This window comes from Sceloporus occidentalis, unplaced genomic scaffold (assembly GCF_023333645.1).
Source record: "Sceloporus occidentalis isolate IW3139 unplaced genomic scaffold, rSceOcc1.0.p SCAF_184, whole genome shotgun sequence".
Taxonomy (NCBI): Eukaryota; Metazoa; Chordata; class Lepidosauria; order Squamata; family Phrynosomatidae; genus Sceloporus; species Sceloporus occidentalis.
This window is the reverse complement of record NW_028317164.1, coordinates 536,502-608,590: the sequence shown is the minus strand read 5'-3', so window position 1 is coordinate 608,590 and position 72,089 is coordinate 536,502. Positions and strand designations below refer to the sequence as shown.

General features: G+C 42.7%; 1 pseudogene; it reads left to right on the top strand.

The window, feature by feature from the left end:
- The first annotated feature begins 40,697 nt into the window (after nucleotides 1-40,697).
- LOC149278685 (uncharacterized) lies at nucleotides 40,698-68,569 on the top strand (annotated as a pseudogene).
- The last annotated feature ends 3,520 nt before the right edge of the window (nucleotides 68,570-72,089 follow it).

Here is a 72,089-nt window from a genome sequence, read left to right as displayed (position 1 = left end):
TAAAGAAGCTGAACACATATCAGGATGTTTTGTGACAATGACAAATACCAGGAGCTGTAAATTCACACCTGAAGTACAAGCGTGGTAGTAGAATTAGTGCATGGAATGGGTTAAGCATTTGAAATACCTTGGGGTGTCTAGCTTTTAAAAATATATGGTTTGATGAGAGTAAATTACATTGGCCAGCTTCAAAGATGTCCTTGAAATAGCAAAACGCTATTTGTACTTATTGCCTGTAACTTGGGATTTTTTTTTAAAAAATCACCACAGGTATGAAATACAGTACATGTTATACATAAAAGAGTGGTACAATGAGCATTACATCCGGTACAGTATACATCAGGCACATAAGGTACATGGCTCCGTGAGGAGTCAGGAGAGTATTAGGAGGACATTCAGGCATTCTGTGAGTGGTCCAATAACATAGGCAGCAAACATCCTGACAGCTTATAACCTGTTGGCAAGGTAATAAATGGCATGACCAGAGGAACTGAGAAAAGAGCAGCTTAGAACAGAACCTAAACTTATAGAAAACCAAATGACAAATAAACGGACAGATGTAGGGGAGAAGAGGGCTTCCCGTTGCACAGTGAAACATCAGAATAATCAATACATGAAGGAAATGTACCACACAGTCAGAGGCAGCAGAGACCAAGGAGCTGTATCAAAAGGGATCTAGGACCGTCGGGGTGCCAGGAAAACCTGGCAAGACTCTTTGAAAGGTAGGTGATTTCAGGAATTCCCTCCACGGCAGCCACTTCAAACCGTTTTTGTACCCTAAGCCTCTAGAGGACATTACCAAATTTTCCATTTGGCATAGGAAGTTAATACGCTTCAACCAGGCAGAAATCGGAGGAGTCGTAGGTTGCTTCCAAAACCTAGGAATGGTAGCCCTGGCAGCATTAAGCAACTCTATAGTCAGAGAACGCCTGTAGGACCCCAGACTCGACTGTGTGTGATGTAGGAGTACACCCTCAGGGGAGAGTCAGAAATCTGGGTCGGCAATCTCCTGAACTACCGCATCGACAGCCAACCAGAGAGGCTTTACCAGTGGAGCCGCAGGGTCATACACTGGGGATAGTGCCGTAAGAATGTGCTTAATTTGGTGGTGCAAAAAAAGCAGGTGAAAAGGTACCGGGGAGATCCTGGATAAGGAGGAGACCGGTCGTAGCGTGTTATCTAGATATAAATGTGTAAGTCGCAGAACCCTCACACCGTCAGGTAAGAAATGCTTGATGGCACTACCATCCATGCCAGGGGGAAAGGCCGGGTTGGAGGAGATTGGAAATAGATGGCCAGGGGACCGCAGCCATCCCAGTCGCAACAGATGCGTCCGAAGGACTCGTAACGTGGGGAGAAGTGTTGGATGGTTGCATATTAGTGGGCGGTGGTGATGTTCCGCCAACCATGGTACCGCCGAAATGTCTACAACAAAGGAGGAGTCTTCGATTTGTACCCATTGCTTAGGTGCGCTAGCCGTCCACTCCACCACCCTGCGCGCATGGGAGGCTATCCAGTACCCCTCGATGTCTGGGAGGCCCAGGCCGCGCTGCTCTTTTGGGCTGACTAAGTAGTTAAAGGCTAATCTGGGGGGGCGTCCTGACCAAACATATTTAGTGAATGCTCTACGCCATGCCCTAAGATAAGACCTAGGGAGGTATACGGGAAGGGTTTGTACTAAATACAGAAATCGCAGGAGGATATTCATCGAATCGAATGAGACCAGGAGGAAGGGGAGCTGCCGGGATTGAGCTTGCGCCAATAAATCAAGGAACTTAATAGTATTGTCCCTGGCCTCCCTCCCGGGGACAAACCCTACTTGATCACTGTGTATTAAGCCAGGAATAAGTGAGGAAAGCCTGAGGGCCAAGATCTTTGCAAGCACCATAAGATATGTGTTATTTAGCTAAATCGTGCGATAGCTACCGCACAGCTCATTGTCTTTGCCAGGCTTGGGTATTACTGCGATATGGGCCACATTGGAGTGGGGGTCTATAAAGGCACCAGTAGCTAGCGAGTTAAAAAGAGTGACCATATGCGGGCCTAATACCGAATTTTTTTTTTTATGGTACATCCCGGGCCTGGGCTCTTTCCCTGAGGGAAGGACTTTAGAGCCTTTTCTTATCTCCTCCAGACTAATGGGGGAATTAAGATCGTCCCTCTCTTCCACCGTAATGCGCTTGCAGAGGTGTTTAGTAAGGTATGCATCAATAAGCGATATGGTGCGAGCATCAGGTTCCTTCCCCGGGGAGATATTATAGAGCTCGCGGTAGTAGTTTGCAAAGCAGGCAGCTATGTTCTTAGTGGTGTGGTGAAGGACATCTCTGGAGTCCTTGATCTTGGAGATGTAGGTGGCCGCTCTCTTAGCGCGCAGAGCACGCGCAAGAAGCTTCCCAGGTTTGTCGCCTAGTTCATAGAAGTGCTTCCTGGCGAGGAGAAAGTTTGTACGTAGTCTAGAATCTAAAAGGGACGCGAACCGGGATCTAAGTGCCCGAAGCTGCTCTAAAATCTTGTCAGACAGCGAGAGCTTGTGCTGAAGCTCAAGATCCACTATGCGACGAGTCAGGGAGGAGAGCTCGGCCTGATTAAGCCTCTTAAGTTGGGTACCCAATTTGATGAGGTGCCCTCTGATAACGGCTTTATGGGCCTCCCAGACCATCTAGATAGGGGTGTCAGGAATCAAATTCTCCTTGAAAAAATTTTGCAAGTGTCACGTGAGAGCTGGGACATACGTGGGGGTTTCAATCAGGTTTTCATTTAGGTGCCAGCACCAAGCCCTAGGAGGGGGCAGTGGCAGGCGTATCATGAAATGAACTGGGGCATGGTCGCTAAGGGTCTGAAAGCCAATTTCTGCAGAGTGTAGGTAGCAAAGGTGATGATGGGAAAGAAACAAAGCATCAATACGAGTGTATCTATTGTGGGGGGGAGAAAAAAAAGTGTAGTCCAGCGTAGTGGGAGAGATAGGAATAAGTGCACGGAGGGGGATCTCTGTGAGTTCTGCTTGGCTTTTGCAGTTGCATTTAGCTTGGACACACAAGCGAATCCTGAGCTGGGGCGAATCTCCTAAGTGACATCTCTAAGTGAGGAGTTACAAGCAAAGAAGGAGAGTATATTCATTACTATTGCAAGGGGGAGCACTGTGTTTGTTTGTGTTGTGTTCAGTGTAAAGTTTTGTTGAAAAAAGCAAAAAAAAAAAGGGTAAGGGCTATTTCAGGTGTGTTGCTAATTAAGTAACCTTCTCTGTGAGTTCTGCTTGGCTTTTGCAGTTGCATTTAGCTTGGACACACAAGCGAATCCTGAGCTGGGGCGAATCTCCTAAGTGACATCTCTAAGTGAGGAGTTACAAGCAAAGAAGGAGTTAAAAAGCAAGAAGGAGGGTAAAGTATAAATCCTTGTGATTGCATATAATATATTTATATATATTTTGCGCCTTACTGTCTGTTTTTGCCAGTTATTGGAGCTATCCCCATTGCCAAGATGTCCTCCATGTTTGACAATGCGGTCAGGTGTACATCTTGCTCAATGTATGCAATCCTTGAGCAGCGCTTCGAGGGTGCATATTGCTGTGCGAGATGTGTGCGGGTTGCTCATTTGGAAGCACAAATCCTGAGTCTAGAGGAGCAACTGGCAACACTGAGATCTATTGACAACTTGGAGAGGAGTCTGCTGCTCACTGAGCAAGCTCTCTCGCAGGTAGAGGTGGGGGAGGATAGTGGGATGGAGGTACAGGACAGTCAGGCAGCTAGCTGGGTTACAGTTAGAAGGCGGGGTAGGGGGAAAAGCGCCAGGGAGGCTAGTCCTGATCTAGCACACCCCAACAAGTTTGCCCGGTTGGCAGATGAGGGGGATGTTAGTTCAGAGTTAGCAGTACTGCAGCAAGTCACTGCCTCTGACCACCAGAGGGGTGTCTGCTCCAGTAAGGAGGGAAGGAGGAGCGCAGGGCAGGCCAGACAGGTGCTGGTAGTGGGGGACTCAATTATTAGGGGGACAGACAGGGCGATCTGTCACAAAGACCGGGATCGCCGAACAGTGTGTTGTCTGCCTGGCGCTCGAGTTCGGCACATCGCGGATCGGGTTGACAGATTACTGGGAGGGGCTGGAGAAGACCCAGCAGTCATGGTGCACATTGGCACCAATGACAAAGTGAGAGGTAGGCGGAGTGTCCTTAAAAATGATTTCAGGGACTTAGGTAGCAAGCTTAAGGCAAGGACCTCCAAGGTAGTATTTTCTGAAATATTACCTGTACCACGTGCCACACCAGAGAGGCAGCGGGAGATTAGGGAGCTAAACAAGTGGCTCAGAAGCTGGTGTAGGAAGGAGGGGTTTGGGTTCATGGAGAACTGGGCCGACTTCTCTGTCGGATACAGGCTCTACGGTAGGGACGGGCTGCACCTCAATGGGGAGGGTGCAGCTGTGCTTGGGGAGAAGATGGTCAGAAGGGTGGAGGAGTGTTTAAACTAGGGAAAGGGGGGGAGGGAAACTACAATATAGAAGGGGAAGATAGTGTAGCTAGAGAGCTGGGGCTTATAAATGTACCTGGGGGTGGAGCAGAGGGAGGGGTTAGAATAGTTAATAGGGATAGGCTTCATAGGGAAAAAAACCATACACCTCTAAATTGTATGCTTACTAATGCCAGAAGTCTGACCAATAAAACTGACGAACTGGAGTTAATAATGTCTGAAGAAAATTATGACATAGTGGGTATAACAGAGACATGGTTGGATGATAGCTATGACTGGGCGGTTAACATACAGGGGTATAGTCTATTCAGGAAGGATCGAAAAAAACGAAAAGGGGGAGGAGTTTGCCTTTATGTAAAGTCCAGCCTAAAGGCCACACTGCGGGAGAATATATGTGAGGGAAATGATAATGTGGAGTCATTATGGGTAGAAATATATGGAAAGAAAAATAATAAAATACTGATCGGGGTTTGCTATAAGCCACCAAATATAATGGAAGCAGCAGAAGATCAATTATTAAAGCAAATAAACAAGGCAGCTAATCACAATGAGGTGGTTATTATGGGGGACTTTAACTATCCCGACATAAACTGGGAAACCGAGACCTGTGAATCTCATAAAGGAAACCGGTTTCTGACTATAAGTAAGGATAATTATCTGTCCCAAATGGTACAGGACCCGACCAGAGGGGGCACCCTACTGGACTTAATATTAACCAACAGACCTGACAGAGTAACTAATGTGCAGGTCAGGGGACATCTAGGAAATAGTGATCACAATATGATGCATTATAACTTGTCCTTCAATAAGGGAACTCTTAGAGGAGCCACAAGAACTATGCACTTTAGGAGGGCAAAGTTTGATCAACTAAGAGAAGCCCTTAACACTGTAAATTGGGAAAATGTCCTTAAAAACAAGAGTACAGACGCTCAATGGGAGATTTTTAAGAATATCTTAAATTCTCACTGTGAAAGGTACATACCGTATGGGAATAAAAGAGTCAGGAACAAGAGAAAACCAATGTGGATAAATAAAAATGTAAAGGGGGCAATAAATGGCAAAAAAAAGGCATTTAAGCTACTAAAACAGGAAGGCAGTGAGGAAGCACTAAAAAGCTATCGGGAAAAAAATAAAATATGTAAAAATCAGATAAAAGCAGCAAAATTGGAGACAGAAAGACTCATTGCCAAAGAGAGTAAAACAAACCCCAAAATGTTCTTTAACTATATAAATAGTAAAAAGGTTAACAATGAAAGCGTTGGCCCCTTAAAAAGTAATGAGGGAGAAGTTATAGACGGGGATCAGGAAAAAGCTAATCTATTAAATATATTCTTCTCTGCTGTATTCACAGAGGAAAATGAAATGCCAGGTAATATACAGCAGGATGAGATAAATGCCCCAGTACATGTCGCCTGTCTAACGCAGGAAGAAGTGCAGTGCCGCCTAAAAAAAATCAAAATAGACAAATCACCAGGTCCAGATGGCATTCACCCCCGCGTTCTAAGGGAGTTAAGTAATGTAATAGACAGACCCCTATTTCTAATATTCAAGGACTCTATAGTGACAGGGTCTGTTCCCCAGGACTGGCGCATAGCAAATGTTGTGCCAATATTCAAAAAGGGGACAAAAAGTGACCCGGGGAATTATAGGCCTGTTAGTTTAACTTCTGTTGTGTGTAAACTGTTTGAGGGTTTCCTAAGAGATGCTATTTTGGAGTATCTCAATGAAAATAAGTGTATGACTCCATATCAGCATGGGTTTACAAGGGATCGGTCCTGTCAAACTAACCTGATCAGCTTTTATGAGGAGGTGAGCTCAAGACTGGATCGGGGTGAATCGCTGGATGTCGTATATCTTGATTTTTCCAAAGCATTTGATACGGTGCCACATAAAAGGCTCGTACATAAAATGAGAATGCTTGGGCTGGGGGAGAATGTGTGTATGTGCGTAAGTAACTGGCTCAGTGATAGGAAACAGAGGGTGGTTATTAATGGTACATACTCTGAGTGGGTGACTGTTGCTAGTGGGGTACCACAGGGGTCAGTTTTGGGTCCTATTCTTTTTAATATATTTATTAATGACCTTGTAGAGGGATTGCATAGTAAAGTATCAATCTTTGCAGACGATACTAAGCTCTGTAACGTGGTTAACACAATAGAGGACAGCGCACGATTACAAATGGATCTGCATAGGTTGGAGGCTTGGGCTGGGATGTGGCAGATGAGGTTCAACACAGATAAATGTAAGGTTATGCACATGGGGAAGAAAAATCCAGGCTGGGAATATGTATTAAATGGGAAAACACTGGGGACGACTGACATGGAAAAGGACTTAGGAGTTTTAGTTAACAGTAAATTTACCTGTAGCGACCAGTGTCAGGCAGCTGCTGCTAAGGCAAATAAAATCATGGGGTGCATCAAAAGGGGCATAGATGCCCACGACAAGGAAATAATTCTACCCCTATACAAGTCACTAGTCAGACCACACATGGAATACTGTGTACAGTACTGGGCACCAGTGTACAAGAAAGATATAGTGGAGCTGGAGAGGGTTCAAAGACGGGCAACCAGAGTAATAAGGGGAATGGGAGGACTACAGTACCCAGAAAGATTATCAGAATTGGGGTTATTTAGTTTGGAAAAAAGACGGCTTAGGGGCGACTTAATAACTATGTATAAATATATAAGGGGACAGTACAGAGATCACTCCCAGGACCTATTTATACCCAGGACTGTATCTATAACAAGGGGACATCCTCTACGGCTGGAGGAAAGAAGGTTTCTACACCAGCACAGACGGGGGTTCTTTACAGTAAGAGCGGTGAGATTATGGAACTCTCTGCCAGAGGAAGTGGTGATGGTAAACTCAATAAAAGAGTTCAAAAGGAGCCTGGACGTGTTTCTTGAAAGCAATAATATTACAAGTTATGGATATTAGATTAATAGGGACAGAACGTTGATCCAGGGATTTATTCTGATTGCCATATTTGGAGTCGGGAAGGAATTTTCCCCCTGGTATGGGGCAATTGGCATCTGCTTCATAAGGGTTTTTTGCCTTCCTCTGGATCAACACAGTAGGGACACAATATGTATATAGGTTGAACTTGATGGACTTTGGTCTTTTTTCAACCTTATGAACTATGTTACTATGTTACTATGTTACTATGTAGAGGGGTGAAGAACCAATTGGTTGAGGAGAAGCATACGCTTAACCTGCTTAATTTTGACAAATTATGGATATGAGAATTTTGACAAATGGGATATGAGAGGTCCCCACGGAGCAGTCGAGCAGTCGAGCCTGGGGTCCAGGACCATATTAAGGTCGCCTCCAAAGACAGTTATGGCCTCCTGAAAATCCGCCAGTTTGGAAAGGAATTTGACTCCTTATTAGGAGCATATACAGTGGCTAGCGAAATTTTATGCATTCCGAGAAAACCCTTGACCATTAAACCTCTACCTTCCTCATCCCTCCAAACATCTACAAGCCGAAAGGGCAGAGAACTATGTAGCAATACAGCTACTCCCTTAGTCTTGGACTGCGGGGGAACTAGAAAAAAACGCCAACTGGAAATATCGATCCACTAATTTAAACTCTTTAGAGCGTATAAAGCAATCTTGGTCCGAAAAGAGATCAGTGAGATCAGTGGTGAACATAGGCGTATAGTGTAGAGGCAGCCGAGCATACATGTGGGTGACACAGGGTAAAACCACAGAGGTACACTCGGGGGCACAGGAGTGAACGGCCGCCCTTATTGTGGGGGTCCCCAAAGGCGTGCCGCTAAGGCGCGACAGCGTACGAGGTATGAGATACCTCCAACCAAAACACATCATGGCGAAAAAATACAAAACAATAAAGAAAGAAATAAAAATAAAAGTCGCGTTCGTGTAATGCGTCGTGTGAGTCGCATTACACGAGGCCAAGCCATATTTGTATATGGCTTGGCCTCATACAAATATCTTTTGTTGGAGAAACAGAAACATGTAGAGAGACTACAACACAATTTGAGGCACTCATACTTTGAAAAGAGAGAGACCATATGATGGGGTAAAAGGCGCCAGATGGATGTCTTAACAAAAAACAGAAAGAGAAGAAAAAAGTCCAGTCATCTCGAGCCGAAAAAGAAACAAGAGTACCGTGAGTCAGAAGAAGAGCGGCGATGAAGGCACAATGTCAGTGATGGTAAGACGACATGGTAGTGACGATAGTCCGGGTGCTGCGGGATCGTGTCCAGGTGTCATCCGTAGTCCCCAAAAAGTGTGAAAGAGAGGTTCGTTGGAGACGCTCAGTCAAAAATGGTTGAGAAAATCATACGTTCGGCAATTTTTGGCGCTTGGTTCTTCGCGGTCTAAGAGACCATTCTTTGCTGGGATCTCGGAGCGGAGCAAGGGTTGGAAAAGTAGCTTCCCAATCCGCAGGTGCGGTAGGCCAAGATCTTGAAGGAATCGTGGGATATCAGACGCTTGACGTATTGTGAAAGTGTCGCCATCCCGCCGGGCGAAGGGGAATTCCCATTGGTACGGTATGGAGGCCTCCCATGAGAGCAGCGGTAAGAGGCTTCAAGGTACGACGGGTCTGCAGCGTAGTTGGGGAGAGATCTGAGAAGATAGAGATAGGGTGGCCATCCCAGGTTAGACTTACCCGCATTCTGCAAGCCTTCAGAATATTTTCCTTCAGGGGGTAGTCCTGGAGGAAGCAGATGATGTCTCTCGGTGGGCCGTTAGCGTCGCCTCTGGACTTCAGTGCTCGGTGTGCTCTATCAAAAAGAATTTGTGTATCAACGGGCCTCTGAAGCGCCTCATTGAAAATTGCCTGGAGCGTAGCAATAATGTCGGACTGAAGGACCGATTCTGGCACTCCTCGCACACGAAGGTTATTTCTCCGACCATGATTGTCAAGATCTTCGAGCTTATGGGCAAGAAGTCGGAACATGGTGGTCTGCTCTGACATCCGTGTGGAGAGAGTGTCCACAGTGGTGGCAATCTGGACGTTGTCATGCTCGACCACAGCCACGCGGTCACTCAATTGTTGTACAACTTGGTCTTGAGCAGCGTGGAAAAACACATGGACAGAGGTAGTAGCGTGCTTGTCCTTGCTCCCCAGCAGTTTCGGGGTCCCGGGAACCTTGTTATGTTTGCCCATGCTGTCAAAAATCGTGTTTAGAGTGATAAATACGGAGAGGGTCCTGCAGAACTCTAGGCTTAAGCGACCATCTTGTTTGGCTGCTAACCACGCCCCCCATATTTTATTACTTTTAATAGGAAATTAGATATGATCAAAAGAATGGTACCTGACAAAAAAAATATATAACTTGTGTGACTACACTAAATAGGAGAAGAGAAAATTACAGCTAAACAGGAGCATCGCAAAAGTGTTAAAAGAGCCTTGGGCACAAAGGGTACAACAAATAAAAAAAACAGCTTTGTCCTTAAGGAGTTAAAACAAACAAATTACCTTTACAGTAGGTACAAAATAGCGTAAATAAACTTGTAGCTTTCTAATCTAGAGCTAAAAATGTAAGAGGGGGCTGAGAAGGGGAGGTTGTGTGAGTGTGCGTGTAAGTATATATATTACATTTGTGTATATGTAAGTGCATTGTTTTAGATTGTGGGTGCATGTATGTTAAATATATGGTGTCAGAATGTGTATATGTGTTTTCATGTGTTTTTATGTGAGTGGCTGTGTATGTTTTGCAAAGGGGTCAAATACTTATTTCACTGAGTAAAATGCAAATCAATTTATGATTTATTTGAAATGCGTTATTCTGGATTTTTTGTTAGTCTGTCTCTCACTATTCAAATAAACCTACCATTAAAATTATAGACTGATCATGTCTTTGTCAGCAGTCACTGTATATGTATGTGTATGTTAGGATGACTGTGTGTATGTATGTATGTGTAAGTGTATGGTGTAAGAGTGGCTTTGTATATTTATAATATGTACCGTATTTGCTTAAATATAAAACAAGGTTTTATCAGAGCAAATGTTCTGAAAAATACCCCTCGTCTTATATTCAAGGTTGTCTTATAATCGGAGCTAAAATAGAGGTCTCACTATAAGACCAAGATCCAGATTCCCTGCAGCGCTTCAGTGGACCTGTATCCTACTCCTTGGCAACCTCCACTGCTGCCGGCATTTTCTGTGGGGGTTTTCCGACAGAGCGTCGGCACGTTGTGAGCTTCCGGTGCGCCATCATAGAAGCCCCAGCGGAGGTTTATCTGCGCGTATTGCGTAGATGTTCACCGGTTGTCCCCACTAAACCAGACACCAGGGAGTCTGAAGCACAGAAGATAAGTCTGCAGATGCATCGGTAAGTTGGGGGCAGAGTGGCATATAAGGGGTATAAGGCATTCCTGGGGGCAGGGTGGCATTTAGGGGGTATAAGGCATATCTGAGGGGCAGAAGGGCATATAGCGGCTTATCTGGGAGGCAAAGTGGCTTATAGGGGTATAAAGCATTCCTGGGGGCAGATGTGCAAAGCTGGGGGGCAGGTTGGCAAATAAAAGGGAAAAAAAAAACAAAAATGCATTTTTCTCAATCATAGTTTTTATTAAATATGAAAAAATTTACATGTAAATTAATATTTACTAGTAGTTTTTTCCCCCATAAGGTAGTTTTATATTCAGGCTTTATTTTCTTCCTAAATTAATATTCAATTTTTTTTTCTAGGGGGGGAGTCATTTTATAATCCGGATCATTTTATAATCGAGCAAAAACGGGATATAAGTGAGCAGTGGCGTCGCTACAGGGGGGCAATTGCCCCCCCTAGGTTATTCCTTGCCCCCCTGCCGAATTTGAAACCACCCAGGACAGTCCTTGACTGCTAACGACGGCATGGTGCCATCGCTAGCAGTCCCAGTCAGGTGCTAACGACGGCACCATGCCGTCACTAGCACTATTTTACCTTGATGGAGGTCTGTGGACCTCCATCACCACCTACCCCGGCGATCTGCCCCTCACACTGAAGGGCATCACCGGAGCCACCCGATCTGCCCGGTGACGTCTCGCGCAATTACGCGATGACGTCACCGCGCAACTTTATTAACAACTGACAATTGTCAGTTAAAGAGGTATGGGGGCATGCTGCTTAGATGCCTGTATCTCAGGTATCTAAGCAGCTACATATACCATTGGAAAGGTAATCACCTCACCTTTCTAACGGTATATAGATTGTAAAAAAGAATAAAAAATATTAAGTTAAAAAAAATAAAAATGTAAAAAAAATTATTTGGGGGTCTCTTAAGGCAGATAAAAAAAGATCAAAATTGCCTAGAGACCCCCAAATTAAATTATTTAAACATAAAGTAGTTTAACTTTAAAAAAAAAAAAAAAAGTTTAAGTATTCTAGCTAAATGATCACTGTGGTAGCCAATGTTACCACAGCGATCATATAGCTATAAAAAGTCACATTCCCTTTTTAAAAATGGCCGATACTAATTTTTAATCCTATGATCCCTTTGATCATGGGGTTAAATTTAGCCAACGGTAGAGGGAGGCAATTTTTGAAATCCTGATGAACTGCAAATATTATTAAAATCAGCCATTTAGCTTGTGCGGTACGTGAGTAACCATATCATCCCTGGAGCGCCTTGCATTTTTACGGCAAAACTTATTTTTGCTGTAAAAGTGATTTTTTTTTTCTCCCTTTACCATCATTTCTTTGGGATTGTAAGAGGAAAGAATGGTGTGTGCTACTGTGAGTAAATGTATGGAAAGAATGGCGTGTGCTTCTGTGAGTGAATGGAGATATGAAAGGCGTGTGAATGATCAGTAATTAGGGTTGAAGCCTTGACGTGGCATTACTGCTCACGTAGGAAGTTAAATTATGGCACAAAAAGTACACATTTGCAAAAACGACATCCCTTGGCGCATCAAATGAGGGGCTGCATGTGTTTCTAGTACAAACCTGGAGTGCGCAAGACACAAATGAACATGTCGCTATGGTTAGAAAAAACATATTTTCAAGCCAAAGCGACATATTCCATCATTATTTGTGCACTCAACTTTTATCCTAGAAGGGAGAGCATGAGTTAATATGTGGATGATTTGTCTGAATGAGGGAGAGCATGAGTTAATATGTGGATGATTTGTCTGAATGAGGGAGAGCATGAGTTAATATGTGGATGATTTGTCTGAATGAGGGAGAGCATGAGTTAATGTGATTGTGTGTATCATAGATGTATAATTGTGGAAGGGCAAAGATGGCACTAGCAGGATGTTTGAGCCTTGGGGAACAGGATGGCACAGGCAGGGTGTATATGGGAAAAAGATGGCAAATCTTATGTGTGTAATCTGGGTGCTGGTCAGGTTCTATGTGGGCAGCGTGGTTGGGGTGTGCAACCTGTGATCTATCCCTGTAATTTAGGGAGTTTTAAATATACCTTTAATGCCGTGTTTTTATGTGAATTTCAATTGATCTGTACCTGCAAAGCTTGGTTTGTGTGTTCTTCTGTAGATCCATATCTGCTATGCTATGTTTCCATACATTATTTATGTATACCTGCAAATACAGGGTTTGTATGTCTTGTTCAGTTGATTAATACCTGCAATGCTGTTTCCATGTATTGATTTGATCTATACCTGCAATGCTACATTTCATATATTATTATTGTATACCTGCAAATACAGGATTTGTATGTCTGATTCTGTTTATTTGATATATACCTTCAGTGCTGAGATCACACGTGAATTTCAATTGATCTATACATGCAAAGATGGGTTTGTGTGTTAATGTGTTGATCTATGACTGCTATCGGCAGCAGGGTCTAATATTTATATATATATATTTATATATATATCGGCAGCAGGGTCTAATATTTATATATATATTTATATATATATATATCGGCAGCAGGGACTAATATTAGGCCCTGAAATCATTTAGTGGAAAAGTTAAGGTATTGTGTTGTTTAAAGGATTTCAAGGATTAGTCGTACTAAATTGTGGCTTCAGGCTTCCCATGTTGAATGATCAAGTATTGTCCAATAACAAAAGTATCATTCCATAGCATATTACTTTTGGCAATATATATATGTGTGTGTGTGTGTGTGTGTGTGTTTTCAGTGGTATGATTTAATGGTGGAAATTATTAATGCCCCCCCAGTTTGACTGTGGTATCTTGTGTGCCCCCCCTATATATTGTTTCTAGAGTCGCCACTGTAAGTGAGCTGTCACTGACCATCATCATATCCCAAAATCCTAGTTAAGTCCCATTCTCCATCACAATCATTATTCCCCACCAAAAAAAAATACAACAAACAAAATCCCATAGAGATGCGCAGGGGGATCCGATGACGTCACCGGCTGAGCTCTCCCCTCTCTTCCTCATTGTAACTTCTGTTCTGGGAAGCAGTGCTAGGAATAACCTTGTCTGTCTACAGCACGCAGGAGGCTCCCTCAGTCTTCAAGCTCCATGAGCCACACTGCCTCAAGTGTCACAATCCCCTTTCACCCTTACGCATCAAGAAAAACCTCCAGCCCTCCCTCTTCGGCTTCTCTTCAGTAGCATATTTTTAGATCTCGGAAAGCAAAACATACATGCATTTTGTGCAGAGATAATCGCCACTGACAGAAATCATTCGCATAGGCAGCACTTAACAATTACAGACCGTCAGCAGTTACACTGTTTACAATGGAACCCCATGAGTGGTTGCAGCATAGCCCACCCCTTCTACTAATGACAACAGTTCTATTGGCAAGAGGATTTCCTTCAGTAAAACTCTCCAGAGGATTTCACATGTGATCATATCTTGCAAGAGGACACTCAAGCCTGGGAAACCAAAACGAATAGAGGTCAGGATTGGTAAAACTGCAGCAGGACTATGCACATTGTCATTCCCAGCCCTAGACATATTAACAGAAAAACCTGCCTCCTGCACTATTCATTTACATATCGTCTTTAGTCCACCTTGAATGTTCTTCCAGTCCAAAAGCTTCATCCACAAAATCACAACCGTCTTACACCTTACAGCAGAGCTCTATCTGCATTTGAGGTCTGCCTGTATATGATTTACATTCCAGGCTTTATCCTTCCATTAAACATGTAACATATTACACTGCATAACGAAATCCACTCGCTCGATTAACAGCAGCCCACTTTATAATGGATATCACAATAAATGAAATTCTTATTATTTGTATTTTTGAGACTTCTGGACCAGCTGTTTTCATTTAAACACGCTTTCTATTCATCTAACCATGAACAACATGAATTCACAATGCCTATAATAAAAATGCTGTTTTAGGATTGTAGTTTTAGTAAGGTATATGTATATATTCTAAATGTATAACGATCATTTGTTGCCGCACCAGGGATCCCCTTGAAAACACCACCCCTTTCCCTTATTACCAGCTTTCTCCTCCTCCTATGAACTCTCCATTACCCTCTGTGTCTGCCTGCCCCTGATCAGCACACGTAGATCATGCTCACTCTGACAACCTGCGCCCTTCTGCTGCCGTTTATGCTGCTCCCCTGGAATCCTGAGTAAAAGATCCCGATTTAGCTTTGTTTCACTTATACTGAAACCGCGTTGAGATCGTCTGCGTTCACAATTTTTGTCAATTGAGCTTCTAACTGGTATTGTCAACGGCGTTTGGGCTGTTGAAGTACTGTGATAAAGAACAACTTGTTTCACTTTCAAGATTTAATTTTATTATACGGGCACAATTATCTTTACCAAAGGGGAAAAAGGATTAAACACAGGAAACTGCAGAGGACCTGTTTTTTTAAGAATCGTTTTAATGACTTTATTTTCGGATTGATTTTGGGGTTGGACTGTGAGAGCTTCAGATCCGGTGAGTCACTGCAGCCTCCTCTTGCCTCCATTTGCATGTTAAGAGCTGATCGTATTTAACCCTTTGAATAGTTTGAGCAGGGTCCTTTAGCGTTGTACTGTACAATCAAACATCGCTTGCATTTATATGAAATCCCATTATCCCGAATAAAGTATCTATTTTATAATTAGTTATGTATATGTTTGATAGTGAGCGAGGAATACATCGTATATATAATGCAACGTTTTTAAGATATTAATACATTGACAGTGGGAATATTGGTATTCTAGCCATTAGTCTATTTATGGTGAATAAATGCTTAACTTATGTATTAAGCGGCTTTTCTGAATATGGATGTATTGAAATTGTCAAAAATGCAGTGGTACAATATTCGGTCTATCTTTCTTGTTTATACAGTACCGTGCAATGCTGCATGTTATGGAAATTTGTAGACTGTTTCCATCATAGTCTATTTTCACCTTCAGTCCCTTGAGATTGGCATATTATACGCTGGTAATGGTATGTTGAAATATCGTTTTATAACATGTTATAGGCTACCTGTGCCTTATCTGTTGCTATGGAAGGTTTGAGGAAACCTCCCTTGCTGCAGGGTTCACCTACTAAATATATAGCCTTAACAGGGGGCTAGAGGACATCGGAGTATTGAAGAATATGTAAGAATGAGGTGATGAAATTCAAATCTTGTACCATTTTCTTCCTGGGCCTTCAGGTATGTAAGCTTTAGAACCCCTCTTCTATAGCATTTCATTGGGCATCGTTCTTGTAACAGCTGATCCCTGTTACATTTTTATTTACCAGATGGCTTGAACCAACAGAGAGAACATATAACTTTTCAATCAATACTCAATAATACCATGTTATCATAAATATAAACAACTATATTATGCCCTCATGACCTACAGCGACCGTGAACAATAGCATAGAAACCAGTAGTTGGAAAGCCTTTCTTTTAGTACCTTGAGTAATGCTACTTGATGCAGTGTATGTACTTTCACACTATAGGAAGTACATTAGGCGGTTGAATTGTGGATCTGTTGGTTGTGAAATATGGGGAATACCCAGGCCGTAAATGTATGCAGATTAACGGGAAGGTTTGCCTAATATGTAGAGGAATTTGCATGGCTGCTAATGACAGCCAGGGAGATAGAGGGACTAAAGCTCAGCAACTGCCTGAGATGAGACTACATAAGGCGTTCTGGTCACCCTTACGGAATCATACATATTGCGTATGTTTTTGTTAAATATATATATATATATATATATATATCTGTGAATATCTTCTGTTTATGCCTTCGTGTTTATTTTATCAACTAGAAGACGATGCACAGCTCTTGTAGGCCTTAGGTGTGGGAAACATTGATGTCTCCGTTGCTCAGCCTGGTTTGTGTGTGTACTTGCACGTTAGTGGCATCTGTCTGGCATTTACTTGCACGTCAGTTGTATGGTTGCTATTCTAAATCTTTACTATTCGTTGATCTAATAATACACTAAATCCAATAGTGAACCCGATCTATGTTGGACTTTAGGATTGTGGAATCAATTGACAGTTCTACACTTATGTATGTTTATTTTAGTACATTAAAGGCTGTTTATAATTGAGCTATACTTATTTACGTTATAATGCAATATTTATATCACTGTGTATTCTTTGCCTACCTTTGGAATGTAAAGTCAGTAATGTATTAATTTGATTATGCAGTTATTTAATAAAAATGTAAATCCTAAGTATTTCTCGGCATTTTTGTTCTGTGCTTAGTGTTCTACCTATTATACACGTCTGAATATATACTGTCTTTTCTGTGTGTTGACTGTGTGTTCTTAGGAGTGGGTGGAACTTTGGCCCGTTCCGGGAATGTTCCATGACGTGTAAGTCACAGGAAGAGGGTTACCAAGGGGCTTTGCCTTTCATCATGCCAGATGTTCTCGTTCTCTCTTCTGTATTTGCAAAATATAGGCATGCAGGAAGAGAGAAGAACTCACTTTCTGTACGGATCTAGTTTTAATCACACATGTATAGTAATGTAGATCCACTACAATGCAACCTTTCAAACAGGCAGCACACTATCTCTTCTGACAGGCTGAAGACAGTGCACTTGTTAGGCTTTGTCCCAGAGGGACAAGTGCTGTCCTTATTCGCCCAGGAGTTCCTGACTTGATGAATAAGTGGAAAGTACCAGATGGTTGGTTGTTTTTACCTGCCTTTTTTTGTTTTTGTATTTTGAAGTCTATACAGATTTAAGTGTTACTCTTCTGTTATTAAAAGAGGTTAACATACCAGGGAGATTACCTTAGCAAATACTTTTTATTTATATGTGGCTTAGTGTTATTAACGATATTTGACGATCCTGATTATAATACGACTCCCCAAAATTTGTATATTAACTTAGGAAAAAAAGTCTGAATATAAGACTACCCTATAGGAAAAAAGTTTTACTAGTAAGTATTAATTCACAGGTAAACTATTTTACTAAAAACTATGATTTCTCTTAAATTTTTTAAAAAACAAGCACATCCAGCATTCGCGTAGGTAACTTCCGCTGCAGCCGAAAGGAGGTTAGCAGCGGGGGTTGTCTGCGTCCATCGCGCATCTGATCTTTGACAGCCGGGGAAGGTCTGCACGATAAACGCAGACAACCCCCGCTGCTAACCGTACCTCCTTCCGGCTGCATATTTGAAAAATATATGGTTAGATGGGTTAAATTCAATTGGCTGCCTTCAATGATGTTTCAAGTTGGACACTGGGATGGGATTACCAGATTCGTAAAATGGTTTTGAAATAGCAAAACACTATTGTGTTTATTGCTGTATAACTTTTTAAAAAAACAACTAAAAACATTGGGTATTTCTACCCAAATCTATCTGACCTTTCTATCACTGTCGATGGTACCACTATCGCTCCTTCACAAGTCCGTTGCCTCGGTGTGACCCTAGACTCAAACCTATCTTTTATTCCTCACATCAAATCACTCTCTAAATCCTGCCACAACCAACTACGCAACATTTACAAAATTTGTCCATTCCTAACTGCCAGCACTGCAAAACAACTAATCCACTCCCTCGTAATCTCCCATCTAGACTACTGCAACAACCTACTTACCGGCCTCCCTCTCTCCCGACTATCCCCCCTCCAGTCTGTCCTCAATGTCTCTGCCAGACTAATCTATCTCACCCGACGCTCTGCATCCATAGCAGAATTAAATTCAAAATACTAACTCTATCCTACAAAGCTCACTAACGCCACTCCCCTCTACCTATCCTCCCTCATCAGCAAATATACTCCAGCCCGCCCTCTAATATCCAACAATGACTTGCTCCTTGCATCTTCACTTATCACCTCCTCCCATGCCCGCCTACAGGACTTCTCTCGCCCAGCACCAATCCTCTGGAACTCTCTTCCCCATGCTGTCCGACTCTCACCAACTCTACCCTCCTTCAAACGCTCCCTAAAAACGTTTCTCTTCAGGGAAGCCTACCACTGACATAAACATCAAAACGTCTCTCTCACCCAGTTACAACCCTTATCTCGCCCTACATTAACATATTTCACTACCACACAGTCCTAACCTGTTTCTCACCCCTTATCCACCTACATTGTAAGTTCCTGCGGGAACAGGGCCCTTCATTCACCTTGTATCTGTATGTCAATTGCTGTATTGTATGTCAAATTTTCATCTATTTTGCAAGTAAAAAAAAGGTTTTAAAAATGTTTTCTCCATTTTTTTTTATTATAAGAAATTGAATGATAAAAAAGCCCTTCATGTTCTGAAATAAACACAAACCTAGTTTATAACTGCTATAAGAAATGTACTTGATAGAACTCCAGGTACCACTGCCCTTCCTGCCGCTCTCTGCCAGGACTCTGCGTTGATAATTGTTTCATGGCCTATCATACCAAAGCAGATTATGTTTTTTCTTTTCATATATTCTTCACGTGTCTTAATTTATGTTCGGTTAGAGTGAGCCACAACTGGAAAAGGGTATTTTGAATTGGCACAAACTCATTGGTTTTTGCCCTGCAATTTTTTTTTTCTCCAAAAAAAAACCCCATATGCATGTGGGATATTTCTGTAATCTGTAGATATAGACAAATTAATTTCATGGACTTCATGCAAAAAATCTCAAGGAACACAGGATTCAAAAAGGCGTAGGAAGTTACATTATGTGCGTTAGCATGATACGCCCATGAGAGATCCCCAAATCACGAGTTTGCAAAGTTGTTTTGAGATGAGAAATTTGTACAGGTAAACAAAACGCCTTATGATAACAGGTGTTTATATACAGAGGAAGTGGAAAAGAGTAATCTGATCTAGGGCTGCAACTAACGATTATTTTAATAATCAATTAGTTGGCCGATTATTTTTTCGATTAATCGGATAAAAAAATGAAATTTTTTTTAATTTAAAATAATGTAATAAAAAATGTACAATTTACACTTTCATCTCTTTATTGTAATGGCCTCTCTCTCTCTCTTAACCTTATTATTTTACTGACATAATAAAAGCTACAAGAACCCAAACAGTGTTTCTCAAACTAGGTTTTAATACAAAGTTATTAGTAAATATTAATTCATATGTTAACTATTTTCATATTTAATAAAAACTATGAGAAAAAAGCCTTGTTTATATTTTTTTATTTACCAAACTGCCCCCAGTTATGCACATCTGACCCCCAGCTTGCCACTCTTCCCCCATATATGCCTTATACCTCCTATATGCCAGATATTCCACTGTGCCCCCTGATATGCCACTGTGCCCCCGATATGCCTTATACTCCTTATATGCCAGTGATATACAACTGAGCCCCCGATATACCTTTTACCCCCAGATATCTTATGCCCCCCTGATATGCCTAATATCAATATGCCTTATACCCCCTATATGCCTTATAACTTCCAATATGCCACTCGCCCCCATTTATGCCTTATACCTCCCTATATGCCACTGTGCACCCTGATATGCCACTCCGCCCCCATAAATGCCCTACACCACCCTGAAATTCATTATACTCCCTGATTCACCACTTTGCCTCCCCCAGATATGCCACTCTGAAATTCCTTATACCCCTATACACCACTCTACCTCCCCCTATACACCACTAACTCCCCCAGATATGCCATTCTGCCTCCCTGAAATTCATTACACCCCCATACACCGCTCTGCTACCCTGAAATTCATTATACCCCCATACACCACTATAACTCACCCATATACCACTCTGCCTCCTCCCCCATCCCATACACCACTCTGCCTCCTCCACCATCCCATACACCACTCTGCCTCCTCCACCATCCCATACACCACTCTGCCTCCTCCCCCCTCCCATACTCCACTCTGCCTCCTGTCAGCAACGGAGGTTCACAAGACACCAGGGAGCCGGGTAGAGAGGCAGAGTGGCGTATGGGAGGGGGAGGAGCCAGAGTGGTGTTTGGGAGGGTGGCTCCCATACACCCCTCTGACTCCTCCCCCTCCCATACACCTCTGACAGAGAGGATGATCCTCTGCAGAGACCTCGATTCTCTGTCAGCCGGTGGGGGTCTGCACGATGTGCACAGACAGCCTCCGTTACTGCCCTTCACTTACGCTGAGGCTTCTATGAAGCTGCAGTGAAAGTGCCTGTCACCAATCGCACGGACACCCGCCGGCCGACAGTGAGAGGGATCCAGGTCCCTTGCAGCGTTGCGGGGTATCTGGATTCTAGTGTTATAATCCGATCTCTGTTTGAGGTCGGATTATATAAGGAGAGGAGTTTTTCAGAGCATTTGCTCTGAAAAAAGCTCTTTTTATAATCGATAAAAATCGATTCGACTAATCGATAATGAAAATCGTTGTCAACTATTTTAATCTATTATTATCGATTTTATCGATTAGTTGTTTCAGCCCTAATCTGATCTTCACCAGCCCATTTCTGTTGGAACTGCTGCAGAGCCTAATTTATGATGCACAGTTTCACTTCGCTTTAGTGCTGCCCTAAGGCAATTGCTTAACCCCTTAACAACCTTTGCCGGTTCAGGACCGTCATGGAAAAACGGTCGCTTAACGACCTTTGACGGTCCTGAACCGTCAAAAAATTTAAATAAGCTTAGAAAGTGATCAACGATCACTTTCTTCGCTTAAACGGCGTTACTGTAATGCCTCGATGTCGAGGCATTCCGTAACGCCGAGATCGGCATCGGGGGCCATGTCTGGCCCCTCCCCGGGGCGTCAACAGCCGCCATACATTGTATGGCGGCGGACGCCCGTTTTAAAAGCGTTTAGGGGGCGATCAACGGGCTCCGGAGAGCGGTCACAGCCACAGCTGCCGGTGATCTTCGCCATCAGCAAGATGGCGGCGGCCCGGGAAAAAAAACAATAAAGAAGAAAGAGTTCGCTAGATGGTCTCCAGACCCTCTAGAGAACTCTGGCTCCACTTGCAGGTTGAATACAGGTACTGCATTCAACCAAGAAAGTCAATGGAACCCAGCTTTCTAATCACTATGTGATTAGTAAAATATAAAAAAATTTTATGCAGTGATGTCACTTGATGAACCATCCAGTACCAGCAAAATGTGTAAATAAAAATATAAAAAAAGTATTAAAAAAAAAATAAAAAAAAAATAAATAAAGTTTATTATTTTGAGCAAGTGCTAAAATTTCTCAAAAATCTCAGCAAAGAGTTAAAATAAAAGCACTTCAAATACCCAAGGGGTGTCTAATATATTAAAAAAAAATGGCTGATGGGGTAAATTGGAGTGGCCGAGCTCAAAGATAGGGCATAGGTACAGACTGACCAAAATGGAGAAAAAAAGCGCACTTCCCAAATGTGGCATTTTAAATCTCAAACAACCCGACAAACCCATGCATGTCGGGTATCACTGCACTCAGGAGATGTTCCTGAACACACATTGGGGTGTTGTTTGACAGTGACATATACCAGAACCTGTATATCTATAACTAAAGTAAAGTACAATTTGTGTGAAAAAAAAAAATTACTATTACAAAGTTTGACAAAGGGTAGTTCTATAATTGGTGCATGGAAAGGGTTAAAATAACAGCATTTGGAATACCCTGGGGTGTCTAGTTTTCAAAAATATATGGTTTGAATGGGTTAAATTGAGTTAACCCGCTTCAAAGATATTCCAAAGAGGAGATGGAGGCAGACTGTTAAAAAAAAGATTTGGAAATCATAAAATTCTGCTTGTACTTATTTCCCTATAACTTACAAAAAACAGCAAAAAAACGTAAAAACATTGGGTATTTCTAAACTCAGGACAAGTAGTAGAATCTATTTAGCTAGTTTTTTTACTTGCTTTTTTAGGTGAGTAAAAGATTTTTCAAATAAAAGTCATAAAATGTGTTTTTTTTCAATTTTTCACCATGTTTTTTTGTTTTTTTTTATAGTAAATAAGATGATACGATCAAAATGGTATCTGAAGAAAGCCCATCTTGTCCTGAAAAAAACAATATATAACTTATGTGGGTACACTAAATGGGTGAGGAGAAAATTACAGCTGAACACAAGCACCACAAAAGTGTCAAAACAGCCTCGGTCCCACAGGGTACAAAATGAAAAATTAGCCTGGTCCTTAAGGGGTTAAATCATAGTCACAAAAAGTTGTAGGGTAGACCAAGTAAAGCAAAATGATCAGCCTTACTGATTGGCTGTTCATTTTGGATACTGTGACCTAAATGGCCAACTATGGTATATTAACTAAATTTTGCAAAATAAAATTACCGTATTTGCTCGATTATAAGACGACCCTGATTATAAGACGACCCCCCAAATCTTAATATTAATTTAGGAAAAAAAGAAAAAGCCTGAATATAAGACGACCCTATAGGAAAAAAGTTTTACCAGTAAATGTTAATTCATTTAAACACTTTTTTTAATAAAAGCTATGCTTGAGAAAAATATTTTGGTTTTATTTCCTTCTATTTTCCAACCTGTCCCCCAGTTATGCACATCTGCCCCAGAAGTGCCTTATACCCCCTATATGCCACTGTGCCCCATGATATGCCTTTTAACCCTCTAAATGCCACAGTGCCCCATAATATGCCTTTTAACCCTATATGCCACTGTGCCCCATGATATGCCTTTTAACCCTATATGCCACTCTGGCACTTAGAGGGTTAAAAGGCATATTATGGGGAAGAGTGGCATATAGGGAGGTTTAAGGCATTTCAGGAGGCAGAGTGGCATTAAAGGGGTTAAAAGGCATTTCACAGAGCACTCTGCCTCCAGAAATGCCTCAAACCCACATTTAACACTCCCCCTCCCTCCTCCAAACTTACCGGTGCTTCTGAGTTGGGGGGGGCGCATAACACAGGAGGGTCCAGGTCCCCTGCATCTGAGCCCCAGGTGCTTAGTCCGGGCAGCATGTAGAGCTCCACGCGAATCGCGTAGAGCTCTAAGCACCGGGGACTCAGAAGCACCGGTACGTTGGAGGGGGCATAACACAGGAGGATGCAGGTCCCCTGCATCCTCCTGTGTTATGCCCCCCCCCTCCAACTTACCGGTGCTTCTGAGTCCCCGGTGCTTAGTCCGGGCAGCGTTTAGAGCTCTACGCGATTGTATCGTGTAGAGCGTAGAGCTCTACACGATACAATCGCGTAGAGCTCTACACGCAGCCCGGACTAAGCACCGGGGACTCAGATGCACCGGTAAGTTGGGTCGGGGGTTAACACAGGAGGATCCAGGTCCCCTGCATCTGGGTCCCCAGTGCTTAGTCCGGGAAGCGTGTAGAGCTCTACGCGATTGTATCGCGTAGAGCTCTACACGCAGCCCGGACTAAGCACCGGGGACTCAGAAGCACCGGTAAATTGGGGGGGGGGGGGATTAACACAGGAGGATCCAGGTCCTCTGCATCGCTGCGGGGGATCTGGATCTTAGTCTCATAATCAGACCTATTTGAGGTCTGATTATAAGACGACCCTGATTATAAGACGAGGGGTATTTTTCAGAGCATTTGCTCTGGAAAAAACCTCGTCTTATAATCGAGCAAATACGGTATGTATGTATAACACACCACAAGAGAGACATAAAGTGGACTTCCAATTAAAAACCAAAAAAGCTCTGCTCGCTCATTGGCTTAATACAAAACTCATGACATAAGCCTCCGATTAATTGGATGTTCACTCTGGCTACATGTGTAGTGATGCTCTGACAATTTTTTATATAATGAAGCATCTCATTTTAGTGACACATTTCACTTAGAGATAAGTTAGTTTCCTTTAAATGTTTTTATTTGATAGTGAGTGGTTTATTTCACTTTGCATTCTGGCATATTAATAGTCACTTTATTTTACAAAGGATCAACACACTTTTTACCACACAGTAAGATTTCTAGGGTTGAATATCTGTACATTATGTATACAACATGTTCTCGGTACACTATAAAAAGGGGTATACAGTATTTTAAAAGTTTGCTGTTCTTTCAATAACTAAAACTCTCACACAGTGCTTGCATACACTGCAATGTACTCTTTACATGTTTTTGAAATGATTATGGTATTGTGCATTAATTTGCTACTTTCCTTTCCATAGATAAGAGGATACTGCTGTTACTCCAACAATCATATAGAATGGACTTTTGAAATAACAGAATTTTGATCAAATTAATTCTACTAATAAAACTTTTCACTTGTTTATATTTAAACTTTTTAGCTTGAAAGTTTGGCCGATGTTACTGCAGAAAGCTAAGTCGTAAGATTTGGATTGTTATGCCCTTTACAGTGGTGAGCAATAGTATTATTTAAGTGGACAGCCCTGGCATGTCCTCTTACTAATGGAAATAGATTATGATGTAATACAAATAACATACAAATGTATTTGAGTTGCAGTAGATATCTTATAAATGTGTAAGGCCGAGGTTTTGTGACACTTTAGAGTGTGTTTTTATTTTCTGTTATTAAAAAAAAAAAAGTTCTGAAGGCTGACGTATTTTATTTCTCAGGTTTTTTTTTTCAGCAATGTGATTGTATCAATGTATTTGTTATATGCATTTTGTTTTTACTTTAAATGTTCCTGTTCTTGCATTAGCCTGGGGATGAGCCAATTTACACCTCAAAGTATTTTAAGTTGTACATAAAGCTAATATATGCCTACATTCATAGCGAACTGTGGAATGCGTTTAGACACCTTGCTTTCAAGTTTCGTTTGCTGACTATATAGTGTGAAATAGAGCCTGGCAAAAGTGGAAAAGGTGAGAATGTTTACTAACAAAGTAATTTTACAACTGTATTCCAGTTTAGCAACTGAAACCAGTTTTTGTTTTTTTTACGCTTTCTCTTTGTGTTGAATGCTGTTCAACTTTTAGAAAATGAGAGGTCAGGCCTTACTCTCTCAGCTGTGTGCAAGTTTGTGATTGGCATGAAAAGTGAGTATTGGAATGCTGTACTTGTGCAGTATTCCAATACCCACTTTTGGAATGCTGTACTTGTGCAGTAATTATAAATACTCATGTTTAATCTATGGAGTTCACTGTGGAAAGACTGTAAACTTCCATCTGTAGTAATAGAACTCTAAGGGATAAGTTTTTTTTTTTTTTTTGTAATTATCTGCTCATGATGTTACTGACTATTTGCAAAATACGCACTTATTTGTTAGTTTAGTTGTTGTGTCATTTGTATTAGATAAGAGGAAAGGACCTCTGAGAAAGTTGTTGTGGCTTTGCATCTGCCAACTAAAACTTTGGCTTATGCAGTGCACAGCTAACTGATTTTAATAACTGATGAATATTCTTCTGATTTATTCAGCATTACAAGGAGTCACTTGTTATCCCCTCCAAAATCACAAAATGCACGTTTCTGGTTCACATGGAATTTTTGGGCTTGAAATTGCTTTTTCACACCCTTGATTTGGGAGCGTGTTGTGGCAGAGTTATATTATTTAATATTACACATTAGGGCTGCAACTAACGATCATTTTCATAATCGATTAGTTGGCCGATTATTTTTTCGATTAATCGGATAAAAAAAAAAAATGAATGTAAATTTTTCATTTATTTAAAATAATTTAATAAACGATGTTAAATACAAACAGCAGAATAAAAAAAACTTTGATAAAATGCATTTCTTGTCTTTATTTCCCAACCAGCCCACACTTGCACACTTGAGCTTGCCACGCCGCCTCCCAGACATGCCATGCCGCCTCCCAGACATGCCACACCGCCTCCCAGACATGCCACTCCACTCTACCCCCACATATGTCACTGTGGCCCCTTATATACCTTATACCCCCTGATACACCACTCCATCCTCCCCAGACATGCCACACTGCCTCCCAGACATGCCACGCTGCCCTCCCCACATATGCCACTCCACTCTACCCCAGATATGCCACTGTGGCCCCAGATATGCCTTATACACTCTGATACACCACTCCGTCCTCCCCAGACATGTCACACTGCCCTCCCCACATATGCCTTATATACCGTATATGCCTTATACCCCCAGATATGTCACTCCGTCCTCCCCAGATATCTCATAGTCCCCTCATAGAGTCACACACCCGTTCACAGCACACTGACACCATACTTTTATAAATAAATACAGGGTTAATCTTCATTGCCCCCAAGATTTAGATTCCCCTTAGTTTGCCCCCCCTTTATCTCTAACTGCAACTTAAGTTAACTTTATTAAATTAACCCTCAGTCCTCATCATTAAATTAACCCTAAACACCCCATTAACCATAACTACCCCTAAATTAACCCTAAAGACCCCATCAACCACAACTGCCCCTAAATTAACCCTAAACACCCCATTAACCATAACTGCCCCTAAATTAACCCCCACCTCCCCTAACTTTCAGCAGCTCAAATATTAATTTTATACTTAGATGAGTGTCACAGCTAGTGATGTCCGGATCATGAACGAATCGTTCATTTGATCCGGTTCTTTTTAGTGATCCGGATGAATCGGTTCACTAGACTGAACGATTCATTTGTAGCGGTTCAGTCTGTGAATCATGCAGCTGTAACCTAATCCTAGAGCTGTGAGTCATCTGCAGAGCACTCAGACACAGACTCTGGGGTCAGGTTACAGCTCATTAATTCACACAGGAACGATGACTCATAGAGTCAGAGACTCGTTCAAAGAGTCGAATGATCCGAAGATTCAAATGATTCGAATCTTACAAGGATCCGAATCTTACAGAGATTCGAATCATTCAGAGAATATTACTGATACCATACTTTTATAAATAAATACATTAATAATGTTCACACTGCCCCCAGGATTTAGATTCCCCTGAGTTTGCCCCCCTTTACCTATAACTGCACCTACAGTTAACTTTATTAAATTAATTAAATTAACCCTCAGTCATCAGCATAAAATTAACCCTTATACCCCATCAACCATAACTGCCCCTGAAATTAACCGTAAAGACCCCATTAACCATAACGGCCCCTGAAATTAACCCTAAATACTCCATTAACCATAACTGCCCCTAAATTAATTGCATGTACTCCAGATAAATTACCTAATAAATTGGTATGGTTGATGGGGTCTTTAGTGTTAATTTGGGGGCAGTTATGCTTAATGGGGTGTTTAGGGATAATTTAGGGGCAGCTATGCTTAATGGGGTCTTTAGTGTTAATTTAGGGGCAGTTATGCTTAATGAGGTGTTTAGGGTTAATTTGGGGGCAGTTATGCTTAATGGAGTCTTTAGTGTTAATTTAGGGGCAGTTATGCTTAATGAGGTGTTTAGGGTTAATTTGGGGGTAGTTATGCTTAATGGGGTCTTTAGTGTTAATTTAGGGGCATTTATGCTTAATGAGGTGTTTAGGGTTAATTTGGGGGCAGTTATGCTTAATGGGGTGTTTAGGGTTAATTTGGGGGCAGTTATGCTTAACGGGGTGTTTAGGGTTAATTTAGGGGCAGTTATGGTTAATGGGGTGTTAAGGGTTAATTTTAGGGGCAGTCATGGTTGATGGGGTGTTTAGGGTTAATTTAATGGTGAGGGTTAATTTAATTAATTTAATAAAGTTAGCTTAAGGTGCAGTTGCAGGTAAAGGGGAATGTAAATCCTGGGGGCAGTGATTATTAATGTATTATTTATAACAGTATGGTGACATTCTCTGAATGATTAGAATGCCAATGAAGGCAGAGAGTCGTTCAATGATCCGGATCTTACAATGATCCGGATCTTACAGTGATCCGGATCACTGTAAGATTCGGATCCCTGTAAGATCCGAATCTTTGAACGACTGCCTTCATTGACATCACTGGAGGCAGGGGGGAGGATTCATAATGAAAGGGGCGGGGCCAATCGTTAGTGCGCCTGCACGGAGTTACTGGAAAACAGTAACTCCGTGCAGGCACACTGAGTGATCCGAAGATCCGGATCATAGTAACATAGTAACATAGTTCATAAGGTTGAAAAAAGACCAAAGTCCATCAAGTTCAACCTATATACATATTGTGTCCCTACTGTGTTGATCCAGAGGAAGGCAAAAAAAACCTTATGAAGCAGATGCCAATTGCCCCATACCAGGGGGAAAATTCCTTCCCGACTCCAAATATGGCAATCAGAATAAATCCCTGGATCAACGTTCTGTCCCTATTAATCTAATATCCATAACTTGTAATATTATTGCTTTCAAGAAACACGTCCAGGCTCCTTTTGAACTCTTTTATTGAGTTTACCATAACCACTTCCTCTGGCAGAGAGTTCCATAATCTCACCGCTCTTACTGTAAAGAACCCCCGTCTGTGCTGGTGTAGAAACCTTCTTTCCTCCAACCGTAGAGGATGTCCCCTTGTTAAAGATACAGTCCTGGGTATAAATAGGTCCTGGGAGTGATCTCTGTACTGTCCCCTTATATACATAGTTATTAAATCCCCCCTAAGCCGTCTTTTTTCCAAACTAAATAACCCTAATTCTGATAATCTTTCTGGGTACTGTAGTCCTCCCATTCCCCTTATTACTCTGGTTGCCCGTCTTTGAACCCTCTCCAGCTCCACTATATCTTTCTTGTACATTGGTGCCCAGTACTGTACACAGTATTCCATGTGTGGTCTGACTAGTGACTTGTACAGTGGTAGAATTATTTCCTTGTCGTGGGCATCTATGCCCCTTTTGATGCACCCCATGATTTTATTTGCCTTAGCAGCAGCTGCCTGACACTGGTCGCTACAGGTAAATTTACTGTTAACTAAAACTCCTAAGTCCTTTTCCATGTCAGTCGTCCCCAGTGTTTTCCCATTTAATACATATTCCCAGCCTGGATTTTTCTTCCCCATGTGCATAACCTTACATTTATCTGTGTTGAACCTCATCTGCCACATCCCAGCCCAAGCCTCCAACCTATGCAGATCCATTTGTAATCGTGCACTGTCCTCTATTGTGTTAACCACGTTACAGAGCTTAGTATCGTCTGCAAAGATTGATACTTTACTATACAATCCCTCTACAAGGTCATTAATAAATATATTAAAAAGAATAGGACCCAAAACTGACCCCTGTGGTACCCCACTAGCAACAGTAACCCACTCAGAGTATGTACCATTAATAACCACCCTCTGTTTCCTATCACTGAGCCAGTTACTTACCCACATACACACATTCTCCCCCAGCCCAAGCATTCTCATTTTATGTACCAGCCTTTTATGTGGCACCGAATCAAATGCTTTGGAAAAATCAAGATATACGACATCCAGCGATTCACCCCGATCCAGTCTTGAGCTCACCTCCTCATAAAAGCTGATCAGGTTAGTTTAACAGGCCTATAATTCCCCGGGTCACTTTTTGTCCCCTTTTTGAATATTGGCACAACATTTGCTATGCGCCAGTCCTGGGCGATCATGAATCGGATCATTTCAGTGAACGAATCGAAATGATCCGATTCACTTTAATGATCCGAACTTCCCATCACTAGTCACAGCCCTGTGGTTCTGGGAGAAGGAAGGGGCGAGGCCAGTTGTCACAGTGATTACAGGGAGGGACTGGTAAGTAGGAACTGCTGCTGTGAGTCACTGAAATGGATTATATAATGAGGGGTATTTTTCAGAGCAACAAACCTTCATTTTATAATCGATAAAAATCTATTCAACTAATCGATAATGAAATTTGTTGGCAACAATTTTTATTATCGATTAGTTGTTGCAGCCCTATTACACATATGTGGTATTGTATTGTTAAGGGGGCCTTGGATATTCATATGCGTGTTTGTTTTCTTTTCATTTGGCTAACATTTGGCGAAATAAAATATACCCTGATGGCGTATTTGCTTTAAAACATGTTTTTCAGCATTTAATTTTTTTTGTTTTGTTTTTAAATTGTTTGTGACTAACATGATATACTTGTGCTTGTTTTATTGCCCTACATGTGAGCTTTCAGGAAATATATACTTTTGTTTGTTTATTTTGACACTTTATACTTTTTTTTTTTTAACCAAAAAATTATATCACTTTATCTAAAAAAAACCAAACAAACAAAAAAAACTATTTTGGGTCATTACCAATTTTCAGTATATGTTTACAAAAAATATACTTTAATCTGCACATATTTAGTAAAAAAAAAAAACTCAGGGGATGTTGTAATTTTAAAAAACATTTACTTAAACAAACCATCTCTGGCACTCAAAGGGTTTTAACTATACTGAGGTGCTCTGAATGCTTTACATGTGTACCCACTTTGAACCTACACATTTTCTGTGAATACTGCCAAAATGTTAATCATAGCTTGGGGTTGCCATCTGGTGGATGTAAATCCCTGTTGCATTCAAGGGCATGAATTGAGATTGGACCTGCTGGAGGCTGATCGCACACATTGCAGTCAGCAATGCAAGTCTGTGGAGCCATGCTTGCTGATCATAGTGTGATCAGTGCTGGTGAGGGAATAAAGTGAGAAGCAACGTTTCTCTTCCCCTAAAAAAACGTATAACCCCTTAAGGCAAAAGTATTAAAAAATACTACTCTAAGAGAGAAAAATGTGAGGTATGTTGGTAATCAAGGGATTCTGACAAACATAAATTGGATCATTGTTCATAAGTGGCACCTACTCCTGTAGAAGAGATATTCCAAAGTATAGATTTTTTACTTATTGGACAATTATTATTTGTTGCATAGTTCATAGTACTTTCAAATAAAGGCCCTCTTTTATTCATGGAAAAAAATGTCTAACTTGTCTGGATACATCAAATACGGAAAAAAGAGAATCTTGATTAAACCAACATATGGTAAAGATGGCAAAAAAAGTATGGCATGGATGGCACTAAAAAGCCTTGGTACGAAAAGTGTTAAACATAGAAAAATTTACACTCTACAAAAGTAAAATAATCTGTCTCCAGATGTAAAGTAGATTATAAACACTCAGGAAGTTTCTGCTTCTCCTTATGTACGAATGGTTTTGCTTATGCCTTTTGGAAAAATGGTACAGGATCAATTGCCACCCTATAAAAGACACTGTGAGCAACGTCTCTTGTACCACTCAGGGGATGCAGGAACCCAGCAGAGTCACGTCTCGTACATCACATAACCCTGCTGCACGTCTGCTTCCGCCATGCGGTAAAACAGAAGTTCTCCGCACAGGGTGCCAGCAATACAGAAGGAAGCAGCAGGCCCCTGCGGAAGTCTGTGAGCTGCATCTGCAGACATCTGCAGTTCAGGTAGGGTGGTGGGAGAGGCTGTAGCAATGAGTATGTGAGATTGAGGGAATGAATGAGTGAGTAAGGAGTGTCTGAATAAGGGAATGAGTATCTGTGAAGGAGTGAATTAATATTTGTGAATGAGTATATGTAAATGAGTATCTGAATGAGGGAATTAAGTATCTGTTAATGAATATCTCATAAAGGAAACCGGTTTCTGACTATAAGTAAGGATAATTATCTGTCCCAAATGGTACAGGACCCGACCAGAGGGGGCGCCCTACTGGACTTAATATTAACCAACAGACCTGACAGAGTAACTAATGTGCAGGTCAGGGGACATCTAGGAAATAGTGATCACAATATGATGCATTATAACTTGTCCTTCAAGAAGGGAACTCTTAGAGGAGCCACAAGAACTATGCACTTTAGGAGGGCAAAGTTTGATCAACTAAGAGAAGCCCTTAACACTGTAAATTGGGAAAATGTCCTCAAAAACAAGAGTACAGACGCTCAATGGGAGATTTTTAAGAATATCTTAAATTCTCACTGTGAAAGGTACATACCGTATGGGAATAAAAGAGTCAGGAACAAGAGAAAACCAATGTGGATAAATAAAAATGTAAAGGGGGCAATAAATGGCAAAAAAAAGGCATTTAAGCTACTAAAACAGGAAGGCAGTGAGGAAGCACTAAAAAGCTATCGGGAAAAAAATAAAATATGTAAAAATCAGATAAAAGCAGCAAAATTGGAGACAGAAAGACTCATTGCCAAAGAGAGTAAAACAAACCCCAAAATGTTCTTTAACTATATAAATAGTAAAAAGGTTAACAATGAAAGCGTTGGCCCCTTAAAAAGTAATGAGGGAGAAGTTATAGACGGGGATCAGGAAAAAGCTAATCTATTAAATATATTCTTCTCTGCTGTATTCACAGAGGAAAATGAAATGCCAGGTAATATACAGCAGGATGAGATAAATGCCCCAGTACATGTCGCCTGTCTAACCCAGGAAGAAGTGCAGTGCCGCCTAAAAAAAATCAAAATAGACAAATCACCAGGTCCAGATGGCATTCACCCCCGCGTTCTAAGGGAGTTAAGTAATGTAATAGACAGACCCCTATTTCTAATATTCAAGGACTCTATAGTGACAGGGTCTGTTCCCCAGGACTGGCGCATAGCAAATGTTGTGCCAATATTCAAAAAGGGGACAAAAAGTGACCCGGGGAATTATAGGCCTGTTAGTTTAACTTCTGTTGTGTGTAAACTGTTTGAGGGTTTCCTAAGAGATGCTATTTTGGAGTATCTCAATGAAAATAAGTGTATGACTCCATATCAGCATGGGTTTACAAGGGATCGGTCCTGTCAAACTAACCTGATCAGCTTTTATGAGGAGGTGAGCTCAAGACTGGATCGGGGTGAATCGCTGGATGTCGTATATCTTGATTTTTCCAAAGCATTTGATACGGTGCCACATAAAAGGCTCGTACATAAAATGAGAATGCTTGGGCTGGGGGAGAATGTGTGTATGTGGGTAAGTAACTGGCTCAGTGATAGGAAACAGAGGGTGGTTATTAATGGTACATACTCTGAGTGGGTGACTGTTGCTAGTGGGGTACCACAGGGGTCGGTTTTGGGTCCTATTCTTTTTAATATATTTATTAATGACCTTGTAGAGGGATTGCATAGTAAAGTATCAATCTTTGCAGACGATACTAAGCTCTGTAACGTGGTTAACACAATAGAGGACAGCGCACGATTACAAATGGATCTGCATAGGTTGGAGGCTTGGGCTGGGATGTGGCAGATGAGGTTCAACACAGATAAATGTAAGGTTATGCACATGGGGAAGAAAAATCCAGGCTGGGAATATGTATTAAATGGGAAAACACTGGGGACGACTGACATGGAAAAGGACTTAGGAGTTTGTTAACAGTAAATTTACCTGTAGCGACCAGTGTCAGGCAGCTGCTGCTAAGGCAAATAAAATCATGGGGTGCATCAAAAGGGGCATAGATGCCCACGAGAAGGAAATAATTCTACCCCTGTACAAGTCACTAGTCAGACCACACATGGAATACTGTGTACAGTACTGGGCACCAGTGTACAAGAAAGATATAGTGGAGCTGGAGAGGGTTCAAAGACGGGCAACCAGAGTAATAAGGGGAATGGGAGGACTACAGTACCCAGAAAGATTATCAGAATTGGGGTTATTTAGTTTGGAAAAAAGACGGCTTAGGGGGGACTTAATAACTATGTATAAATATATAAGGGGACAGTACAGAGATCACTCCCAGGACCTATTTATACCCAGGACTGTATCTATAACAAGGGGACATCCTCTACGGCTGGAGAAGGAAGGTTTCTACACCAGCACAGACGGGGGTTCTTTACAGTAAGAGCGGTGAGATTATGGAACTCTCTGCCAGAGGAAGTGGTGATGGTAAACTCAATAAAAGAGTTCAAAAGGAGCCTGGACGTGTTTCTTGAAAGCAATAATATTACAAGTTATGGATATTAGATTAATAGGGACAGAACGTTGATCCAGGGATTTATTCTGATTGCCATATTTGGAGTCGGGAAGGAATTTTCCCCCTGGTATGGGGCAATTGGCATCTGCTTCATAAGGGTTTTTTGCCTTCCTCTGGATCAACACAGTAGGGACACAATATGTATATAGGTTGAACTTGATGGACTTTGGTCTTTTTTCAACCTTATGAACTATGTTACTATGTTATGAACTATCTGAATGAATATCTGAGTGAGTGAATATTTGTGTATGAGTAGATTATTATGTGTGTGATAGCATAGATGTGTAAGTGGAGGGCAAATATGCCACAGGCAGACTGTTTTGGGGTCAAATATGCCACAGGCAGGCAGTTTTGGGGGGAGAGATGCCACAGGCAGGCTGTTTTGGGGGGAAAGATACCAATGTGGGGGCATTAATTCACAAAGGGGTGCTGGCTGGGGCATCACATAAATCAATACTAAAGGGGGGGTTGTCTAGTGGGATGAATATACAATGTGGGGTTGGCTGGGGCATAAATACACAATGGGGGGTCCACTGGAGTGTGCAAATACATGTGAGGGCTGGCGGCATCAATACACAAGGGGGGCAGCTGGGGCATCACAAATCAATACCAAAGGGAAGGGCAGCTGGGGGCGATACACAAGGGGCAAAAAACACAAGGTCTCCCCTTTTGCCAAAAATCAAACAAAAATATATCTCAAAAGTTATTGGGAGACATATATTTATACATATAAATATCCTGTCTATTGTTGTCTCAATAGACGTTGCTTAAAAAGAAATGCCCAACCCACTACAACCAAGAAGTCAAAGAAAGACTCTGCAGGGACAAAAGGAGTTGTCAGATGGTGTTGTCATGGCGACTAAAAACCACTTCCTGAGAGACCCAGTGGGGTCATGTAGCATGCATTCATCTCCGGAAAGCATAGTGCAGTTGAGAGCGAGTAGTGTGTGTGTGTGTGTGTGTGTGTGTATGACTAGTGTCAGAGTCAGTGTGTATATGTGTATGGTGCTGGAGTGTGTGTGTATGTGTTTATACTGTGGTATCAGTGTGTATGTGTGCCATATGTATAATGCAGTCAGTGTGTGTGTAAATGTATAGTGGCAGTGTTAGTATGTCTACTGTATTGTAGTGTCAGATACCGTGTGTATGTGTTAATAATGTTAGAGTTGTGTATACCATATTTGTTCGAATATAAGACAAAGTTTTTTTCAACAAATGCTCTGAAAAATACCCCTCGTCTTATATTCAAGGTTGTCTTACAATCGGACCTCAAATAGTGGTCTGACTATAAGACTAAGAACCAGATCCCCGCAGCGCTGCAGGGGACCTGGATCCTCCTCTCTGGCAACCTCTGCTGCTACCAGCACTTTCTCTTTCTCATAGAAGCGCCAGCTCAGGCTCGTCTTACAATTGGGCAAATACGGTATACTTATAGTGTTAGCGTGCGTGTCCATATGTATAGGAGTTTGCTAGTGTGTATGGTGATTAGGGATGAAACAACAAATCGATAAAATCGATAATAGATTATGAAAGTCGTCAACGAAGTTGAATCGATTTTTATCGATTTATAAAATTATTTTTTTCAGAGCAAATGCTCTGAAAAACTCCCTTCCTTCTATAATCCGACCTCAAAGCTGCGGGGGACCTGGATCCTCTCTGCCACCCGATGAGGGTCTGTGCAAAACGCGCTTCCGCTGGGGCTTCTATTACTGAACCCGGCGTCACGTGACCTTCCGGTGCGGCTTCCAGCTGCCGGAGAGGATCCAGGTCCCCTGTAACGCTGCAGGGGATTTGGATTTTAGTGCGCGATGTGCGCAACCTCCGCTACTTCCCTTCACTTCTACCTGCCCCACCAGGGGTTAATATAGCAACAGAAGAAAAACGGCGCAAGTAAGCACCACTGGGTAAGCATGGAGTATTATCTTTATTTTTATGCTTATTTGCCCTGTTTCTTTTGTTGATATATTAACCCCTGGTGGGGCAGGTAGAATTTTTTCGGGATCTATTAATTATGTCTGCGCATTCTTTAATTTGTGTTTTTTATTTTTTTTATTGCTGTAATATATGATTTATTGTTTGTATTGTCCATATGTTTTATATATATTTATATTGTATTGTGTATTATCTGTTCTTTTTTGTCTATACTTATTAAAGCATATATTTTATGCCTATTTTAGCGCTGTCAGTTTTTCTTATATCGGGGGGGTAACAGTGGCATAAAGGGTCTGTGAGCCATATCAGGGGGCATGGGGGCATATAGGGGGGTATAAGGCATATCGGGGCACAGTGGCATATTGAGGTAAAGGGCATATGAGTGACATATTGGGTATAAGGCATATAGGGGGCTATAAGGCATATCGGGGCACAGTGGCATATCAGGGGTGTAAGGCATATCAGGGAGCATGGTGGCATATAAGGGGCTATAAGGCATATCGGGGCACAGTGGCATATCAGGGGGCAGGTGTGGCATGTCAGTGGCATATAGGAGGTATAAGGCATATATGGGGCAGAGTTGCAAGCTGGGAGTGAGATGTGCATAACTGGGGGGGCAGGTTGGCAAATAAAAGAAAATATAAACAGGCATTTTTCTCATAGTTTTTATTAAATATGAAAAAATAGTTTACATGAATTAATATTTACTAGTAAAACTTTTTTGGTATTAAAACTTAGAGAAATAGTGTATTTGGGTTCCTTTAAAATATAGCTTTATTATTATGTCAGTGTTAATGACACGTTTTATACGTTTTTATTTTAAATAAACGTAAAATTTGCATAGCTTTTTTATCCGATTAATCGAAAAAATCAGCCAACTAATCGATTATGAAAATAATCGTTAGTTGCAGCCCTAATGGTGATGTTTGTGTTACAGTGTGGCATTAGCATGAGTGTGTGTGTAAGCATATAGTGTTAGTGTGTCTATAAGTGTATGGTGTAATCATCTGTGTACATGAGCATAGATTGTTAATGTGTGTGTTACTGTAGTGTGTCTGTTATTGTATGGTACTAGAATCTGTAAAGGGTTGGGTGATATAAGAAAAAAAAACCTGCCTCCTAATTTTTTTTTGGTTGTAGGGTACAAGAGTAGGGAAGCAGGCGAGTCTATACAACATGGAATCTACTGTGTTGCATGTGATCTAAGCGTAAATGGTCCGTGCAGTCACCTTGTGACCCCAGAGGGAGTGTAGAGAGTACACACATGCATATCATTGCTGATGGTGAAGCAGGATATACCATATTGGCTCGACTATAGGCCGCACCCGATTATAGGCTGCACCCATAAAGTTTGGTGCTATTTTAAAGAAAAAAATATTTTTAAAGAAAAAATACACATTAGTGGAATGGTAAAACAGTATTTTATCTAATGATCAGGAATACATGTATTTTAACATCTTTGTTATCGTTCAGTTTGTCAGCATATGTTATATACAAACAGAAAACCAATAGCCATTTTAGGGTCCCCCCTTAATTCATAATGCACCTTACTTATAGTTATGCTTTATAACCCCTGATATGCCACTCTGTGCCCCAGATATGTTTTATAACCCCTGATATGCCACTCTGCTCCCCAGATATGGTTTATGCCCCCTAGAAGTGCCACTCTGACCCCCCTGATATCCCACTCTGCTTCCTAGAAGTGCCACCCCCCCCGCCTTACCAATGCACCCCCAGATTCCCTGGTGTCTAGCGGGGCTTCTATGGTGGAGCACCGGAAGGTTATGTCACACCGGGGCTTCTATGGTGGAAGTTTCGGCAGCGGAGGTTGTCTACGCACATGGCGCAGGCATCCACGGCTGCCGGACAGGAGGATCCAGGTCCCCTGCAGCCGTGCGGGGGATCTGTATCCAAACCCTGCTGCTTACCCGCAGCAGGGCTAAATGAAAAAGAGAAAAAAAAAAACACGCCCAGGCGATACGATCTGCGCATCTCTGCGCTAAACCCCAAATATAGGCCGCACCCCCACTTTAAAGACCTTAAGTAGGAGAAAAAAGTGTGTCCTACATTCGGGCCAATACGGTAACTCCAGGGTCTGATTAACATAGGGACTGATGGAGCTGCAGCTCCAGGCCTCTACCTGAAAATAGGCCCAGTCAGGGCTGGACTGACTGGGCCTATGCGTGACTGATGCGGGACTGTCTTTAACCCCTTGGCTGCTAAGCCATTTCCCACCTGGGCGCTAAGTTGGTTTTCGGCATTTTCGTGCATCTCACGTTTTTAAACGCATTTAGAAGTACAATTCTTGGGAATAAACTATACAAACCATATATTACCGTATTTGCTCGATTATAAGACGACCCCCCAAAATGTGAATATTTATGAAAAAAAAAGAAAAAGCCTGAATATAAGACGACCCCTGGCTTGCCACTCTGCCCCAGAAATGCCTTATACCCCCTATATGCCACTGTGCCCCATGATATGCCTTTTGACCCCCTATGTGCCACTCTGCCTCCAGAATTGCCTTATACCCCTATATGCCACTCTGGCATTTAGGGGGTTAAAAGGCATATTATGGGGCAGAGTGGCATAAAGGGAGGTATAAGGCATTTCAGGAGGCAGAGTGGCGTATAGAGGGTTAAAAGGCATTTCTGGAGGCAGAGTGGCATTCAACTTCCGCTGCAGCCGGGAGGAGGTGCGGTTAGCGGCGGGGGTTGATTGCGTCCATCGAGCAGACCTTCCCCGGCTGTCAGAGATCACGGGGAAATCTGATCTCTGACAGCCAGGGAAGGTCTGCTCGATGGATGCAGACAACCCCCGCTGCTAACCGCACCTCCTCCCGGCTGCAACGGAAGTTGTGTACGCGAATCGGGTAAAGCTCCACACGCTGCCCGGACTAAGCACCGGGGACTCAGAAGTTCCGGTAAGTGTGTGTGTGTGTGTGTGTGTGTGGGGGGACAGGAGGATCCAGATCCCCCGCAGCGTGTCTCATAGTCAGACCTAGTTGAGGTCTGATTAAAAGACGACACCATTTATAAGATGAGGGGTCTTTTTCAGAGCATAATGTCTCATTAGGTATGCAAAATAAAGCCAAAAATGGGGAAAAAGTGTATTTTTTCACTTCCGACTCAATAAAAACTAGTTTGTAATTTTATTTTTCTAAACTCTAATATCAAAACCTGTGTTGCTAAATATTTGTAGTAGGTAACCGGTCTAAAATAAACAGAAATTGAGAACAGTAGACTGTGGTTTTCTAAAAAGTTCAATTTACTAGACTATCACAAAAGACATCTTTAAATGTAATGCATGGCTGCCGTCAATTAAACAGCTCTAGCTGCCTGGGATGTTAAAATATGCCAACAAAATTATATATTTTTAGAAACTACACCCCCAGCTGCAGCAAATGAGGTCTTATTTGTTATTGTATCACAAATCTGACGTGCACAGCAAGTTAATATCACAATAAAAGTTAATTTATGTCTTGCGCACTCCAGTCTTGTGCTACTAATACATACAGCCCCTCATTTGATGTGCCAAGGTGTGTAGTTTCTGAAAATGTATACTTTATGTACCATAATTTAACTTTCCAGCTGTCTAATTGCAGGCATCACCCCTAAATGTTCTGAAGTTAAAGTGGTCTAGACATCTGGGAAGTTAAATTAGGGTACATAAAGTACACATTTCAAGAAACAACACCCCTTGGAGCTTCAAATGAGGGGCTACATGTGTTTCTAGGACAAAAGCTGAGTGCACAAATAATGATGGAATATGTCGCTTTGGCTAGAAAATATGTTTTTTCTAACCATAGCGAGATGTTCATTTGTGTCTTGCGCACTCCAGGTTTGTACTACTTTTTGTGCCATAATTTAACTTCCTACGTGAGCAGTAATGCCACATCAAGGCTTCAACCCTAATTACTGACCATTCACACGCCTTTCATATCTCCATTCACTCACAGAAGTACACACCATTCTTTCCCCTTACAATCCCAAATAAATTATGGTAAAGGTAGAAAAACCATCACTTTTACAGCAAAAATAAGTTTTGCAGTTAAAATGAAAGGAGCTCCAGGGATCAGATGGTTTACTCACCTACCACACAGGCTTAAATGGCAGATTTTAATAATATTTGCAGTTAATTTACAGTTAATCAGGATTTCAAAAATTACCTCCCTCTATCATTGGCTAAATTTAACCCCATGATCAAAGGGATCATGGGATTAAAATTTTGTATCGGCCATTTTTTTTTTTTTTTTTAAAGTTAAACTAGATTATGTTTAGATAAATCATTTTTGAAAAACTTTTTTTTACATTTTTATTTTTTTAACTAAATTTTTTCGTATTTTTTTAGGTGATTACCTTTCCAGCGGTATATGTTGGGGGTCTGTAGCTGCTTAGATGCCTGGGACTGCTAGTGACGGCACTATGCCGTCGTTAGCAGTCAAGGGGTTAAGGTGGGCCATAAGGTGCCGCTGCAACTGCGACCTGGCCCCAGCGATCACTTCCGCAGGAGCCCACAACTTACCTGTGTGTACGAGCAACGTCTCTTGTACAGCCAAGTGAACGCAGGACCCTGCTGCGCGTCTGCTTCCCCTGGACTGTAAAACAGAAGTCGTTTGCACGGAGTGCGAGCAACACAAAAGAAAGCAGCAGCCCCTGCGGAAGTAGTCTGCAAGACATTTGTAGTTCAGGTAAAGGGGTTAGGGGAGAATGTATGAGTAGGTGAGATTGAGTGAATGTAAATGAGTATCTGTGAATGAATATTTGTGAATGAATATGTGTGTGATAGCATGGATGTGTAAGTGGGGGGGCATGCCCCTTTTGCAGGGGGCAGAGATGCCCCAGGCAGGCTCCTTTGGAGGGGGCAGAAATGCCCCAGGGAGGCTGTTTTTTGGAGGGGATTGCAATCTGGGTACCAGGGTTGATTTCATACTAAAGGGAGGGGGGCTGGCTGGGGGATATAAATACACAATAGGGGGCTCACTGGAGTGCACAAATACATGTGGGCGCCGGTGGCATTAATACACAAGGGGGGGCAGCAGGTGTGACAGGGCCAGGACGAACATATGAGCCAGCTAGCCTGGCCTTATCACACCTGCACACAGCAGGGCCCATCACATAAATCAGTACCATAGGAAGGGGCAGGTTGGGGGTATAAATACACATAGGGCTGGCAGGGGGGCGATACACAAGGGGGAAAAAACACAAATGACATAAGCAGTGTGGAAATTAAAAAAATAAAGTATTGTTAGCTTAGCCGGTCTGGATGCGGGTGTCGGTGTGGCTGAGCCTGTCCTGGTGTGTGTTTGGGTGTTGGTGTTGTCACGACTTACTTGTCCACCGGGGAATACGCTCCTAGCCGCCCCCTTCTGCTTGCAGCAAACTGATCAGATGAGAAAGTCCAAAGTTATAAAATTATATTAAAAAGTCCCCAATTTGAGGTACAACAAAGCTATCAATATCTGCTATCACACTAACGTGTTTCACCCTAAATCAATCATGGGCTAAGGAAAGGGTCAAATTAGCTTTGCAAAGTAAATCTCACATATTTTACTTTTTTTTAAAATTAATTTAGAGATGCCAAAGAGATGAAAATGCTGTGTTAACCTCAGTGTTCTTTTTCCATATGTGGAACAGAGTACCTTGGGCAAGTTTGTTTTTTTGAAAGCAGGACCACGTATTTTGGCAGACTAAACTGTAAAAAAAAAAAAAACAGTTCTGGCCAATTGCTCAAACGTACCGCCTTGCTCACAGTTAATATCTGTGTGTGGAATGTTCTCCCTTAGGAAATTACTGTGAAGGAAGAATTGTTGGGCCTCCATGGAAGAGATGTCACACAAAATGAAGGGGGAATGAATAGGTATGTTTTTCTTCCTTATGTAATGGCCATGCTAAATTATGTCTACTTTCAGTAAAGACTTCCTGCAGCTGTAGATTAGCAACTTTAGACTATGAAAAAATAAAGGAATTCTGACAAAACATGCCATTTGTGCCAGAAGAAAGGATAATTATTTCCAATACCTGCACAAAATATGAAAGGGTAGAGGGGGGGGGTGTCCAAATCCTGTGTTAAGAAAAACTAAAGAAATACAGTGCTTAATGTGAACGTGTGTGTGTGTGTGTGTGTGTGTGTGTGTGTGTGTGTATATATATATATATATATATATATATATATATATATATATACATACATACATACACACACTAGGGGTGCAACTAACGATTATTTTCATAATCGATTAGTTGGCTGATTATTTTTTCGATTAATCGGATAAAAAATTAATGTACATTTTTCATTTATTTAAAATGTATTAACCCTTTCATGACAATTGCCGGTCCGGGCACGTCACGGAAATTCAAGTCGATAACGACAAATGACGTGCCAGGACCGGCACGTCATTAAACGGGTGCAGAAAGCGATCTATTTTCGCTTTCTGCACCGAAATGGCGTTGCTGTAATGCCTTGACCTCGAGGCATTCAGCAACGCCATTATCGGCACAAAGGGGCCATCTCTGGCCCCTCCCCGGGGCGTCAACATCCGCCATACTTTGTATGGCGGCGGACGCCCGTTTTAAAAGCGTTTAGGAGGCGATCAACGATAGCCTCCTAAACTTAAATGGTGTCGCTGGAATGCCTCGATCAGGAAGCATCCAGCGACACCAAACACTTACCTGGGGAGAGCGGTCACAGCCGCAGCTGCCGGTGATCTTCGCCATCAGCAAGATGGCGGCGGTCCGGGAAAATTCAATAAAGAAAAACAATAAAGTCTAAAAAGTTCGCTAGACGGTCTCCAGACCCTCTAGAGAACTCTGGCTCCACTTGCAGGTTGAATATAGGTACTGCATTCAACCATGCAAGTCAATGGAGCTAGGCTTTCTAATCACAGTGTGATTAGAAAAAATAAATTAAAAATAAAATAAAATTAATAATAATTAGAAAAAAAATAGTAAAAAACCAGTAAAATGTAAAAATAATTTCCCACTGATGTCACTATCAGGGGAACCTTCAAGTTGAATTTTTTTTTAAAAAAAATTAAAAAAAAAAGGCAAAAAAAATATATATATATATAAAAAATATATTTTTGTGAGCAAGTCCTAAAATTAGCATATTAGCTTAAAACAATTCTCGCATGGAAAGAGTTAAAATACTGGCATATTAAATTCCCATGGGGTGTCTACTTTTAAAAAATGTATGATTTGATGGGGTAAATTGAATTGGCCGGGTTCAACAAGGTCCCAATTAACACGGGGGGAAGGATGGCCACACATCTAATTTCCAATTAGAAAAATGCACACGTACCAAATGTGGCCTTTTAGTTCCCCCCAAAAATGACAAACCCATGCATGTGGGGTATCACTGTACTCAGGAGATGTTGCTGAACACATATTGGGGTGTCGTGTGACAGCGGCATATACCAGGAGCTGTAAATTCATACATAAAGTAGGTGTGTGTGGGAAAAATACACACACAAAAATACTACTGCAAACTTTGAAAAAATGCTGGTGGTAAAATGTGTGCATGCAAAGAGTTAAAATACCAGCATTTAAAATACCCTGGGGTGTCTAGTTTTCAAAAATATATGGTTTTGTTGGGCGCACTGAAATGGCCCGGCTCAAAGATGTACCAAATAGGGCATGGGCAGTGGATCCCCAAATGCCAAAGTTCAACATTGAAAAATGTGCATGCCCCAAATGTGGCCCTTTTGCCCCCGAACAGCCAGGCAAAATCATTCATGTGGGGTATCACTGCGCTCAGGAGATGTTGCTGAACACATATTGGGGTGTTTTGTGATAGTGACATATACGAGAACTTTTTAATTCATACCTGAAGTAAAATGTGTGTGAAAAAACAAATGCAAAAAAATGACTATCACAAAGTTTGACAAAGACTGGTGGTAGATATGGTGCATGGAAAGAGTTAAAATACTAGCATTTTAAATACCCTGGGGTGTCTAGTTTTCAAAAATATATAGCTTTATTGGGCACACTGAAATGGCCCGGCTCAAAGATGTACCAAATAGGGCATAGGCAGTGGATCCCCAAATGCCAAAGTTCAACATTGAAAAATGTGCATGCCCCAAATGTGGCCCTTTTGCCCCCAAACAGCCAGGCAAAATCATTCATGTGAGGTATCGCTGTACTCAGGAGATGTTGCTAAACACATATTGGGGTGTTTTTTGATAGTGACATATACCAGAACCTGTTTATTCATACCTAAAGTAAAATTTGTGTGAAAAAACAAATGCAAAAAAATTACTACCATAAAGTTTGACAAAGGCTGATGGTAGAATAAGTGCTTGGAAAGGGCTGTCTAGTTTTCAAAAATATATGATTTGATGGGGTAAATTGCATTGGCCGGCTTCAAAGATACCCGAAATGGCACATGGGGGGAAGAATTACCAGATTTGGAAAAAATGGCTTTGACATAGCAAAACGCTACCTGTACTTATTGCTCCATAACGTGCAGAAAAAAGCAAAAAAACATAAAAACATTGGGTATTTCTAAACTCAGGACAAATAGTAGAATCTATTTAGCAGGTTTTTTTATTACCTTTTATAGATGAGTAAAAGATTTTTCAACTAAAAGTTAGAAACAGTCATTTTTTTCTAAATTTTTCACCATATGTTATACTTTTTTTAATAGTAAATAATATGATACAATCAAAACAATGTCATCTAAAGAAAGCCCTTCTTGTCCTGAAAAAAACAATATCTAATGTGTGTGGGTTCAGTAAACGGGAAAGAAGAAAATTACAGCTAAACACGAGAAGCGCAGAAATGTTAAAACGGCCATTGTCACGAAGGGTACAAAAAGTAAAATCAGCCTTTGTCACGAAGGGGTTAAACAAACAGGATGTTAAAAACAAACGGCAGAATAAAAAACTTTGATAAAAATAAAAAATGCATTTCTTGTTTTTATTTCCCAACCAAGGCTTGCCACACTGCCGTCCCAGATATGCCACACTGCCCTCCCAGATATGCCACACTGCCCTCCCCACATATGCCTTATATCCCCTGATATGCCACACCGTCCTCCCCAGATATGCCTTATACCCCTCAGATAACCCATAGTGCACTCGTAGATTCACAGACTCGTCCACATCACACTGACACACTTTTATAAATAAGTACTGGGTTAATCTTCACTGCCCCCAGGATTTAGATTCCCCTTAGTTTGCCCCCCCCCTTTACCTCTAACTGCACCTTAAGTTAACTTTATTACATTAATTACATTAACCCTCAGTCCTCAGCATTAAATTAACCCTAAAGACCCCATTAACCACAACTCCCCCTAAATTAACCCTAAAGACCCTATCAACCATAGCTGCCCCTAAATTTACCCTAAAGACCCCATCAGCCATAACTGCCCCAAATTAACCCTAAACACCCCATTAACCATAACCGCCTTTAAATTAACCCCCACCTCCCCTAACTTTCAGCAACCCAAATATTAATTTTATACTCAGATGAATTGCTGAGTAGTATGGACGCTATAAGGAAATCGGCCAATCGTCAGAGTGACTGCAGGGAGGGACTGATAAGTAGTAACTGCTGTGAGTCACGCTGAATGAAACGGATTATAAAACGAGGGGTATTTTTCAGAGCATAAAAATCGGTTCAACTAATCGATAATGAAATTCGTTGGCAACGATTTTCATTATCGATTTTATCGATTAGTTGTTGCAGCCCTAATAAATATATATATATATATATACCGTATTTGCTCGATTATAAGACGAGGTTTTTTTCAGAGCAAATGCTCTGAAAAATACCCCTCGTCTTATAATCGGGTTCGTCTTATAATCAGACCTCAAATAGGTCTGACTATGAGACGACTAAGATCCAGATCCCCCGCAGCTGCAGGGGACCTGGATCCTCCTGTCTCCCCCACCCGCCCCACTTACCGGTACTTCTGAGTCCCCGGTGTGTAGCTGGGGCAGCATGTAGATGTCTACACGAGTCGCGTAGACAATTTCCGCTGCAGCAGGAAGGAGGTGTGGCTAGCAGCGGGGGTTGTCTGCGTCCATCGCGCAGACCTTCCCCGGCTGTCAGAGATCAGAGTTCCCCGCACTGGTGAGGGGAACTCTGATCTCTGACAGTTGGGGAAGGTCTGCGCGATGGACGCAGACAACCCCCGCTGCTAGCCACGCCTCCTTCCAGCTGCAGCGTAAGTGCGTGGGATCTACACGCTGCCCCGGCTACATATGACAGCGAAGTCAAAAGCACCGGTAAGTTTGGAGGGGGGGGGGAGTGTTAAATGGGGGGCATAAGGCATTTCTGGAGGCAGAGTGCTCTGTGAAATGCCTTTTAACCCCCTTAATGCCACTCTGCCTCCAGAAATGCCTTTTTAACCCTCTATACGCCACTCTGCCTCCTGAATGCCTTAAACCTCCCTAGATGCCACTCTTCCCAATAATATGCCTTTTAACCCCCTAAATGCCAGAGTGGCATATAGGGGTATAAGGCATTTCTGGAGGCAGAGTGGCACATAGGGGGTCAAAAGGTATATCATTGGGCACAGTGGCATATAGGGTTAAAAGGCATATCATGGGGCACAGTGGCATTTAGAGGGTTAAAAGGCATATCATGGGGCACAGTGGCATTTCTGGGGCAGATGTGCATAACTGGGGGGCAGGTTTGAAAATAGAAGGAAATAAAACCAAAATATTTTTCTCAATCATAGCTTTTATTAAAAAAAAATAGTTTAGATGAATTAACATTTACTGGTAAAACTTTTTTCCTATAGGGTCGTCTTATATTCAGGCTTTTTCTTTTTTTCCTAAATTAATATTCAGATTTGGGGGGGTCGTCTTATAATCAGGGTCGTCTTATAATCGAGCAAATATGGTATTTACTATTAAAAAAAAAAAGTACAAAATATGGTGAAAAATGTAGGGCTGCAACTAACGATTATTTTAATAATCGATTAGTTGGCCGATTATTTTTTCGATTAATCGGATAAAAAAAATTACATTTTTTTTTCGATTTAAAATAATGTAATAAAAACGTACAATTTACACTTTCATCTCTTTATCACAATGGCCTCTCTCTATTCACCTTCTTATTTTACTGACATAATAATAAAAGCTACAAGAACCCAAACACAGTGTTTCTCAAACTAGGTTTTAGTAAATATTATTAGTAAATATTAATTCATATGTTAACTATTTTTCATATTTAATAAAAACTATGAGAAAAAAGCCTTGTTTAAATTTTTTTTATTTACCAAACTGCCCCCGGTTATGCACATCTGACCCCCAGCTTGCCACTCTGCCCCCATATATGCCTTATACCTCTTATATGCCAGTGATATGCAACTGAGCCCCCTGATATACCTTTTACCCAGATATGTTTTATGCCCCCCTGATATGCCTAATATCGATATGCCTTATACCCCCTATATGCCACTGAGCCCCCTGATATACCTTTTACCCCAGATATGTTTTATGCCCCCCTGATATGCCTAATATCGATATGCCTTATACCCCCTATATGCCCTGAAATTCATAATACCCCCCCATACACCACTAAAACTCACCCATACACCACTCTGGCTCCCCCCCTCCCATACACCACTCTGGCTCCTCCCCCCATATACCACTCTGGCTCCTCCCCCTCCCATACACCACTCTGGCTCCTCCCCCTCCCCATACACCACTCTGGCTCCTCCCCCTCCCATACACCACTCTGCCTCCTCCCCCTCCCATACACCACTCTGCCTCCTCCCCCTCCCATACATCACTTTGGCCCCCCCCCCATACTCCACTCTGCCTCCTCCCCCCTCCCATACTCCACTCTGCCTCCTCCCCCCTCCCATACTCCACTCTGCCTCCTCCCCCTCCCATACATCACTTTGCCTCCTCCCCCTCCCATATACCACTTTGCCCCCTCCCATACTCCACTCTGGCTCCTCCCTCTCCCATACATCACTTTGGCTCCTCCCCCTCCCATACATCACTTTGCCTCCTCCCCCCTCCCATAGTCCACTCTGCCTCCTCCCCCCTCCCAGTGGCGGAACTACCGGGGTCGCAGGGGTCGCGACTGCGACCAGGTCCCGGCGGCAGGGGGGCCCAAGCCAAGGGGCCGCCTGAAATCTTTTTTCCTTTTGTTTTTTTTTTTAAATAAGGCAGGGCCGTCCAACATGCGACCTCGAGGTGCGGCCCACGTAAGATCGGCAGCCAGGGCAACCGATCTTACACGAGCCGCACCCCAAGCCCTGCTACTTACTTGTGGGAGGGTCTTCTGGACTGCACAGAGGAAGCAGAGTTCACGTGACATCCTACTTCCTCTGTGCTTTAGCAGAGAAGGCAGAGGGAGGCCGCGCCCCCTGCTGAAGTCTGTGAGCGACATCGAGGAGCTGCAGTGCAGGTAAGGGGGTGGGGAGGGTGTTTGAATGAGTGTGTGTGATTGAGGGAATGAATCTATGAATGAATGATTATATGAATAAATGAGTGTGTGTGTGTGATAGCATGGATGTGTAAGTGCTGGAACCTAGGCATGATGGGACTGTGATTGCTGTTAGCAATCACACTCCTATCATGCCAAGTCAGCCAGTACATGCTGAAACCTGGCCAGCTGCCCCCCTTGTGTAGTGATGCTGCCAGCAGTATGGGGTCTGCACTTACAGCCACCCTGTACCAGCATAGTAACATAGTAACATAGTTCATAAGGTTGAAAAAAGACCAAAGTCCATCAAGTTCAACCTATATACATATTGTGTCCCTACTGTGTTGATCCAGAGGAAGGCAAAAAACCCTTATGAAGCAGATGCCAATTGCCCCATACCAGGGGGAAAATTCCTTCCCGACTCCAAATATGGCAATCAGAATAAATCCCTGGATCAACGTTCTGTCCCTATTAATCTAATATCCATAACTTGTAATATTATTGCTTTCAAGAAACACGTCCAGGCTCCTTTTGAACTCATTTATTGAGTTTACCATCACCACTTCCTCTGGCAGAGAGTTCCATAATCTCACCGCTCTTACTGTAAAGAACCCCCGTCTGTGCTGGTGTAGAAACCTTCTTTCCTCCAGCCGTAGAGGATGTCCCCTTGTTATAGATACAGTCCTGGGTATAAATAGGTCCTGGGAGTGATCTCTGTACTGTCCCCTTATATATTTATACATAGTTATTAAGTCCCCCCTAAGCCGTCTTTTTTCCAAACTAAATAACCCCAATTCTGATAATCTTTCTGGGTACTGTAGTCCTCCCATTCCCCTTATTACTCTGGTTGCCCGTCTTTGAACCCTCTCCAGCTCCACTATATCTTTCTTGTACACTGGTGCCCAGTACTGTACACAGTATTCCATGTGTGGTCTGACTAGTGACTTGTACAGGGGTAGAATTATTTCCTTGTCGTGGGCATCTATGCCCCTTTTGATGCACCCCATGATTTTATTTGCCTTAGCAGCAGCTGCCTGACACTGGTCGCTACAGGTAAATTTACTGTTAACTAAAACTCCTAAGTCCTTTTCCATGTCAGTCGTCCCCAGTGTTTTCCCATTTAATACATATTCCCAGCCTGGATTTTTCTTCCCCATGTGCATAACCTTACATTTATCTGTGTTGAACCTCATCTGCCACATCCCAGCCCAAGCCTCCAACCTATGCAGATCCATTTGTAATCGTGCGCTGTCCTCTATTGTGTTAACCACGTTACAGAGCTTAGTATCGTCTGCAAAGATTGATACTTTACTATGCAATCCCTCTACAAGGTCATTAATAAATATATTAAAAAGAATAGGACCCAAAACTGACCCCTGTGGTACCCCACTAGCAACAGTCACCCACTCAGAGTATGTACCATTAATAACCACCCTCTGTTTCCTATCACTGAGCCAGTTACTTACCCACATACACACATTCTCCCCCAGCCCAAGCATTCTCATTTTATGTACGAGCCTTTTATGTGGCACCGTATCAAATGCTTTGGAAAAATCAAGATATACGACATCCAGCGATTCACCCTGATCCAGTCTTGAGCTCACCTCCTCATAAAAGCTGATCAGGTTAGTTTGACAGGACCGATCCCTTGTAAACCCATGCTGATATGGAGTCATACACTTATTTTCATTGAGATACGCCAAAATAGCATCTCTTAGGAAACCCTCAAACAGTTTACACACAACAGAAGTTAAACTAACAGGCCTATAATTCCCCGGGTCACTTTTTGTCCCCTTTTTGAATATTGGCACAACATTTGCTATGCGCCAGTCCTGGGGAACAGACCCTGTCACTATAGAGTCCTTGAATATTAGAAATAGGGGTCTGTCTATTACATTACTTAACTCCCTTAGAACGCGGGGGTGAATGCCATCTGGACCTGGTGATTTGTCTATTTTGATTTTTTTTAGGCGGCACTGCACTTCTTCCTGGGTTAGACAGGCGACATGTACTGGGGCATTTATCTCATCCTGCTGTATATTACCTGGCATTTCATTTTCCTCTGTGAATACAGCAGAGAAGAATATATTTAATAGATTAGCTTTTTCCTGATCCCCGTCTATAACTTCTCCCTCATTACTTTTTAAGGGGCCAACGCTTTCATTGTTAACCTTTTTACTATTTATATAGTTAAAGAACATTTTGGGGTTTGTTTTACTCTCTTTGGCAATGAGTCTTTCTGTCTCCAATTTTGCTGCTTTTATCTGATTTTTACATATTTTATTTTTTTCCCGATAGCTTTTTAGTGCTTCCTCACTGCCTTCCTGTTTTAGTAGCTTAAATGCCTTTTTTTTGCCATTTATTGCCCCCTTTACATTTTTATTTATCCACATTGGTTTTCTCTTGTTCCTGACTCTTTTATTCCCATACGGTATGTACCTTTCACAGTGAGAATTTAAGATATTCTTAAAAATCTCCCATTGAGCGTCTGTACTCTTGTTTTTGAGGACATTTTCCCAATTCACAGTGTTAAGGGCTTCTCTTAGTTGATCAAACTTTGCCCTCCTAAAGTGCATAGTTCTTGTGGCTCCTCTAAGAGTTCCCTTATTGAAGGACAAGTTATAATGCATCATATTGTGATCACTATTTCCTAGATGTCCCCTGACCTGCACATTAGTTACTCTGTCAGGTCTGTTGGTTAATATTAAGTCCAGTAGGGCGCCCCCTCTGGTCGGGTCCTGTACCATTTGGGACAGATAATTATCCTTACTTATAGTCAGAAACCGGTTTCCTTTATGAGATTCACAGGTCTCGGTTTCCCAGTTTATGTCGGGATAGTTAAAGTCCCCCATAATAACCACCTCATTGTGATTAGCTGCCTTGTTTATTTGCTTTAATAATTGATCTTCTGCTGCTTCCATTATATTTGGTGGCTTATAGCAAACCCCGATCAGTATTTTATTATTTTTCTTTCCATATATTTCTACCCATAATGACTCCACATTATCATTTCCCTCACATATATTCTCCCGCAGTGTGGCCTTTAGGCTGGACTTTACATAAAGGCAAACTCCTCCCCCTTTTCGTTTTTTCCGATCCTTCCTGAATAGACTATACCCCTGTATGTTAACCGCCCAGTCATAGCTATCATCCAACCATGTCTCTGTTATACCCACTATGTCATAATTTTCTTCAGACATTATTAACTCCAGTTCGTCAGTTTTATTGGTCAGACTTCTGGCATTAGTAAGCATACAATTTAGAGGTGTATGGTTTTTTTCCCTATGAAGCCTATCCCTATTAACTATTCTAACCCCTCCCTCTGCTCCACCCCCAGGTACATTTATAAGCCCCAGCTCTCTATCTACACTATCTTCCCCTTCTATATTGTAGTTTCCCTCCCCCCCTTTCCCTAGTTTAAACACTCCTCCACCCTTCTGACCATCTTCTCCCCAAGCACAGCTGCACCCTCCCCATTGAGGTGCAGCCCGTCCCTACCGTAGAGCCTGTATCCGACAGAGAAGTCGGCCCAGTTCTCCATGAACCCAAACCCCTCCTTCCTACACCAGCTTCTGAGCCACTTGTTTAGCTCCCTAATCTCCCGCTGCCTCTCTGGTGTGGCACGTGGTACAGGTAATATTTCAGAAAATACTACCTTGGAGGTCCTTGCCTTAAGCTTGCTACCTAAGTCCCTGAAATCATTTTTAAGGACACTCCGCCTCCCTCTCACTTTGTCATTGGTGCCAATGTGCACCATGACTGCTGGGTCTTCTCCAGCCCCTCCCAGTAATCTGTCAACCCGATCCGCGATGTGCCGAACTCGAGCGCCAGGCAGACAACACACTGTTCGGCGATCCCGGTCTTTGTGACAGATCGCCCTGTCTGTCCCCCTAATAATTGAGTCCCCCACTACCAGCACCTGTCTGGCCTGCCCTGCGCTCCTCCTTCCCTCCTTACTGGAGCAGACACCCCTCTGGTGGTCAGAGGCAGTGACTTGCTGCAGTACTGCTAACTCTGAACTAACATCCCCCTCATCTGCCAACCGGGCAAACTTGTTGGGGTGTGCTAGATCAGGACTAGCCTCCCTGGCGCTTTTCCCCCTACCCCGCCTCCTAACTGTAACCCAGCTAGCTGCCTGACTGTCCTGTACCTCCATCCCACTATCCTCCCCCACCTCTACCTGCGAGAGAGCTTGCTCAGTGAGCAGCAGACTCCTCTCCAAGTTGTCAATAGATCTCAGTGTTGCCAGTTGCTCCTCTAGACTCAGGATTTGTGCTTCCAAATGAGCAACCCGCACACATCTCGCACAGCAATATGCACCCTCGAAGCGCTGCTCAAGGATTGCATACATTGAGCAAGATGTACACCTGACCGCATTGTCAAACATGGAGGACATCTTGGCAATGGGGATAGCTCCAATAACTGGCAAAAACAGACAGTAAGGCGCAAAATATATATAAATATATTATATGCAATCACAAGGATTTATACTTTACCCTCCTTCTTGCTTTTTAACTCCTTCTTTGCTTGTAACTCCTCACTTAGAGATGTCACTTAGGAGATTCGCCCCAGCTCAGGATTCGCTTGTGTGTCCAAGCTAAATGCAACTGCAAAAGCCAAGCAGAACTCACAGAGCAGGTTACTTAATTAGCAACACACCTGAAATAGCCCTTACCCTTTTTTTTTTTGCTTTTTTCAACAAAACTTTACACTGAACACAACACAAACAAACACAGTGCTCCCCCTTGCAATAGTAATGAATATACTCTCCTTCTTTGCTTGTAACTCCTCACTTAGAGATGTCACTTAGGAGATTCGCCCCAGCTCAGGATTCGCTTGTGTGTCCAAGCTAAATGCAACTGCAAAAGCCAAGCAGAACTCACAGAGTACATGCTGGTACAGGGTGGCTGTAAGTGATGTGCAGACCCCATACTGCTGGCAGCATCACTACACAAGGGGGGCAGCTAGCTAGGTTTCAGCATGTACTGGCTGACTTGGCATGATAGGAGTGTGATTGCTAACAGCAATCACAGTCCTATCATGCCTAGGTTCCAGCATTTACTGGATGGATGTGTAAGTGCTGGAACCTAGGCATGATGGGACTGTGACTACTGTTAGCAATCACACTCCTATCATGCCAAGTCAGCCAGTACATGCTGAAACCTAGCTAGCTGCCCCCCTTGTGTAGTGATGCTGCCAGCAGTATGGGGTCTGCACATCACTTACAGCCACCCTGTACCAGCATGTACTGGCTGACTTGGCATGATAGGAGTGTGATTGCTGTTAGCAATCACACTCCTATCATGCCAAGTCATATTACTAATTTTGTCCAATTGTGTGTTATCTACTTTTATTAAACATGTGAGTTTTTATTATTATTTTTAAAGGTGGGGGTCATTTTCGGTTTTGGCTAAGTGAACCCCGAATGTTTTGGTCCAGAATTTTCATTTTAGTTCATCCCTAGAATAAATCTAGGGAATCCTGAATTTGTAGTCGCAAAACTTTCAAGGCCCAGAAATCAGTGAGAGGAAGAGTAAAGGTTTTGTGTCATTTTACTTTATTTTAATCTGCATATTTTATTAAAGGCCATATTTTTTGTCACAGTGAAAAATGAGTGCGGCCCGCGCACGTATACAATTCTGATGAAGTGGCCCACTGCAGAAAAAACTTGGACACCCCTGGATTATGCCCTTTGTACATGCGCCCCTTTTTCTTTGATTTTTTTACAGATATGATTCAATATGTAAATTGAATTTGTTGAAAAAAAATTGTTGGGTAAAAATCATGGTTTTTTGGGGGGGGTGAGGGGGTGAGGGGGTGGGGGGGCCCTTAACAGATCCTCGCACCCGGGCCCTGAGGCGTCTAGTTACGCCCCTGCCCCCTCCCATACTCCACTCTGCCTCCTGTCAGCCACGGAGGTTCACAAGACACCAGGGAGCCGGGTAGAGGCAGAGTGCCGTATGGGAGGGGGAGGAGCCAGAGTGGTGTATGGGAGGGTGGCTCCCATACACCCCTCTGACTCCTCCCCCCTCCCATACACCGCTCTGCCTCTCTACCCGGCTCCGTTACTGACAGGAGCTTTCACTGCAGCTTCATAGGAGCCTCAGCGTAAGTGAAGGTGAGTAACGGAGGCTGTCTGTGCGATGCAGACCCCCACCGGCTGACAGAGAGGATGATCCTCTGTCAGCCGGTGGGGGTCTAAACGACGCGCACAGACAGCCTCCGTTACTGCCCTTCACTTACGCTGAGGCTTCTATGAAGTCAGTAACGGAGCCGGGTAGAGAGGCAGAGTGATGTATGGGAGGGGGGAGGAGTCAAAGGGGTGTATGGGAGGGGGAGAGAGACGGAAGTGAGAGACCGGCCGACAGTGAGGGGAATCCAGGTCCCCTGCAGCGTTGTGGGGGATCTGGATTCTAGTGTTATAATGCGATCTCTGTTTGAGGTCGGATTATAGTTTTTATAATCGATAAAAATCGATTCGATTAATCGATAATGAAAATCGTTGACAACGATTTTCATTATCGATTTTATCGATTAGTTGTTTCAGCCCTAGAAAAATGTATAAAAAAAAATGACTTTTTATAACTTTTAGTTGAAAAATATTTTATTCATCTATAAAAGGTAATGAAAAAACCTGCATGTTTTTATGTTTGTTTTTTTTTTCTGCATGTTATGGGGCAATAACTACAGGTAGCGTTTTGCTATTTTAAAACCATTTTTGCCAAATCTGGTAATTCTTCCCCCCCATGTGCCATTTCGGGTATCTTTGAAGCCTGCCAATGCAATTTACCCCATCAAATCATATATTTTTGAAAGCTAGACACTCCACGGTATTTCAAATGCTGGTATTTTAACTCTTTCCATGCACTAATTTGTTAGTCAAACTTTGTGGTAGTCATTTTTTTGCATTTTTTTCACACACATTTTACTTCTGGTATGAATTAACAGGTTCTGGTATATGTCACTATCATAAAACACTGTGTTCACTATGTGTTCAGCAACATCTCCTGAGTACAGTGATACCCCACGTGAATGGTTTTGCCTGGCTGTTTGGGGGGAAAAAGGGCCACATTTGGGGCATGCACATTTTTTTATGTTGAGATTTGGCATTTTGTGATCCACTGCCCATGCCCTATTTGGCACATCTTTGAGTCGGGTCATTTCAGTGTGCCCTATAAAACCATATATTTTTGACACTCCAGGGTATTTTAAATGCTGGTATTTTTACTCTTTGCATGCACACATTTTACCACCAGCATTTTTTCAAAGTTTGCAGTAATATATTTTGTGTGTATTTTTCCCCACACACCTACTTTAGGTATAAATTTACAGCTCCTGGTATATGTCGCTGTCACACGAAACCAATATGTGTTCAGCAACATCTCCTGAGTACAGGGATACCCCACATGCATGGGTTTGTTGTTTTTTGGGGGAACTAAAAGGCCACATTTGGGATGTGTGCATTTTTCTAATTGGAAATTAGATGTGTGGCCATCCTTCCTCCCCGTGTTTATTGGGACATGTTGAACCTGGCAAATTCAATTTACCCCATCAAATCATAATTTTTTTAAAAGTAGACACTCCATGGGCATTTAATATGCCAGTATTTTAACTCTTTCCATGCGAGAATTGTTTTAAGCTAATGTGCTCACAAAAATATTTATATATATATATATATTGGTTTTTTTTCTGGGGTGAGTGTTTTGTGTTGCTGAATGCCTCGTGATCGAGGCATTTCAGCAACACCATTGATGTTTAGGAGGTGATCATTGATCGTCTCCTAAACACTTTTAAAATGGGCGTCTGCCGCCATACAGTAGGCGGATGTTGAAGCCCCGGGGAGGGGCCAGACACGGCCCCTAGTGCTGATCGCGGTGTTGCTGAATGCCTCGAGGTCACAGAACATAGATCGCTTTCTGCACCCGTTTAAAATTGTCGTTAACCTTTCTTTTTTGGGTGACGTGCCCAGACCGTCAATTGTCATTAAGGGGTAAAATTATTTTAAATACATTTTACATTTATTTTTTTATCTGATTAATCAATTAATCGAAAAAATAATCAGCCAATGAAAGTAATCATTAGTCGCAGCCCTAAATTATTTATAAGACTTCTATATTCAACTACTTTTTTCGGACACACAAAACAATGATTACAGTTACCACATCTATACCATCCGTTTAATGAGGAGAGAAAACCATTATGTTTACTTGGTTGAAATTTTTTGTCTTCAAGTTACCACCTTTCTTACAAATAATACAACTCTTAACAGGTAGGATTCCTCCAAGAATAGGATCCGAAAAAGTAGAGATAAATCCCAAACTAAAAATATTGTTGCATGGCTTAGTGATAATAGACCCATTAACTATCTAGCCTAAAGTTTTTTACAATTTGTACGACGTTTGTCACAATGACAAACTTATCGCTATCCATTTTTCTGTCCTCCCAAAAGGCCCTCATCACTATATTTTTATCATATCGCTTTTATAGGAACCTATCCTTAAAGATTTCTGCCTGTACATTAAAATCCTCAATTCTTAAACATTTTTTCCTAATTCTAATAAATTGCCTCTTAGTAATATTGTTGCCATGGCAACTATTAGCTCTCAGGTAAGTATTTTTATCTACGGGTTTAAAAAATACAGTGGTCCTAAAGTTTGTAGTATCTCTATCAGCAAAAACAGATACATCTAAAAAATAGGGCTGAACTAATAGATAATCGATAATAATCGATAATGCGCATAGTGCATACCCCCACCGGCTGACAGAGAATCGAGGTCTCCTGCAGAGGATCATCCTCTCTATCAGCTGGTGGGGGTCTGCGCGATGCGCGCAGACAGCCTCCGTCACTGCCCTTCGCTTACGCTGAGGCTTCTATGAAGCCGCAGTGAAAGTGTCTGTCAGCAACGGAGGTTCACAAAATACCAGGGAGTCGGGAGAGATGCAGAGTGGTGTATGGGAGGGGGGAGGAGTCATAGGGGTGTATGGGATCCACCCTCCCATACAACACTCTGGTTCCTCCCCCTCCCATACGCCACTCTGCCTCTCTACCCGGCTCCCTGGTGTCTTGTAAACCTCCGTTGCTGACAGGAGGCAGAGTGGAGTATGGGAGGGGGCAGAGTGGAGTATGGGAGGGGGGGAGGAGGCAGAGTGGAGTATGGGAGGGGGGAGGAGGCAGAGTGGTGTATGGGAGGAGGGAGGAGGCAGAGTGGTGTATGGGGGGAGGCAGAGTGGTGTATGGGAGGGGGGAGGAGGCAGAGTGGTGTATGGGAGGGGGGAGGAGGCAGAGTGGAGTATGGGAGGGGGGAGGAGGCAGAGTGGAGTATGGGAGGGGGGAGGAGGCAGAGTGGAGTATGGGAGGGGGGAGGAGGCAGAGTGGTGTATGGGAGGGGGGAGGAGGCAGAGTGGTGTATGGGAGGAGGGAGGAGGCAGAGTGGTGTATGGGAGGAGGCAGAGTGGTGTATGGGAGGGGGGAGGAGGCAGAGTGGTGTATGGGAGGGGGGAGGAGGCAGAGTGGAGTATGGGAGGGGGGAGGAGGCAGAGTGGAGTATGGGAGGGGGAGGAGGCAGAGTGGTGTATGGGAGGGGGGAGGAGGCAGAGTGGAGTATGGGAGGGGGGAGGAGGCAGAGTGGAGTATGGGAGGGGGGAGGAGGCAGAGTGGTGTATGGGAGGGGGGAGGAGGCAGAGTGGTGTATGGGAGGAGGCAGAGTGGTGTATGGGAGGGGGGAGGAGGCAGAGTGGAGTATGGGAGGGGGGAGGAGGCAGAGTGGTGTATGGGAGGGGGAGGAGGCAGAGTGGTGTATGGGAGGGGGGAGGAGGCAGAGTGGTGTATGGGAGAGGGGAGGAGGCAGAGTGGTGTATGGGTGAGTTATAGTGGTGTATGGGGGGTATAATGAATTTCAGGGTAGCAGAGTGGTGTATGGGGGCGTAATGAATTTCAGGGAGGCAGAATGGCATATCTGGTGTATAGGGGGAGGTAGAGTGGTGAATCAGGCAGTATAATGATTTTCAGGGTGGTGCAGGGCATTTATGGGGAGCGGAGTGGCATATCAGGGTGCACAGTGGCATATAGGGAGGTATAAGGCATAAATGGGGGCGAGTGGCGTATTGGAAGTTATAAGGCATATAGGGGGTATAAGGCATATCGATATTAGGCATATCAGGGGGGCATAAGACATATCTGGGGATAAAAGGTATATCAGGGGGCTCAGTTGCATATCACTGGCATATAAGGAGTATAAGGCATATATGGGGCAGAGTGGCAAACTGGGGGTCAGATGTGCATAACTGGGGGCAGTTTGGTAAATAAAAGAAAATATAAACAAGGCTTTTTTTCTCAGTTTTTATTAAATATGAAAAATAGTTAACATATGAATTAATATTTACTAATAACTTTGTATTAAAACCTATTTTGAGAAACACTGTGTTTGGGTTCTTGTAGCTTTTATTATTATGTCAGTAAAACAAGAAGGTGAATAGAGAGAGGCCATTGCAATAAAGAGATGAAAGTGTAAATTGTACGTTTTTTATTACATTATTTTAAATAAAAAAAAATTGCATTTTTTATCCGATTAATCGAAAAAATAATCAGCCAACTAATCGATTATTAAGATAATCGTTAGTTGCAGCCCTACTAAAAAATTAATTGTTTCTCTATTTGTTTCGTACGTGAATTTCAAACCTAATGAATTCTTATTCAGATCTAGGAAAAACTGTTCAAGGGATTCTAGGCTACCTTTCCAGAGAATAAAGAGGTCATCAATATATAACGCTTATATAGATAAAGATTAGCACGGCGATGGGTACCAAAAATATTGTCTCGCTCCCAGTCAGCCAAAAATGAATTGGCATAACTGGGAGCAAAATGGGTACCCATCACCGTGCCACAAATCTGTAAAAAAAAATAAATATATATATCACCATCAAACAAAAAATAATTTGATTCCAAAATAAATCTCATGCTATCTTCAATAAATTTCCTATGTGGGGGATTCAAAAAGTCAGATTCCTTTAAAATATTCATCAATGCTTAAATTTCATTTTGGCGTCTAATGGAAGTGTATAGGGCTTGAATGTCTGCTGTGACTAGATACAGATCATCTACCCAAGGAAGCTTCTCTGATACCGTATTTGCTCGATTATAAGACGACCCCCCAAAATCAAAATATTAATTTAGGAAAAAAACAAAAAGCCTGAATAAAAGACTACCCTATAGGAAAAAAGTTTTACTAGTACATATTCATGTAAACTAATTTTCATATTTAATAAAAGCTATGATTGAGAAAAATACCGTATTTGCGAGGTTTTATAATCGGGGTCGTCTTAAAATCAGACCTCAAATAGGTCTGACTATGAGACTAGCTGCAGCTGCAGGGGACCTGGATCCTCCTGTCCCACCCCCCCCGCCCCACTTACCGGAGCTTCTGAGTCCCCGGTGTGTAGCTGGGGCAGCGTGTAGATGTCTACGCGATTTGCGTAGACAACTTCCGCTGCAGCAGGAAGGAGGTGTGGCTAGCAGCGGGGGTTGTCTGCGTGCATCGCGCAGACCTTCCCCTGCTGTCAGAGATCAGAGTTCCCCGCACCGGTGCCGCAGACAACCCCCGCTGCTAGCCACGCCTCCTTCCGACTGCAGCGTAAGTGCGTGGGATCTACAAGCTACCCCGGCTACATGACAGGGAAGTCAGAAGCACCGGTAAGTTTGGGGGGGCGGGGGAGTGTTAAATGGGGGGCATAAGGCATTTCTGAGGCAGAGTGCTCTGTGAAATGCCTTTTAACCCCCTTAATGCCACTACTCTGCCTCCAGTAATGCCTTTTTAACCCTCTATACGCCACTCTGCCTCCTGAATGCCTTAAACCTCCCTATATGCCACTCTTCCCCATAATATGTCATTTAACCCTCTAAATGCCAGACTCCGCGGCAATACAGCGGACGACGGCGGAAGCGGCAGTGCGTTGGAGGGGGTCTCCCTCTCCTGCATGGCGGCTGCTGCGGAGGTGGCCGTGCGTTGGAGGGGGGTCTCCCTCTCCTGCGTGGCGGCTGCTGCGGAGGTGGCCGTGCGTTGGAGGGGGGTCTCCCTCTCCTGCGTGGCGGCTGCTGCGGAGGTGGCCGAGCGTTGGAGGGGGGGGTCTCCCTCTCCTGCGTGGCGGCTGCTGCGGCAACGTGGGAGCCGAGGGCAGGTGAGTAACACATACTATGAAAATCTCTATAGTAGCTCTACTGAAGTGAATGATATTCGTATAGAGGAATATTTAGCAATGACAAATTTACCAGCATTATCTGATGAACAAAGGGACATTCTGTATAGATCATTGGAGAAAAAGGAATTAAATAGCATAATTGATAGACTCCAGAAATATAAAACTCCAGGCCCCGATGGATTTACCAATTTATTTTACAAAACTTAAAATCAGATTTATTAGACAAATTTATGCAGACATTTGAAGAAATTGCAAATACGGGCATATGCCCAAAAGAAATCTTGCAGGCTAATATTCTCCCAATATAAAAAAAAAAATAAGAACTCAGAGGACTTAAAAAGCTATCGTCCTATTTCCCTAATTAACGTTGATATTAAATTATTCTCTGCGTTATTGGCAGAAAGATTAAAACTCACTTTATATACCTTGATACATTCAGATCAAGTGGGTTTTGTCCCTGGTAGAGACTCCACCAACAATATCAGACGTCTGATAGATGAGCTGGATCATGCCGAAAAGTTTGGTTACCCCCTCCTGACCCTTTCATTAGATGCAGAGAAGGCTTTTGACAGGGTCAGTTGGGGGTTCCTCAAGGCCACTCTTAGATCCTTTGGAATTTCGGGCTGGTTCTATACCGCCATTGTATCCTTATATTCAAATCCCAGTGCACGGGGAGTTGGTCAGGGCTTATGCTCTAGCTGGTTTGATCTTAAAATCGGCACCAGACAGGGTTTTCCTCTATCACCCATCCTCTATATTCTTACTTTGGAACCATTTGCTAGGAAAATACGTACTAACCAGGACATAACAGGGATCGAAATAGATAATGAGGAATTCAAAATATCGCTATATGCAGACGATGTGATTATTACTTTATCTAACCCATTAACCTCAATGAAACACTTTTTACAGGAAGTGGAAAATTACAGTTTAGTCTCGAATTACAAACTTAATCTTGATAAAACTATAGGACAAGCCAAAAGTATCAGCCTTCAAACTAGAGATATTTTATCCAAACAATTCTCTTTAAACACGAAAGTAAGATACTTTGAGTATCTCGGGATCCTTATTCCCGAGAAAACTGATAATATAGTAGAAACAATTTTTCTTTGTCTCTTAAGAGTGTCAAATATACTCATGAGGGAATGGCGGAAAGTCGAACTGTCATGGTGGGGTCGAATTAATGCTCTCAATACATATCTAATGCCAAGATGGAATTATCTATTCCGAATGCTACCATTAAAATTCCCACAAAGTTGGCTTGCCATATTACATACTGCTTTCTTAAATTTTGTGTGGAAGGGAAAGATCCCCAGGATTAATGCGAATCTCATGAGCGCTCGTGTTAGGGATGGAGGTATGAGCTTTCCACATGTAAAACAACACTATGAAACCAGTATAATACATCATATAGCTAAAACCTATCAAGAAATATCTAGACAAGAAGTTTGGTACAAGGTAGAACGAAAGACCTGTGAGGTTAATTGCCTAAATCGATTTATTTGGTCCTTAAAAGATAAAGACATAGCAATTAAAATTAAAGAGAAAAATAAGATCCTAGAGAACATCATACCTGAATGGTTAAATATTAAAAAAAAAATTGGGTATCAAAGACAAACTAATTGACTCACTAAAGTTTAGTATTTTGGAAGAAGTTATTGATAACATCTCACTCGACTACTGGCAACAAGCTGGAGTTACTACAATATCAGATATAATGATACATGGGGAGATGATTTATTTCCCTTCCTTAATAACTAAATTCAAATCGATGAAACCAACCATCTTTAATTATCTACGAATAAAGAATTGTATAAGTAAACATGTTCTAAATTCACAGGCGACACATATTAGGAAACGTGCTCAAATTTTTGGCCTAACCATGTGATGAAACTCTTCTCTAAATGTGCAGAAATAGCAAGGTTAAAAGAACGAAATAATTCTTTCAATAAAATAATTGCAAGTTGGGAGAAAGAAATCAATGTCTCGATATCAGCTGGTGACTGGCTAAAAGAGATTAGGAACTGGCTAAAAGAGATTAGGAACTGCCTCCCTAGCATACATGATCTCTCCCTATTGGAGACACAATTTAAACTAATAAATAAATGGTATCTAGTTCCAACCCGTGTCACAAGTATGTTTCCAGCAAACTCCAACACATGCTGGCGGTGTGAGCAATCTACTGGTACCTACCTTCACATATGGTGGTCCTGCCCCAAAGTAAACACTTTCTGGAAAGAAATTCTTCTTTATTTTTGAAAAGAATTGATAATATAGTAATTCCAGAATCCCCGGCATCTCTACTACTCCACTTAGGTTGGCCCCCTCTAACTCAAGTCCAATTAAATATAACCATCCATACTTGTATAGCAGTAAATGCAGTAAATAATAGCTAAAGAATGGAAACAATATAGACATTTTATTTTGTCTCAATTGGTAAGCCAACTAAAATTTCAGATCATAATGGAGAGGGAAGTATCGCGGATATCACATATGTCTAGGGCTGCAACTAACGATTATTTTAATCGATTAATCGGATAAAAAAAAACTATGCAAATTTTTCGTTTATTTAAAATAATTTAATGAACTGGATGTTAAAAAACAACTTAAAATTTACATTAACATTCTTATTTTGTTATGATGTAATAAAAAACAATATTTTCAAAGTACAAGAACCCAAACACAATATTTATGAAACAAAATAACCCCAAACATTCTGAAAAGAGGTGGACTATTACTGTTCAAGAAACTTTGCCCCAGCCCTGGCACTTTGCACCCAGCACTTTGCACCCAGAACTTTGCACCCAGAACTTTGCACCCAGCCCTGGCACTTTGCACCCAGCACTTTGCACTGTGCCCCTGCACCCAGTCTCCAACTCTGCCCTGCACCCAGCCCTGCCCCCACACTCTGCCCTGCACCCACTCTGCCCTGCACCCACACTCACACCCTGCCCTGCACCCACACTCACACCCTGCCCTGCATCCCCACCCCCACTCTGCCCTGCACCCAGTCTCCCACTCTGCCCTGCACCCACACTCACACCCTGCATCCCCACCCCCACTCTGCCCTGCACCCAGTTTCCTGCCCTGCACCCACACTCACACCCTGCCCTGCATCCCCACCCCCACTCTGCCCTGCACTCAGTCTCCTGCCCTGGCCTGCCCCCCCACCCCCACAGAGCGAATCGCACATAGACATGAAGAATACTTACCTCCGGAACGCGTCACATCCGTCACGTAGCTGAAAGAAGGCGGAGACTGCAGAGCGTGTAGCAGAAGCGGGGAACGCTCGCGGAGGTAAGTAAAAGGAGCCGAGTGCTCCAACAACGAATCGATCACTCGATTAATCGATAACGGAAATCGTCGACAACGATTTCCGTTATCGGTTATTATCGATTTTATCGATTCGTTGTTTCAGCCCTACTGCAAACACTTCTGAGGGAGGCATATTCACACGGGAGATACCTGCAGCTGATGTCGGTGACGTGCCAAGATCTGGAGATCCCTTGGACTCTTATCTACAAACTGTTTTCAAATACGTGGACTCAGCAGATGCAAACCTCAGACTGCAGCTTATCCTTAAATATCAAGAGAGGGAAGCTGCAGAGCGCCAGGCCGAGAGAGAGAGGGAAGCTGCAGAGCGCCAGGCGGCAAGAGAGCATGAACTAAAACTGGCAGAGTTGGAGAGGTTAAGTGCCTCACCTATCAGTGTGGTTTCAAGAGACTCTTCTGCACCCAAACCACGTGCAGAGAATTTTCCCACTTTGGACAAAGATGGGGATCTGGATGTTTTTCTGCGCAGTTTTGAAAAGGTCTGCCGGCAGTACCAATTACCAAAGGACCAGTGGGCAAAGTACCTCACCCCTGGTCTCAGAGGTCCTGCACTGGAAGCATTTGCAGAGCTACCAGCAGAATCTGACCAGGACTATGAGGCAATTAAGGCTGCACTGCAGAGACGGTACAACCTTACCCCTGAGGTGTACCGAAAGAAATTCCGGACTTTGCAGAAGCGTTCCACCGAGAGCTACACTGCAGTTGTGGGACACCTGACGACGGCATTCCGGCAGTGGATTAGAGGGCTGGAGATTACAACCTTAGAAAGCTTGGAAGATCTGATCATCAAGGAACAGTTTTTGCAGCTGTGCCCAGCCAATGTACAAGAATGGCTGCTGGACCCGGAGCCCAAAACAGCATTGGCAGCGGGTGAGCTGGTGGATTTCCACACGGCTAACCGAGCACAATCGGACCGGAGCAGAGGTTTTTCTACGGGAGCATCCAGCTGGAAGACCGCTACACCACGGCTTCCCATCACCCAGTCTACTGTACCATCTTCTGAGTCAGTTTCTACCTCAGGGAGAGGGGGAGCTAGTGCCATTTCTACGTAGGGGGATAGCCGCAGGTGTTTTATTTGTAATAAAGTGGGGCACATTGGCGCTACTTGCCCGGAGAAAAGAAAGCCTACACCATCCACAGGAGCGGGTCACCCCTCAGAATCATCATCTTCGGTGTTGTTCGTCTCCAGTTCTGAGAACACCCCCAATGTGAATATGCAACCTGTCACTGTGGGAAACAAGGTAACTGTGGGGCTCAGAGACACGGGGGCAGAAGTGACTCTTGTGCGTCCAGAGATAGTGAGCTCTGAGGACTTTATTCCTGGCAAGACCTTAACAGTGCGGGGAATTGGAGGAGTACGTCATGCAGTGCCAATGGAACGAGTATTTTTGGATTGGGGAGCAGGGAAGGGTGTAAGAGATGTGGGGGTATCAGATAACATTCCTACTAATGTGTTACTGGGTACTGATTTGTGTAGGCTGTTGTCAAAATATATGCCGGAGGATGACACTTTTGATTTATCCAGGTCTTCTAGGGGCCCTACCATAGAAAGGGCAGTGTATAAAAATGTACCAGGGCAGCCTCATGGGGAGAGTGGGCAGAAAGGTTGTGCGTGTCTGCCTGTGCTAGAACCCAGAATGTCTGAGGTGCCGTGGGAGAATGTGAAGGCTTCGCATCACTGGGAGGGAGGGCAGATTGAATCTGTGCCAGAACCAGGGATGTCTGAGGTGGCGTGTAAGAATGTGGAGGTTTTGCATCACTGGGAGGGAGGGCAGAGCGAATCTGTGCCAGAACCAGGGGTGTCTGAGGTGCCATGTGAGAAGGTGGAGGTTTTGCATTACTGGGAGGGAGGGCAGATTGAATCTGTGCCAGAACCAGGGGTGTCTGAGGTGCCGTGTGAGAATGTGGAGGTTTTGCATCACTGGGAGGGAGGGCAGAGCGAATCTGTGCCAGAACCAGGGGTGTCGGAGGTGCCGTGTGAGAATGTGGAGGTTTCGCATCACTGGGAGGGAGGGCAGAGCGAATCTGTGCCAGAACCAGGGGTGTCTGAGGTGTCGTGTGAGAATGTGGAGGTTTCGCATCACTGGGAGGGAGGGCAGATTGAATCTGTGCCAGAACCAGGAATGTCTGAGGTGCTGTGTGAAAATGTGAGGGGGCCACCCTGTGAAGAAGGGCAGAGGGTGAGTGAGTGTTCCTCTGTGTCAGGATTAACTGGTTCCCAGGGTACTGTATGCATGCCTCCTTGGAGTGGAACAGGTGGAGTGACAGGTGTTTCAACCATAGCTGTGGTAACCTGGCAGCAGTCTTCCAAGAATAGGGGGGAGAGAGTGCAAGAATACCTGTCTGTGCCTGAACCAGCAGTGTCAAACCAAAGGGTCACCGGGCATATTGTAAAAAATGATTCCATCAAATGCCAAAAGCTGGACTCTATTTCTGAGGGTCTGGGGGAAGTTAGTGTATCCCTTAAAATGGTAGAGGGTGGGGGACAGAGAGAGGGATTTTGTGCACCTGTGCCAGTATTCTGTGTGACTAAGAAGTCAGGACACAAGGGAGAGGGTGAAACTGGTGACCATTCTGTTATCCCTCACATAGTGCCTACATGGTTTGGGAAGCCAGGGCGAGACACCCTAGCTACCCATCAAGTAGATTTGTTGGGGCATGTAGCTATACCGAGCCGCATGGAGAACCAATCTGTTACTAAGGGGGTGGACTATGCCCCTGGGAACCCTGAGACCATGGCCTTATCCTGTAGCAGAGCAGACAACGTAGCTGATGCTTTGAAAAGTACCTTCTGCAGGGTATGTTTTCCCAAAGAAATACTTTAACTTAGCCGGAAACTGTTACCCAGGGAAAGAGTAGGTAGGCGCAGAGATAAGCTTGTGGCTTAATCTCTGGGCCAATACGTACATGGACTGGCTACCCGGTAGAGATGGCACGGCCAATTTCAGTATGTGAGACGTTAATTCGATTGTATAGGCATGTGGTGCCAAAAGGTCTTCTAAGATAAACTGGTGTTTTGAAGCTGGGACTCCAACCAAGGCCCTCTGCCAGGTGTGAAATTTCACAGGGAGGCGGTGCCTTTAAGTCTGCTAGCTGAGTCATTCACCATATGCCTGTATCCCCTCATAGACCCTGGATTCTTTGATATGCTAAGTGACCACTAGCAGTCAGGAAAACCATTTCATATCCAGGTCATATCCAACCCATATCAATAATAACTCATATATTCATTATCATACCTCCTTGTGTGCATACCTAGAACGGGGAAAGCGCACCCTACAAAAAGAGTACAAACATGGCGGCGCCACTTACCAGTTTGGAAGGAATTGTGAAGTCTATGATGTTTAGTCATAAGTAGCAAGTGTGACATATCTATGGACTTCACATTTACAGGAAATTCATAAATGCACGAATTATGGCTGTGGCAAGCACAGGAGGGACGGTAAAATGAAAATAACTTATTTGGACTGATATGTTTCCACCACACAAGGGGGAGGTCACTTATGGTACACCTTCCCTCTGCTTATACCACCTCTGGGCCGGCTTGGAAACTCGAGATGAACTGAGAAGTGTGCTTACTAGGGGCCAAGATCTAATTTTGAGTAAGTTGCCATCTTTCCTTGCCGGAGCCCTACGGACAGAAAAACTGTTACTTGACCATTCAGTGAGTAGTTAGGTTTTCTGTAATTTTCTCCTTTTTATTTTATCTGTTTGGTGTAAATCTGTTTATCATCTTTTTTGTATGCACTGTGATTTTTTTTGTTCATACTAAATATTCCTTTATTAACTTCTGCCTTTGTCTGGTAAAAACTCACGTTACCTGATTAGACCATTTTATTGGTAATTTTAAATCACGTAATTATTGTGTTAAAATATATTGTGTGGGTTTTTTTAGTCTGATTCGTTTGGGGTACCAAGGCACCCCATTTCTAAATTGTCTTGGTGGTGGCAGCGTTACTTTGATATTTGTTATATCATTATAGTTAATTGCGGGTGGTATTAAGGGTGGATATTTGTATTTTTATCACTATTTTCGGTCTAGGGCAGACAGTGAATTGGAGTAGAGTGCGTTCGTGACAGTCGGTATATCTGTTATCACATTTTTAAAAATTTTTTATTTTTCACTTACATTTTCTGTTGTTCATGTTAGATTTGTTGCTGCAGAAAGGTAAGTAGGGTCTTTGGGATTCTCAGGCAATGTACTTTCCGGGAGTATACTGTTTAGTAGCTTCCCAACAAAATCAAGAGGTGCTCATTCTTGGTTCGACTGTGCTCTCATGATTTATTGAGTCTCCTGTATCTATGTAACCCTGGCATATATGGCATCTATGTGCTCAGTAGAAGTGGACGACTAATTCTTTTTTCTTTCATTTTCCAGGTAGTCTAGCATGCAGAATTCATCCTAAAACATGCCTGGTATGGGAAAAGATACAAATCCATTAGATTAATGTTTGCAGCGGGCCACATAGAAAGGTAAGAAGGGAGTGTCTTTGAAACCCTCAGGTGTTGTGCTGTAAGAAAGTTTGATATTTAGGGATGGCATTTACCCTGAAAGCATGAGGTATGTCTTCTAAGTATAAAAACACAAGTTGTGCACTCATGATTTGAATTGAGAAGTGGGAGAGCATATTTTCTTGTTTCCAGCCCAGCATAAAATAATCCCAAATCGCGCCTAATGTGAAAATGTAATGGAAACAAAAACGTGTTTCTGTTGCAGTGAGCCACCTATAAACTTGAGTGGGAATATATAGGTTTATGGGGTGAGAGTAGGACCTCTACTGTTACTCAAATAAAGTACAGACCCATAATTTTGAGAACTAAACTGCACATGTTCCAATTTTAACCCCAGAATCTTTGAAAAGCATGTGGGATATTCCTGTACTCTTTTCACATAAAAGCACAGTGAAATTAATTATTTATATATATTTTTTAATGCATGTGTCAGGCCCCAAGGTCTGTCCACCCCACCCCACCCCACCCCAGCTGGCCTCCCTGCTGGGTTGGATTCCTGGCCTTGAGTATCACGCACGCTGCATTCAGCGGCACGTTTCGAGAACAGGCCACACCTTTGGTCTCCAGTACCACACACTCTTAATTTGGCTGCACGGTTATGAAATAGACTACAACCCTGGCCCAGTCTCACACACACTCACACAAATTAACACATACCCACACATACTTACAGACCCATGCTGATACACACTCCCTCTCATATAAAAGACTGCAAGTATTTTAAGCAGGTGGAAAAAATGCTGTAAAGTAAGAATGCTTTAAATGTTTGTAACATTAATAGCGAGCAAAGTATCTACAAAATGGAATCATTTTGACGAGCAGGCGATCCAAGATATGTTCATAGGATCATTAGGACACTTGCAATGCAACTATTTTGTGTCAAATTTCTGCCAAATTTTGCCGTCCTCTTCATTTTCTGCGCTTTTTTCGCCAAACTTCATCACCATCTGTTTTTATTCCATATAATGTCCGGAATCTGTCGGGTTGGCCTCCCCCCCTTGCTCCATTTTGCCCTGGACGATTTATGGGAGTGTTCAGGCTCTGTTACTGTTTGTAAGGATTTTACTCCATCCCTGTGTTTTACATCCTCCGTCACAGGAGTGCATTCACTGACGTTTCCAAGGGTTAGTGGTTCCTAAACCCTGTAAACTCCTTGTGTTCTCTGGACTCCCTTTCCTCCCTGCCTGGCACCTGCCTGGGACCTAGCTGCAAATCCATGGAACTTTGTGGCGGCTAGGAACTGTGGTGATGCCCACTGAACTTTGGAACGGAGTTGCTACTATGTCACTTTTATGGGGTTATGCTGTGCTTGGGGGGGCACAATCGGAGGTGGTTTCTTAGTGAACTCATTTGGTAAGCCTGGTTTTACTACCCGTCCTTAGAACCAGGGTTTACCCAGCCACGGCTTTGGAACTCTTGCTCGGCTACTTTATGGACTAGTCCTGGGGACATTCCCAGTGCTGTCACTCAAGGTCCTGACAACGGATCAAGTCTCTTGATCATAACATCCTTGGGCCCTGGGCTCTTCATTGGCACCCCGAGATTGCTACCGCTCCCTCAGGATCACCCCTAAATAGTGACACTTTACCAGGTGGGAATTGCTGGCTATGGAGGTTCCTGGCTTTCTGGCAGTTGATGGGATTATACCCCTTATCTGAGTGTGTTGGTTTGAGAACAGCACAGATATTTATACACATAGTTCTGTTTGCACGCTACACCCTCGACAAGTGCTTGGGTGATTACAAAGGGTTAATCCCCTGAGTAACTGAGCTTTAAGTGGCAAGGAAGATCTCTACAGCGGAGCTACTCAGTCAGAGTATGGTTCTCAGTCACAACATCCATCTCCAGATTAGAGAGGTACCTCATATGCATAGTTTTTTGGTTTTTTTTTTGGTTTGTACTATACAGATCACCAATAAGAACATGCCCATCACAGGTTCTAAGTTTGAATTTTGTTTTACCTTGCCTATATTACAGTTGGAATGTATGAGTGACCCAGCAGTTCAAAATAACCCCACAAAAGTATGTATTTCTTGAAAGCAGGCAACCTAGGTTATTTTCCTGGGTGCATTTGGACTCTTGCCGTTTTGTAACAAATTTCTACCAAAATGTGCTGTAATATAAATTTTCAGCACTTTTTTCATTAACGCTTGTGCTTTTCTTTAGGATTTCTTGGACAGGTTAAGAACAGCTGCAAAAAAATATGCTAAAACTTGTTCACCTGCATCCCCAGATTAGACAGATTCCATATGCATAATATTTTGTGTTATTTTGACTATACATGCCATAAATCACAACATGCGTGCTACAGGTTCCAAATTTTAAATGTTGTTTTTGTTTTGTTTTTTTGCTGTGCCTGTATTGCATTTGGAAATGTTTAGCACTCTACCAGTTCAAATTAACTTGAAAGCAGACAGCCCAGGGTATTTTGCTGATCATTTGGAACCTTGCCCTTCAGTCATTTTGCCACAAATATGTCAAGTTGTGCCGTAATATAAATTTTTCTGTACTTTTTTTCATGAACACTTCTGCATTTCTTAGGTTTTTTTACGCGGGTTAAGTGCAATTGCAGAGAAATACATCAAACCCTGTTTAACTACATCACCAGATTACAGAAATATCTGTGGTATCTGGAAATGTTATTTATTTATTTGCTTAGGATTTTGTACAGGTTATGTGCCAATTAGAAATATTCACAAATACTCTCCTTTTAATGGCGTTACCCTACCAATTAGCATGAACCCCCAGAATGATATATGTTTTTTCTAAAGTAAACAAAACGTATATATTTTAAACTCTTTGAGAAACATGGCCAGCAACATGCAGCACTCGTGAACATTTTTCAAGGGAACATACATAAAAAAGGAAAAGAAAAAAATATATAATCAATTTGGTATGGAAGTCACTAAAGCAGGTACCGATGCACAATCCTGCAAGGAGAAGGAAGAGCAGGAGTAAAAAAATAAAATGTCTGCCAACAAGCCTAAGGAAAGTTTGACTGTAAATTTCCTGGGCAAGGGGAGTGTCAAAAAGAAAACTTGAAGTTAATATGGAAGTCTAAAAAAAGAATATATTTTTGCTGTGGCAGCTTTTTTGTATAAGATTTGCATTGCATGCAGTAATTTGACCTAAATATAACGTATTTGCCCAATTATAAGACAAGGTTTTTTCCAGAGCAAATGCTCTGAAAAATATAATTTTAATCGGGGTCGCCTTATAATCAGACCTCAAATAGGTCTGACTATGAGACTAAGATCCAGATCCCCCGCAGCGATGCAGGGGACCTGGATCCTCCTGTGTGATGCCCCCCCCAAGTTACCGGTGCTTCTGAGCACGTAGACAACTTCCGCTCAAGCGGACTAAGCACCGGAGGAGGGAGGGGGAGGGAGT